Genomic DNA, 72,089 nt, shown 5'->3' with positions numbered 1-72,089 from the left:
ATCAATCGTAAGACCAAAATGCGCGCTGTTGATTGGTTGAAAATCAAGTTACGCGTGATTTTTAGAGTTGCGTTCGATCGCAACTCTTTCTGCAACGTCAACAGGGCCCTGAGCCTAGCCGCGCCCACGAGCTGTCCATCAAAGGGTATGTAGACTATCTTTATAGATTATATTTTTCTCGAGGTCTAACGTTAAATCTAAAGTTAATATGAGGCAGGTCTAACGTTAGATCTAACTGTAAGTTAGTACCGTACTATATACTGTAGCCTCGATCTTACGTTACTGAGATCTAACGTTAGATCTTATTCTTATTAACTAGCCTGGGGAGCGTAACTCAAAGATTAACAATCAATCGCTAAATGAACTGACTAATCAGGATCAATGTCACATGGGCATTTGGCTCAAAATACTAACCAGTAACCAATCAGAAGCGTTCTTTCATATTTGCTATTCATCGCAAAGCTTTGTGTTACGGGCCCCTGGTCTAGAAAGATTACCGGTACACCCTCTAGAGTAATTTAAGTGCCCAAATATCGGACGAATGTGAATTCAACTCTCTCGATGATCCCACAACCAGGCACAGGGACCCGCACTGGCGGGGGACTTGCATGCATGTAGAGAACTTCCAAATATTTTATGACCCTCGGCCTCGCTAATCTTCCAAAAGATCGATGACCAAAACAAAAAAATCTCGTAAGGAGGAAGTGAATTTCGCCGGAAATATCGCCGCCAAGATCGAGATCGCACATGTTCGATCTAACTTAGGCCCTATCGCAAAAAAAATCTGCAATGGCCGCCGCGGGGTTTCCATGCACGGGCGGGAACTTCGACTTTCTTCCATTTGCGGCACTCTCCCAAACATCGGACATATCGGCCGATATGCGAATTGGAAATGCGTGCTGTTAACGCGCGTGCGTTTTTTTTTTCAATTATATTTTTATGTGACATTTGTACCCAAGTACAGAAATACACATGATTTTTTAAATTTTATTTTGGTCCAATTATGCTTAGACCTACCGTACGTGTCCGATATTTGGGCACAAAAATATAGATTTAGGCCTAGATCTAACAGTAACAGATATAACGTTATCTGAGACTGAGTCTGAGATCTAACTTTAACGTTAGAATTTAGTTTAGATAGATCTAGATTCTAGGCCTAGGCTAGAGTCTAACACTAACCTACAGTTGAGTTAAATCTAACATTAGATTTATTTAGTCATAGGCCTATATTAATATATTATTAGGCCCTATATTATTATATTAATTATTATAGTCTATACTATAGAGGTCTCGAATAGATATCTAGCCTAGACTCTCATTAGCCTAGAGTCTAGATCTAGGTTCTAGATCTATATCTCCATGTAACTGTTGGGCCTAACGTCATAGTCTAGATCGATCGTTAGACGTCCTAGGGGTATAGGCTAGGTTAGATCTAAAGTTAAACCTTGACTCTAACGTTGAGAACCTAACGTTAGTTCTAACTTCATATATGACACGTTAGATCTATCTTAGTCTAGACTAGAGCTAATTAATGAGAATCACGTACGATTCTTTTAAAATTAGAATATATGCAACTTATGGAATAGTCTTCCTGAGCTTGTAGTTGAGTATAAGGATGTATTACAATTTGAAAAGAGGACTGATTTTTGGTGGCGTAATGCAGAATTTAAATTTGATTATTAGTATAAGGTTCCTCCCCCGGACAGCGCCAATTCTTCAGACGTCATAGTCATGCAGCATATGTCATGATGTAGCGGCTATTTTGACAAATGGCTAAGTCTGGTTGGAAATAGCCATAGAGATATATATTTTTGCGTAATTAGTATAGGCCTACATCTCTATGGAAATAGCCTATCACCTGGGGAGCGTTTCATCAACATTTTTGTCCGACAAGTTGTCAGATCTGACAACTTGAATCTGATTGGATGAGAGGCACTGTTACTATTACTAAGGTATTTGTCGAATAAAACATCCGACAATTAAGTCCTTCATGAAACACTCCCACAGGAGCTGGATATAAAGGAACAGTTCAAGATCCCGCGTCTAAACCTTATGTAACCTTATTTAGAACCTATTCTGAACAAAAAAACTCTTAACGATTTTTAGGCTAAGACTATAAAGTTAGGATTGGGGATCTAAAGACTAATTGTTAATACTAGTGACCTAGGCCCTATTACGGTACCTAGAAGATTAAAGACCGGAGCAAATAATGTCGCAGGAGCAATGTCTTGAATATCACAGTGAGCCAGGCTGGTTTGGGTGATTCGCCGTTTTTTCTCAATTTTTTCTCCCTTTTTCCCACAGGAAACGGCTAGAAAAGGAATAAAAACGGCGACAAAAAGTGCGCTGACTGTATATGGAAAGCTAACTGTATACTGTATGCAGCAATGATTCGCATCAGAATAAAAAGGGCGAATACCTCCCTTAGGGAAACGGCTACACAACGGCTGATAAAAAAGGGCGAATACCTCCCTTGTGGAAAACAGCTACAAAACTGCTAATAAAGGGCGAAAGGCAATAAAAAAAATAATGAATAAGACTAAACATACATGTACAAATCAGCAAATGATGTTGTACCGCACCAGCGGGTGAGTGTACTGTACAGTTGTGATAACTTGGAATAACATTGATACTACCGTCGTGTATGGTAGTGGATATTTATATAATACCGAACAATCTTCTTTTTTTTCAATCATTTCAAAACTTTTCTTAAAATTCATCAAACTTTTACCGTAAAGTAACCACAAATATCTACAAAATATTAAGATTTTAAAAATGGCTGATATCAATATCTGTTTTTATATCAGCTTGATCCGATTGCGCCCCTCTTCGCATGGGAAATGTTTTGTCTCTTAATTGTGGTTCGTATACCAAGCGTGTGTTTTCTGCTGTCAGTGGAGAATTAACAAAATCTATGATTAACTAATTTTCACCATATTTTGTTATTTTCAGAAAATGGATAAATATGATTTTTTTTCATCATCTTTTTCTTTTGGAAGGATGTTGCAAAGTGCTAATAAACGTATGCAATTACGATGCGGTAGTGATCGGTACACAAGTCGGGGCGGTTATACAATCACTCACTGTATTATTGCTTTATCTCCTTGTGTCCCCTCCCCCTTACGTTCATATTCTTATTTGTTTTCTCTCTGTATATGACTTAGAATAATAGGAATGACCCCCTTCCCGCACCATTGCGCCACCCTATATGGCAGAGCTGCAAGCTATCAAGCAAAGTTATAACCGTACCGGGGGGGGGGGGGGGGGGGCAAAAGATGAATGATAGAACCAGAAACTGAAAATACTTAGAATAGATATCAGAGAGAGAGAGAGAAAGAAGGAGAGAGAGGATGGCCGGCGGGGACGGCCATGGAAACACCTATTTCCATGCTGGTCTATATCTTGAGCTATAGCATACACATTTATCTCTAGGATATGTCATATTCTGTGAAAGTTTCGGTTCCGATCCATACACTTACCGTAAACCTAACAACATTGTTACAACTGATAATGTCGCATTGAACGCCAACGCATTCACAGGAAATGACATTATACTATGAGCGTCCAACGCATAATGCCGTAGCTTGAACTAGCGCATAACGTCGCACGTCATCTAGCTGAAAACTACCGGTAAATACAAATGTCTACATTTCATTGTTTTTCATAACATAAAATTATTGTTCCTATTGTTATCGGAATGTGCCATCATTATTAAAAATTTAGAGCACGATTCTCGTTCGCATATCTATATACTGCAAAAAACTGCTAAGAATATTCATTTATTTGGTCTATATATATATATGTAAAGAAAATGAGCTCGCGCTTCGCGCTCTCATAATCTATTTAGGCCATGTGAGATACCCTATCTTGTTTTAAAGAATAAAACTAATCATTTGTTTTACTTATTATTTAAGTTACCCCTCTCTATCATGAATTCAATACTGCCCCCCCCCCTGCATCCGCGCCTGTCCCACCAAACAAATCATTAAAAACGTTCATATGACAGAGCTTGAACAAATTCCTGAGTGAAAACATAGTTTATGTCTTATATCTTATCTGTAACTCGAGTCCTGAAGAAAATACCGATGCAACATTATGCGTGAAGACTTGCGACGTTATGCGTTAGTACTCGCAGTTCAAGCTACGACATTATGCGATGACTGCATGTGACATTATGCGATGATTATCCAGCGCATGTCACAATAACGCATAATGTCACAATCAACGCATACTAGTAATGTCGCAGCTACGACATTATGCGTCGCTGAGACATTTTTGGTTGTAACAAGGGTTTTTCAATATTAATATATCGATTGACCTGTCATCCCTTCATAATCCACATCCGGCATCTGCACATTTCCTTTGAATTTGATACCTAATTTTTTAACTCGATACTTGACCACTATATTGCCGAAAATGGCTATTGTCCGCCTATAAAGGTCGAAGGTCCTACCTTCAACCCTTAAGTTCATGAAGTTCGTGGTATTAAAAAGAGCATGCTACGATCAAGCCTTTTGAATACTTGTTCCTTCAGTATTACCACCGTCATCAGTGGACGTTAAACGAATTGCATCTCTTTCTATGTGATTTCATGCACGTTCAATTCATCTAACAATTAATTTCGGCTCAGCGACCCCCAGCAAAAAACAAACGAAATGCCGTGATTTTAGCCTGACTATCTGAGAGTGAGATGTAGACCAACCAGGGGCGGAAATCTCTCCCAAAAGGTAGGGGGGACACAGGGGCGGATCCAGCCTTCGCCAATAGGGGGGCGGCGGCGGAAATTTGTTTCAGCCATAATTTCCCCGATCGGCAGCTCGAAGATGATTTTTTTTTCTTTGAAGGGGTAGTCCTCATTAGTCACTTCTTAGCTTTATTCTTATAAATTAATATATAATATCATAATCCTTATTTATATGATGCGAGCGCGAAGTGCAAGCAAATTTTTTGATTTTTTTTTTGTATTTTTTCCTAAAATTTGAACTTTCTGGGCAATGTTTGTTATCCTGAAAAAGATGTGTACGCAACTTAATAATTACTACGAATGCAAAGCGCGAGTACTAATGAACTGATGGAAAAAATACCTGTTAAAGTAGCATTTAACTATCAAATAATGCGAGCGCGAAGCGCGAGCAATTTTTTTTTAACTTATTCACCTAAAGAATGGAAATTCTAAGAACTTTTTGTAACTCAAGCAGAATAGGTATATAAGTAAACAATTGATGCGAGCGAGAAGCGCGAGCGGAAAATTTCGAGATTTAGTCCTATAATATTTACTGAACGAGACACTCTATTCATGTTTTGTAAATCATGAAAAGGATGAGTATTAATAATGCTAGCGCAAAGCGCGAGCAGAAATTTTTTATATACGTTTTGAACTGGTACCTGTTGAAAAAGGTAACTGTTAAGGACTGCTTGCACCTAGCCATGAAGGCGTTACATATTTCAACAATAGAAAAGTGCGAGTGCGAAGCGCGAGCTGAAAATTTTTGAACTTTCTAAAGAAAGAATGGAAAATTTTAATCAATTTTTGTAATCGTGAACAGGATAGCTATATAATTTAATAATTGATGAGAGCGGGAAGCGCGAGCAGAAAAAAAAATCGAGATTTAGACCTAAAAATTGGCCACTCTGTTCATGTTTTGTAAATCATGAAAAGGATGAGTAATATGGGGTCTTCCTACATTAATAATGCGAGCACAAAGCGCGAGCAGAACAATTTTGATATTGCGATCTGAAACTGGATAATGATTTAAATAGAGAACAAGTTGAGTATCTGAATAAACATGCGCGCGCGTGTTTCATATTTAGACCTAGAATCTAGGCATTCTAACTACATCTTTAATCATGAAAATCATGAAACTTTGATATTCCGATCTGAAAAAAGAATCAATTTAAGCTTTATATTTCAAGCACTTTGTAGAAAAATTGTAAGGTGGATATGGATCGCACTTAAAAAAGAGCTGATGTTTTCATTATTATTACTCTGAGCTTTGACATAGGACCGGGACATCCTTACGACATGTCATCATATGAAAATGATGACTATCTTCCTATTCCTCTTGCTAAGCGAGATGAAACAAAAGGGACAATTTGATTATTAAATTAATATCATATTTATTAATGCCTAATGAGGGCGCGAAATCTGATATTATGGCATAAAAACTGGATATTTTATTTTTGTAATTATAAATAGGATGCATCAGTTAATATATTTTTAACCATTAATGCGAGCGCAAATCGCGAGCTAAAATCTTTGATAAACTGTCATGAAAAGGGGATTTTAAGTAGTTTGTTGTATAATCAATATTGAAACATATATAACTCGCCAATCAAAATGCGAGCGTGCAGCGCGCTAGCTGATACGTCTCAACAATCAGACCTGAAAAGGGACATTTTTAAAACTTCATGAAAAATAATAGGTACCTGATAAATCAAAATTTGCGAGCGCGCAGCGCAAGCAGCAAATGTTAATATTCTGACCATAAAACTGACATTTTTACAGAGCACTTTTTAAAAATCAATTTGTAAATCACATAAAATAATGAAAGTTCGATTTCCGAGGTGAAATATGTTTTGTATATTGACTTCTAAACTTGACATTCGAGCTCCATATTGAACAAGATATGTAAGTCATCTAACAGGCAATGCGAGCGCGAAGCGCGAGCGAAAATTTTATATAGTGGCACGAAAGATTATTTTTATTTTCCAAGTCTTCCTCTCATTTTATTTTATGCACTCGTCGTCCTTCTCTTCCTTTTCTCCTCTCTTTTCCCTCTATTCCTTCTTTATTTCCCTTTTTTCTTTTTTTTTCTCCGCCAAGAGGGGGGGGGGGGGGGGGTGTGGGCCCCTCGGCCCCTGGTCCGCCAACGGGGACAAGGGGCGGGAAAATTTGACAAGCAAAAAAAGGTTATCATCCCAAAAGTAAGGTCATCTCGTCCCAAAATACATTTTATTTCGATTTAGAATGATGTATTTCTTACCATCATAAAAGACCAAAAATAGTAGGGGGGACATTTGATATTGTGTCCCCCCTACTATTTTGAGTAGGGGGGACACGTCCCCCCTGTCCCCCCTGGGATTTCCGCCCATGAGACCAACTGTATGTATCTGAACAACAATAGATAAACCAGGGATTCAAATAATTAAAAATAATTTCTCTACTCCACCCGAGCCACTCAGACTCCAGGGCAAATGCAGAGCTAGTGTTTCGTTTAGTTTGTTGGTGTGCTGTATGTATTGCCTATGTTTTCTGCATGTCATGAGAACTTCTTTTCACAAGTTAGATTAAAATGTGTTTTTTCTGTGGTGTCCGCTTTTTCTCCAAAATATACATTGTGCATTCCCGTACACACTCTGATAGTTAATTGAATCGAACTGAATTGAATAACCGTTATAGTGGAACAGTAGGTTAAGGTGAATTTGCCAAAATAGAATGTATAGTACTGCAAACCGCAATCGGGAGAAGCCGGGGCCATTAATCAAGAAAATTAAGGAAAGATCTTAAAAACTACGAATTGTTTTTAGAAAAATCGACCTAATGAGGTATACTCAATTTATTATAATTGTGCTATAATGCCAAGATATACTATGACAATTTACAAAAAAAATCTTTCCCTGTCCTATATGGTCCCTTACACACATAAAAGTTTTGATCGACATTGAGAGGGCTGCGTCATAGTCCCCCTTGCTATACAGTGCGTATAAAAAAAAAGTTTACACTTAGAAGAAATCCTGTAAAATTATACATTTGTAATATCCTGAAGATTTTTCCACATTTTAACATTGGTACAGATCCATTTAATCAAATGTAGATACAACTGTCGAAAAATATTTCCGCTTGAGTGAGCACCACTTACTTTTGAAAAGTTAGTGAAAAATGATTTGCGCAGAACTTTGAAATAGTTATGCAAATAAAAGTAGACCTTATCATGAAGAACACGTGGAATTTAGCTAGTAAAATTGATTTGAAGATCTCTTTTACCTTTTTAAACTTCTTTCCTTGCCCAAAACACTTCGAAGAGTGCATTGCGCCCCACCCCACACACCGAGGCCATCGTGACGATATTTGCTTTACACTGAGTTGTGATTTACATTAAATGACTTAGGCTTGATTTTCATTTTGTTAATCATTTTCAAGCTTGGGAAAAGTGTGGAGAAACAAGTATTAAATGAAAAATAAAATGTAAACCCACTTTAAAAGATAAAAACTTAGTGAAAAAAATGCTGGAGATGTCTGATATAAAGATAAAGATCCACGCAGCTGGCACACAAAGGGTAAAGGTTGTGCTTACTAAGTGTTAAGATTTCAATTTGGGTGGAAAATTGTTACAAAATGGTTGAATGTATCCGTTTTATTTCAATTGACTAAAAGTGCAAGGGAAATGTATGAGAAATGTTTCGCAGGGTAAGTTCGACATGCATGACACGGCGGGAAAACGAGCATTTCTGCGCAAACAGATTTCTGCGAGCTTTACAAAAATGAACAGTGCTCACTCAAGTGTAGCATTCTGTCAAAACTTTTACTTTCATTGGATAGATGAGATCCTAACCCAATATTACATGTGAAAAAAATACCCACATGTTGTATATTTTTTTATTCCCAGGGCTTTTTCAAAGTGTAAACTTTTTTTTTTGATACGCACTGTATAGGCCTATACCAGGTTTCACAGTCAAACTGGCAAATTTTACTGCTCTGTCACTCGTAAGCTCTCGCACGTGAAAGTATTAAACTGACGTCAATTTTGTGGGAGACTAGTCCATATTATAATTTGTATTATTTACTGAAAATCGGTTTGAAATAACCTACTGATATTGAGTTTCACAGTTTGAAATGGAAATTTTAAGGGCGACGCTATACCGTATCCCTTCACTGCTGCTCTACTATACTCTATTACAAAAAGACATGAAGGTTAAAAATTCCGAGTTTCAAAGTTGAAAGTGACGATTTTTCTTGTTCTGTCGCTACGCTTTCTTGCGTGAAAATAACATCATTTTTATAGCATATTGCTGTCACCCTCCACTGCTGTACTATACTGTATATTATAGATGTTATAATAGGACTCAAATGTCAAGTTCCACACTCAAAAGTGGCTGGTCGATCCCTCCACCTGTAAGTAGCTGACAGAGGAATGACATTATAAGGTAGTCTCGCCCCCCCCCCCCGACTAATATAAATATAATCCAGGTGCAAAAGTAGGTGGTCAGGACTAACTCAATATAGTACCCGCTTTATGCTGCTTCTTCCACCCCTCTCCCCCATGGCTCTTAGAAGCGGGGGTTCTGGGTGTATAATGTAGCGATTTAACGTACATCACCTACATTTAAACGCGAAATCCTTGCAAGTGAAAACCTTTGTTTGTTTATTATTATTATTATTTTCCTTTTGCTTGGCAGACAAACTTTTATTAAACAAACCAGCACCCCACCCCCTCAATAAAAACCCGGTCCCATCATGCAAGTTGCACCATATTAACAGCTCATTGATTAATTGCACATGATGTTCTTATTTCAGACAGTGAATGTTGTCAGCAATGCACTCGTTGCAGTCCCCTAAACCGTTCGTATGTTCCCACCGCCATGAATACGGTCATGTTCCGAACTGGCGTCCTTCGAAAAATCTACATTCTGTTCATCATCCTCGCCACGGTCTTGCTTTTTTACTTCGTCCGACCACTCCAGGAGACGTACATCAGCAGCGTGAAAGATGGCGTAGGAAAGAAAGACGGAATGGACTACGATGATCAGTCGGAGTCTGGGATTCTTCACGAAATCATCAATTATCTTCGTTCTCTTATAGGTAAGAGCAAATGATGAAGAACTTTATTATTAAAACGTCAATAATCACAACAACTTTAAACAACTTATCACAACAATAGATTATGTTATACCGATGTTTTTTACCTGACTGCTAAGAAAGCGCGAATGCCTGTGAGCAAGCAACCAGGGGACCAACGGCTTAATGTCCTTTCCGAGGGACCTGGTAATGAAGATAAATGTCTTACCAAAGGGCACTAGCGCACCACTTGGGAATCGAACCCGGGCCATTATAATGTAAGGTTTTACTTTTTAATTTATTGTGTATATGTTTAATGTTTTTTTCTGTATAGACAGGGCCCCTTGGCAGAACAATACTCGATATTGAAATGGCTACCCTGTATTAAGAAGAACAAATAGATAAATAAATAAATAAACTTTTATAAATGTTAAATTTTCATCGGAAAGTAACCTAAATGATAATAATAAATTTGAAGCAAGTGATTTACAAAAAAATGTAAATGGACTAACAAAAAATAAAAATAAATGAATAAACGAATAATATAATAATTTGAAAAAAATATTGATGAGATTATGATTACATGTATATGAATTACTCATGAAGAATATACCAAACTACCGGGTTCTTTCTTATAAAATCCTATTCTCTGAATCTCAAGTGTTATTTATTTTTGTTTAGTTTGTTGTTGCTGTTTGATAATAACTGATGCTCATGGAAACTATAGGGGGCCTACTTATTAAGTTGTGTACTTGGTATTTCATAAATCACGAAATATGGACACAAACAGCGGGAGGGGGGGGGGGGTAGAAATCATGTTTTTCCTTGTTAAAATAATTTGTGATCCCAATTTTGTAATCCTCCATCCGACACTGGAAAGGTCTATTGTGCAGTGGGTATACAAATGACTGTTTCGGTTGCTCTTCTCATTTTCTCTTCTCATTTAGAATGTAAATATCTGAAAAATTATTTTTCAGTGTTACACGTATGTGGACACTAAATAATTATTCTCCATTTTTTGTCTCGCCTGCATAGCAGGCGCCGCTATTTCGACGACGGCGGCGGCGGCGTCGTCGTCATTGAAATAAGGTTAATTTGAGAAATGTCATCATTTTTGTATATGTACCTAAATCATTAAACTTGAACATATCAAGGTTAATCAAGTATATTAATGAGCAACTTGCCTGAGTTTCAGGTCACATGACTATAAGGTCAAAGGCCATGTTTGGTATTATAATGAATTGCCATCATTACTTTGAAAGTATAACAATCTAGTTCATAAAACTTGGACATAGGAGTAATTAAGTATAAACATCCTGCGTGAGTGTCAGGTCACATGACCAAGTTCAAATGTCATTTAAGGTCAGTGAAAATTGGCCATGTTGGGGGTAAATATTTGTTGAATTGCCATCCCAACTTTAGAAGTTTATAGATCTATAGTTCATGAAATGCGGACATAGGGGTAATCAAATATCACTAAACGTCTTGCAGAGTCGAGTTTCAGGTCACATGTAGATCAAATGTCAGAATATAGAATGTTATTATCATAAATGGTGTTTTTTGTGTGAATAAATTGTTATTTAATAGTCGTGTACAATGTCAGCACTGCTGCTACATTGAATCGGGTAATGCAAGCTAGACTGCCACAGGTGTTTCACTTGTTATTTTCAAATCAGTTTGTTTTCTGCCACTTATACCCCGTTTAGATCTACCACCAACGCGAGGTAACCTAGGAGGCTACCGCAGGTCGTCCTTTGTCCACTGTAGATCTAAACGGTCTCGGCACGGCACAAAACACGAATCTGAGGTAAATACTACCCTAGACAGTCTAGCACAATCGCGAGATCACACGGCGTGATCCACTTTTGGACTGTACATCTAAACGGTCTCGGCGTAATCTCGGCATAGAAAACGAAAGTCTTTAATCTGAGCGATCGTTGTGCAGCGCACGGCATTTTGACTTGACAACGCAAATACAAAGTCCAAAGCAAAGGGAGAGGATGTACCTCGCGATTACCGCAGGTGATCTAACCGGCCCTAACGTGCATCTCGTGTTTTGATAATTTAGTGATTGTCTAGCGTGACACCAAAAAGAGATAGATTTAAACGGGGTATTAGCCTCACAAACGTCTTGACTCATTCGTCAGAGCGCCGTGCGAATCTTTCTTACGAAGTCCATTTAGTCAAGTGCCATATATGAATAAAAGGTCTTCTTACGATCATCGTAAGAATTTGCGGCTTCTAGCATTGTCTCTCTACCCTACAAAACCTATTCTTTTGTCGTTCTTACGGTCGCTTTACGAAGAAAGGGTTTAGTACAACGTTAAAAAATCTTGGAAAAGGCCATTGACAAAGCTGCAAACCTACGAACAGTCTACAAACGGTCTGCGAACGCTGATATCGTACGGCCTTCTTGAGATACGAAACTGTCTTAAATTCGTTCGTACGGCATTTATAGCAGTTCTTAATGGTATTTGTGACCGAGTCATATGCGAAGTCCGTACGAAGGACTTATGAAAAATTATCACTTCTTTCGAATCTCTGGAATCTATTTCTTTTGGGGGATTCGTATACGAACAGGGAAATTCTTCCGAACGCATCAGTCTTATTAACATTATTCTATTTTTTGTCGTTCTCATTGACGCCCTACCATACAACCCCATCCCTCATTGATATATATCTCTCTCTTTCCATCTCTATCTCCCCTTATCCATGTCTTTCATTTTTATAGGCCTTGGATTGGAGGGCAGTAGTGGCATATCCAAAACAAAGATTGTTTATGACTCTCACGCCCGACGCTTGGTGGACAACCTAGAAATGCGACTCTTTCAGAATAAAACAAACTCTAGTGAAGTGACTGGTATCAAACCACCAAAGAAAACTGGGTAAGTGAACCAATTATACAAGTGTTAATAATCTAGAAGGGATGGATAAAACTATCTGCCCAGTCACCGAGGGTAAATAGTTCAATTATGATCCGAAACAAAGCAGTCCATATTCATTTGTTTAATCATAGCCAGATTATACGTCATTGAAACCAATATCAAGATGAAATGATCGGAATTACAAATGGACTCGTCAGACAAGTTGATTGATGTTAAATTGGTCCATGCTATTTCTTGCTGACAAAGTATAACAGTTGTCAGATGCTTATTTCTCCTCCCTCGCGCTGCGCTCCTTCGAATGATTCGAATCTAGGGAAGCAAACAGATTTGTCAAGCCTAGTGACAAATGACTCATGTTTTTTTTATTCTAATAATGTGTAAAGCGTGTTCCTTGTCTCACAGAGAGTGCTTATTTTTTTTCGCTCGCTACGCTTTCTCGTGTAGCACACTAAAATGTTTTGGTTTAAAAGCAGATGAAATAAGATTGTTGCTATACAGTAAAGGTTTCGGATATCAAAATTAACTATTTAAATTAACTAACCAATACTTACATCTAAGTCCTTGAATGTTCTTATATGTTTTCGTGATTTATTTTCATTAACAGATCTTTCTTTAAATACTGAGAAAAAATTGTCTTCGTTTATCTTCCATACAGGTTTTCCATTTCACAACATATGCATGATAGTGCCATTGTGTGAAAATAAGATACACCATAAATTTGTGATCACTTTTCAAATCTATTTAAATATATTTGACCGAGACGAGATAATCTTATGCCGAGGTTTTAAAATAAATCAAATTCTCTTATTTTGTTATCTTTTATCTGCGTAACATTTCATTAAAATCAATCATAAGTCCCAAATATTTATATATATATAAAAAAAATGTTGCTTGATATTTTGATCTAAATATCTATCTTTTACGATATTTACATCAATTTAAGATTTGGAGAAGATGAGGGTTTATATCGATCTCATCTATGTTTTTTTTAAATCGTTTTGGGAATTAGCAGACACAAACACTCACACCCCTTCTATCCTTCCCTATTTATCTCTTTTTTCTTATAATTTTCCGAATTCATTCATCACATTTAAAATCCTACTTGTCCGTTCTTACGATTTACATGTTTATTTTCCCATGTGACCAGCATCCACAGTCTATCATATCATGAAACAAACACAACAGATGATAGTCGGCCTCAATGTATTCCTGGAAAAACGCGAGATAGAATGCTCAATCTCTTTGGTAACAGGTATGTTTTCTAGAGATAAACGCTATATTATTACATAATGAAAATACATGTACATAACTCTCCATGTACAAACATCATTCGTTTACTAACGATGAAGTGCGTTAGAATCTTTTGATTTTGCTTTTTTCCCCCCAAAAGATATGCAAAACACAGTGACATGCAAATGAGAGATTTGATAGTGTCACTCGTTTTCTTGTATTTTTTTTTAAAATACAATCATTCTTTTTTTTGTAGATTTGGTAATAATGAGATTCTTCATCAAATCATGAGAGGTTATAACAATAGCAATTCCTCATGTTCAGGGGAAGTCAAATATTATTTCACATAATTAAACAATTGAAATATTTCATATTACATTCAATGAAATACATAAGAAATAGTGAGTGTGTGACGTCATTGGTTTCCTCATTTGCATACCGACTAGGACGTGCATATAACTATTCTTTATTATTAATCGAAACTTTATAATTTCACAACTTTCTTTTTAAGTTTTAGGTTAACATACAATAGCAACGTTGATGTGAATTAAATGTCAAAAATATCATTCTCATTGTGTAATATCTTTCTGATTTAAAAACCAAAAGATCGATAAAACGGAAAAACAATTATGGTCAATAATCATGGAAGTAGGGTTTGGGTATGTTCTACAAAAATCCACCTTCCAAGGATGTTGTGGGTCAGTTGTTCAAAGACCTGGTTTGCAGCCTAATATTTCTTATGTAATTCACAGATACGATGTCAACATTCATCCCTTTATTGGCGCGGAAACGGAAGTATCAAGTCTTGTCTCACTTCCACCACCGTTTGGGTTTAAAAAATTAGGTAAGATGTCCGTGTGTTCCACTCTTTCCTCCAACATTCGCATTTTCCTTTTCTAAGATGATTTTATTATTCTTCAGTGTACATTTCAAAGTGTATTATTTCAAAAAGATATTATTGTATGTTCCATAACCGTAGGGCTGATAGTTGTCCAAGTTAACTATTTTTATTGCATGTTATGACGTTATCATTGTTCTGATTATTAGTAGTAGTATTAGCAGTAGCAGTAGTAGTAGTAGTAGTAGTAGTAGTAGTAGTAGTAGTAGTAGTAGTAGTAGAAGTAGTAGTAATAGTAGTAGTAGTAGTAGTAGTAGTAGCAGTAATAGCAGTAGTAGTAGTAGTAGTAGTAGTAGTAGTAGTAGTAGTAGTAGTAGTAGTAGTAGTAGTAGTAGTAGTAGTAGAAGTAGTAGTAATAGTAGTAGTAGTAGTAGCACTATAATTACTATTATTATCAATATTATTATTGTTATTATTATTCTTATTTGAAGTAGTCGGCTGTGATTTAACCTTCTGCGGTGTCCTAAGGTTATATCATCCCAATACTTTCTCCATTTTCGAAGTTGATCTGTAAAATTTAATATCACCTGATTTTCGTTGATATGTCGGGAGCTCAAAAGTATGTGTTTACCAGGAACCCATAACCGGAAGTTAGAATATCATAATCATCTTTATCAGCTCCATAATCTTTATCATCATGTATGTTAATAATGTAATAGTATTAGTCTCCTTTTTGTGGGCCGCCCATCGTGCTGGAAGGCACACTTTTCGTCCGCTTGGACGGATGGATGGATAGAGCATCTTGTAGTAGGTCCATGGATAGACGTATGTGTCTCGTCAACCAATTCACCTTCCTGACCAAGAAGGCATACACTTCGATGTCGCCTGGCATGTGGTAGTGCTGGGTACAAGCGTTTACCCATGCAAAATGATGATATTTCTTCTGATTGGTTCAGAAGAACAAAGGCTGGAGTGCGCCCCACGTTTTAATACGAATGCTTTAATGTTTTTCCTCAATTATACAGAGAGTGTTTTAAAGAAAGCTGTATCTGTCATCAATAAGTCAGACTGCTCCGAAATTACGAGGTAAGATCTTTTTCGATCCTTCATAACAGTATGAAAACCAACATCCGATATAGTTGAAATATGATTTACAATACCCATAATGCAGGGGCGGCGGAACGTATTTTCGTTTGGGGGGCAATTAAAAAGCCATAAATGGCACTTATCTGTAAAAATAGGCATTTTGATGCAAACGGATATTTTCACCATGGGATTATCATGTGCAAAGTAGTTGTGTGTTTTGTAGTAATTAAGTTGAGAAAAGCCTTTTTAAGTGATTACTGGTTGAAAAAACATATTTAGGCTTTATTTTTCCGCAAGCGAGCGAGCAGTTTGGAAATGTTTTCAAATCTGAAGTTTTGAAACTCACTTTATGGTCAATTATGGCGCAAACTTTTGGAAATTTCATGTAGTAAGACCTGAAAATCAAACATTCCGAACAATTTTAATATCATGAAAAAGATGTGTATCTAACTAAAGAATTGACGCGAGCGCGGAGCTGAAATTTTTTATATACTGACCAGGAAAAGAAGTTGATGGACTGCATTTAGTGACTGGTGAATAGAATACATATCTCGCCAATCGAATAATGAGAGCGTGAAGAGCCAGCTGAAAATTTATGATATTCCAACCTGAAAACTCGACATTCTGAGCACTTTTTGTAACCAAGTACAGAATGAGTACCTTACTAAACAAATGATGCGAGCGCGAAGCGCGAGCCAAAAATTGTGCAATTTACTAACCTAAAATGCATTGTTTACTTAAAAGGGGTATTTTATTTTGAAAAGGGCATGTTTCATTTTGAAAAAAGGGGCACTTTCCATTTTGAAAAAAAGGCATTTTTTTTCTACTGGAAATTTTTTTGGTGGGGGGGGGGGGGGCAAGTGCCCCCTACCCCCCCCCCCCCCCGGTTCCGCCGCTCCTACCCTAATGACAAATAATCGACTTGAAGCATTTTTAACGGTGCTTCATTCTAATTGGGATAGATCATTATTTGAGTATGTACAGACATACTGTAATCCAAATCTCGGAGAAACATGTGGTTTTTCACTTAAAGGGGAATCCAACCCAAATAAAAACTTGTTTTTATAAGGAAAAGAAAAATCAGACAAGTTGATAGGTAAAAGTTTGAACAATATTGGACAAACAACAAGAAAGTTATGAATTTTTAAAAGTTGTAAATATTGGTAATCACTATACCCATGGAGACTTCAAATTGGCCGCATATGGGATGTCATAGTGATGTAAGGCAAGGACTACTCTTTCATGTACTCAATACATATTATGGCTAAAATGTCATTTTTCCCAAAAGTTTTATTTCAAATTATATTTTTCTTTCATGAGGATATGAAACAATATACTACCTGGGTTATATTTAGATTACTGCCCCAGGGGAATGGGTACTTAGGAGAAAACCACAAATCCCTGATAATGAAGTACATGGCCTATGGGAAAGTTGTCCTTGCCCCTTGTCATAATTTGCTTACCCAGTTGCCAATTTGAAATCTACATAGTATTAGTGATCTCAATTTTAAAGCAGCTATAACTTTCTTATTGCTTGTCCGATTTCTTTCAAACTTTCACCATTCTGTTCAATTTATTTTTCTCCTTCCAAACTCAACATTTTATGGCCAAGGCTGGATTCCCCTTTAATATCAATAGTTTTTAGAGCCTCCTCCCATATCTCTCTATATAATAACCGTCTCTATGGCAACTAACCTCCAGTTTAACCCTTACCCTAGAGACGTTTTATGACGTCAACTTATCCAAGATCCAAGACTCTGCTGTCAAACATGCAATCATGTGCAAGATATTTAGTTTAATTTCGTATTATATTTTATACATAATCTATTAAAATTAAACAAAACCATTTTATTCAATTATGTGGTGTTTATACATATATATTAGTTATAAACACAAATATAAATGGTAGTATTTTCATCAAATTCGGAAGCTCTTCTACATGTACATTAATGTTGTGTTATTTAATATCATAAATGTTTACATTTATTACTACCACATTCGTACTGAAGATATTGCAATATATGTCCTGGGTGTTATGATTTATTGCACTTTTACTTATCGCCAATTAACTTGTATGAAGGTATGGGACGTGTCCTTCAGTATTCATGATAACACATTTATTAAAAATCGGAGATAGAATAAATAAATGATAACGAATAATAACAGTCAGATTAAAGGTGGAGTGATTGACATATAATTTCATGTTGTCCTTCCTGTAGGAGTATTGATGAGCAGTATCGGTTTTGAGCTTTGGATGAGTATAATAGGTTTATACATTTGGTTTGATTCCGCATTATGTTCGAAATAGTCCCTATTTATGACAAGTATGATGGATACTATGTTGAAAGACAATTATTCTATTTTTGGAAGATTATATTCCGAGGGTTCTTGTTCGATGTATACGTATACCACTAAATGTTATTCAAGTTATTGACGCCGTATTATGTAGCAATATTAGTGATTGAAATAAAGATTTAAGGACGTTCCACAGTTATGTTTGGGCGCATCATGATCTGCGCATATTTTACACTCTGTGCGCTGACGTCACAATGGATGAACTGGTGATTAATCAGCTGTAGGTATTTTAGCTGATTTTTTCTCCTAATCTGCACTAATTGCAGATCCGATGTGTTATTTTATGAAGCTAATAAACTGGAATGATTCCCTGGACCATTTTTTTATTCCTCTACAATTTCAAATACTTTTCTGTGTAGTGCTGCAAAAGTATGATGAGTATGACACCGAGTTTGAATAAATAGTAGAGTGGTTCGGAATTTTTTCTGACATAGATACAAAGCTTTTGGCGCGTTTTGGGGTAGACCAAAAGCTTCGGTCTCTGTTATGTTGGTTGTTCCGCTGAACTCCGTTGGCTTCACTCACCAAATACAGAGACCGAAGTTCTAGCTCGATCTGTACAGGGACTCAATGGCCATATGTTTATGTATTAAGTTCGGATAAAACAGGGAAGTGAAGTTGCGCGACAGCCGAAGTAAGTCACTGTCTTTTCCCCGTTTACGTTTATTTTTCCCCGTTTTGGTGCATTTCAGGCCAAAACAGAATAATAATCTTTATTTTGGTACAGTTCTTTTTATATATTTTTATGAAATAAAGACAAAAATCGATGAGCCCCGTCGGGGGGATTTTGCATTGTTAACCCCCTAATGGTGGCTGCACGATAGCGAGCCGTCTGTGTACGAGGAGAATTTAAAAAAAAAAAAAATGTTAAAAAACTCCTCGAAACAGACGGCTGCCAGCTGTCTAGTTTTGGGGGTGTTTTAAGAAGCATATTTGCTCTAATAAGAGTGTTGATAGTTTGAAAACAAGCACATGAACTCATATTTTTTTAAAGGTTTGCACCTCTTAGGTATACTTCCTCTACAACATTGCAAAGTTTGGTGAAAATGACATGGGTTTTGAATAAAGTGCAGCATTTCTTTTACTTCTCAGGTTTGTTATTGAAATTTGAAATTTTTGAGGTTGAGTATTATCAAGGAGCTTCCAACACAGCTCCTTGGTATTATTTTGTTATCTTTCCCGCAATTTCTAAGAACTGAGAGTGCTGTTAGACTTAAATGAGTAAACAATCGAATGCAATATAAATAGATTATCCATCTTAAAGATACAGTTATTAATCATATTGCAAAATTTTATGAAATTTTCATGGATTTTATCTGAGTAATAGAGCTTTAAACTCATTGTTGTGATCTCGTAAGGTCTAAAAATTCGTATTATTTGTATAATTCGTATTATTAGTCATGCATAATTCAGGGCACATACAAATATTCTGTTTTTGAGAAATAAAGTCTTGAAGGTTAAAGATTTATATTCTTTTCAACTCAGACAGTTAATGTACAAGCTTATCAATAAACAATTACCGTTACCTTTCAATGATATGTTTGTAAAAAATGATACAATTCATAAGCACTTCACTCGCCAGGCGAGTTCCTTTCATTTACCTCTGAATAGAACATCGTTTGCACATAAGACATTTGTTTTTACTGGACCAAAATTATGGAATTCTTTTTCAAAGGATATTATACAATGTAATTCAATACAAAATTTCAAAGGAAAACTTAAAAAATATCGTCTGAAGTCATATTAGATTATTTCTCTTTGTATATATGTTTAATCGTTTTATGATTTCTGTATACAGTGTATACTGAATCATTCATTTTTATTTGTTTATTTTTTCATTCATTATATATATATATATATTTATAATAAACACAAGTTCACAAGGTTGACTGGAGGTTCATCAAATTTAATTGCAACTCTTGAGTTTCACGCAACCTACGTGAGGTGCGATCTTCAGGCAACTGATAAAACTTTTCAATACCATTGAACAATGCATGTCGCGATCGCGCGAAGCGCGTTACACCAAACACGCACATACTGGGCGCAGGAAACTAGGTAACCAGTGCGCGCTGAGGTTTTTATAATTTGAATGTTTTTCAAATGTTTTTCAAATATATATATTTATATATTGTTTATTTCTTTATTTTATCATATTTTTTATTCATAAAATTTACTTCTAAAAGGGGGCCTGCACCCTACAAGCTCTGCTTTTTAGTTGGTCTCCTTCCCTTTCGATTTCATGGTATTATTGTATTATAAAAAATTATTTAAATGTTATATTTTGTAAATATGTATATTGAACTATCATTGTAAATTTAAAGAGATTGAAACAGGAAATAAATGAATTGAATTGAATTGAAAAATGCCAAATTCTTTTAAATGCGCAATTCTTAAGAACATCCATTTGGGTTAACTTTGAAGCTCTATAACAGAAAAATCAAGCACATAGACCCATGTTAATTTTTGCGTATTTGGAATATTCAGGTGCTAAAATATCTATGTGCGAAGTATGATGAAAATGACATGGATTTTCAATGTTTGGGAGTAAGACTACGGAACCATTCGCATTTTAGACGGTATTAACAGACTTTTGCTTGTTTTCTGCGCATTTTGGGCTGTTTCAAGCCAACTCGCAACTCTTTAGACACTGATAGTTTAAAAACGAGCGCATGGACCCCATATTTTTAATATTTTAACGTCATCAGAATATATTCCTCTGCAAATCTAGAGAGTATGAAAAAATGACATGGATTTTGAGTGTTTGGGAGCGAAAGAAGGAACCTATTGCATTTTAGACGGTATTATTAGATTTTTGTTTGTTTTCGGCGCACTTTAGGCGATTTTCAGGCCAACTCGCAACATTTTGGACACTGATAATTTGAAAACGAGCACATGGACCCCATATTTTTAATATTTTAATGCCTTCAGAATATATTCCTCTACAAATCTAGAGAGTACGATGAAAATGACATGGAGTTTGAATGTTTGGAGCGAAATATGGAACCATTTGCATTTTAGAGGGTATTATGAGACTTTTGCAAGCCTGTTTTCGGCGCATTTTAGGCGATTTTCAAGCCAACTTGCAACACTTTTGACACTAATAGTTTGAAAACGAGCACATGGACCCCATATTTTTAATATTTTAACGTCATCAGAATATATTACTTTGCAAATCTAGAGAGAATGCTGAAAATGACATGGATTTTGAGTGTTTGGGAGCAGAACTAAGGAATCATTTGAATTTTAGACATTTCGGACTATATTATAAGACTTTTGCTTGTTTTCGGCGCACTTCATGCACTTTTGGCTGTTTCAAGCCAACTCGCAACACTTTGGATACTGATAGTCATGGTTTAAAAACGAGCTCATGGACCCCATATTTTTTTATAATTCGATGCCTTCAGAATATGATATATTCCTCTACAAATCTCGAGAGTATGATGAAAATGACATGGATTTTGAATGTTTGGGAGCAAAACTACCGAACCATTCGCGTTTAGACAGTATTATTAGACTTTTGCACGTTTTCGGCGCATTTTAGGCCATTTTCATGCCAACTCGCATCACTTTGGACACTCATAGTTAAAAAACGAGCACATGGACCCCATATTTTTAACTTCCCTACATCCTTGATATGCATTCCTCTACAATTTTGCCGAATTTGATGAAAATGACATGGATTTTGAAAAAAGTGCAGCTTAAAAATTACTTTTTTTTTATTTTTGAGTAGATTCACATTTTTGAAGATTTGTATTTTCCGAGTTTTTGCACCATTCTTGCCAAATGAGGGAGTTGCTAGATATAGTTTTACCAGTTAAAAGACTTTCTCTTACTTTGGTATACACTTTGTTACATATCTTTAAAATTTGATGAAGTTTGATGCGGTATCCACTGAGTAAAGATGATTTAAACTCATTTGGTGATTTCGTGAGGTCTAAGAGAGGCATAATTCTCTTGATTGCGCAAGATTGCATATCATTCAAATGCGGCTACTTTGAAGACCAGTAGAAAACAAAATAAGCACATGAACCTAATTTATATTATTTTTTTGCACTTTCATAATGCTTAGATACCAAAGTATAACTCTCTACAAAATTTTGTGAAAATGACTTGGACTTCATTTTAACTGTGGAACGTCCTTAATGTCGGTTAACGGTCTCTTATATATCTGCAGAAAACGTTACGTGTAATTTTATTTTAAAGGGCACATTATTAGATGCCTTTGGTATGTGTTACCCAATACCAAATAACAATTAGAAAAAATACGGATTAAGCGATACAGTATTCTAATATTTTTTTAAAAACTTTGTTCTCAAATTTGTTCATGTGATGTATTCTTGTTACCTTATACTTTCAACGATATAACATCAAGCAAGAGCGGTTCTAGGGGGAGCTTTGGGGCTGAACCCAGAGTGATCAGATTTCGGCAGTCGAAATACGGGACACTTCTAGGTCACGCCAATGGCGTACTAAGCCAAACATTTGAGGGGACCAGACATGCAGTACGGGGGCGAAATTTCTAAAAAGCTGCCAGAGTGCGAGCAAAAATGTTGACATTTTCTGCTCAATAATCTATATACATGTACATGTTAGATTTTGACACAATAATGAGAGAATTATATTATATTTCACCCCTTTTCATTTCCTTCTTTCTTTTATTACATTTTTTTTTCGTAGACCAGAAAATTTGTCGTATCAATGTCCCCCATGTCTATGCGAATGGTTTCTACAGTAAAAATATGTATATAAATCTAACCTCCCTACCAACCATTTTTAACGATACCCCAAAATCAATGGTTTTGATATAAGATGGCATGAAATAAGTTAACACAGATATTAACATTTATGATAACAAACGATCACTTTCATTTGCAGATTTTCAAGGGTCGGGGCACAGCCGGCCCCTGCCCCCCCCCCTTTGAGAACCATTATCAAAATTTTAATGTATATATCCCGTTTTTACGTGTGCCCCCCTTTCAAGTGAGGACCTTTTTTTTTGCTTGTCAAATTTTTCGTGGACGAAATAACCTTCAATTTTAGGTGACTTTTTTTTGCTTGCTTGTCAAATTTTCATCGAGAGAATGTGCCCCCTCCTCTTGAAAATCTTGGATCCGCCCCTGATCACTTCATTCATTATTACATTCATCTCTGTATAGCATAAAATAGATTTATGTATTATACACTCATTATTACAGAACCACATTCGGTTTCAATTTGACCTCCCTGTTCATGGAATTTCACTCTGATGAGTGTACGTGGGAAAGTCTCAGTCCGTTTTCATTTTTTTTTTGTGTGTATACTTGATTTATGCGGTTATCTGTGCATTTAAATATGGCTGTACAAAGTTTGGTGCTGATATAATTCTATACAAAATGGTCAGAATGACTGATCTGGCTGCCGAAATCGCCAACGTATCCATCAGCCAAGAATACCAAAAAATAAATAGATAAATAAGTAAGAAAATAAATATTAACAAACGAAAGAAAATTGATAAAATGTAATGTATGTTTGATATTACATGTTTTATGTCAAAATGTATCAGAAAATTAGATTTTCATTTCAAAATGCCAAAATTTTTGCTGGCTCGCGACTTTTAAAGATTTTCCACCATACGTTATGTTGTGCTCCCTCTAATTATTTGCCGGCTCAATACGCCAATAATCCAAATTGAATGGAGACTAATAACCATGGTAATGTATAAAAAGACAATAAATAAACTGTCGAGGCGCAAGCACTCACACACGGCATTCATAACTAGTCTACTGCTGATTATGAAAATTTTCTCTACTCATTACGTTTTACGAAAAGTTCATGAAAGTATAAATGCATAAAGATTTACAAAAGAAATTAATTATAAGTTTTCCTTTTTATAGTTATCACGTATGTCGTCAAGTGCTATAAAGTTAAAGCTTTTACTATTCAAATTCGAAAATTTTCTCGTTCGGCCGCTACACGCTCCCTTGCAAAACCAAATTCAGTTCAATCCATATTTCGCAAATAAGATAGAAATACAAAGAAACATCAAATGTGAGTTGATACAAAATCAATTACGTGGCGTTCTAAGAAGTTTATAAAAATCCTGTAAGGATGGATCACCACAAACAAAAAATAACATCTATAAAATGCAGAATACATTTAAGCTTTCTTTAAGTGCAAGTACAGCAAGTCAATGATCACCTGCAATACAATCAAATACCTATACTGTGTTTTTTTTGTTGCAAATTGACCTCCCTAATTCGTCCAACTGTAAAAGATTAATTTTTCCTTAAGATTTTTATATTTTTTTAAAAAGTGCTCTGAATTATTTGTTATTATTTAGGATATGTGGTGTTTTTATATATCTTTTCAGAGAATGGTTCGGTCGCCATATTCTTCCTGATTGTTTTGGATGGGGGGTTGAAAAAATTGCTTTGCGCGCCAAATTTTAACTTTGAGCTTTGGACTTAAAGAGCGCCGAAAAGTTGAGAATTTTGTATTGTTAATAGTATTTTAATGTCAAGTATGCTGCTTTTTATAGTGGTGGCCGATGATTTTAGAACATATTTTAACATTGAATTATATATTTTTTCAAGTTTTACAAATTATTTGGGGAGCAATTTTACAAGGCTGGCCTCCCTTATCGTGAAGTGAAATCACATACACTCATGTATACATTATAACACCAATCAGGGCCTGATGGGTGTTATACATGCAGAATTACAAAAATTTAAAGTATTTATTTGAACTTTTTGTATATGTATTTTTTAATTGATTGACAGAAGCAGTTACAGACACTTGTCAGAGTTTTTTAATTAGGTGGTCTGTCATTAAGATGACAGATCACCTATTATATTCGTCAGAATTTTCTTTATTTTTATTGCCAAATCTTTGTCCACCTCTATCTCAAAATCGGGCATGTCAATTTCCTTGATTTTCATGTCATGTATGGGCATCATTATGGACATGGGAATGAAAACTTTTCAAGGTTATCAAATCATGATGACGTCATCTAGGCGCCATTTTGTAAAATTAAATGATTGATCATATCATCGCAACTAATCATCAAAAATCATCCATATTTGCATCATATCAAGTTCAGGTGACAGGTCATCAGGACATATCATCAGAGGTCATGCAAAGGTCACGACGCGCACGTACGCGCGCGTCAAAATTTTAAATTTCCCCAAATCGACCGTGGTCAAGTTTGGGTACGTTTCTGGTCATTTTGAGCATGTCAAGAATTTGCGCGCGCACAGGTATGCGTGCGCGTTCTTGCACCTACCATCGTTATGCATCTTCGAGTCATCATTTCTTTCATGTCTTTCCATTGTTCATTATCTTCTGATTAATTTGATACCTCATTCAGCCTCTTACGACCAATAATACGGGAATGCGCGTCCATTCAAATTTGCATTACGCGCGCGTAAATGGGCTAAAATATGCCTATATAAAATTCACTGTAGCTCTTCAGGGAGTCCGTTGACCCCAATTTTTCTTTTCATATTCGAATAGAGTATGAATAGGAGATATGATTTCATGCCACATTTGACTCTTAATTACATCGTGACGTCATCAAAATGGCGTCGGAACTAAGAACAAGTGTTTTCTGTTTCATGATGTCACCACAGTCATTTAAATTGATTTTAATTCCGTAAATCTTGGTCTGTTCTCGCCAAATTTTCAATATGTTTTAGCTTAGAATGTATCCTTTAGACAATATCTCCACTGTTTCATTTTAAAGCTTGTACTATTCTCAAAACTAGAATTTGTAGAGTTTTGTCATCATGCCAATTTGGAATTGCAAGAATGTACATTCAATGTCAAGTTGACAATATGTTTCCTATTTTGCTCTCTGTGCTTGTCGAACACACTGTGGCCGACTGGATAACACACCTGACTGGTATACCAGGGTTCGGTGGTTCAAACCTCGCTGGACCCCCTTTTTTTTTTTTTTTTTTTTTTGGTCCTTTTTAGGTGGTCTGTCATTAAGATGACAGATCACCTATTATATTCGTCAGAATTTTCTTTATTTTTATTGCCAAATCTTTGTCCACCTCTATCTCAAAATCGGGCATGTCAATTTCCTTGATTTTCATGTCATGTATGGGCATCATTATGGACATGGGAATGAAAACTTTTCAAGGTTATCAAATCATGATGACGTCATCTAGGCGCCATTTTGTAAAATTAAATGATTGATCATATCATCGCAACTAATCATCAAAAATCATCCATATTTGCATCATATCAAGTTCAGGTGACAGGTCATCAGGACATATCATCAGAGGTCATGCAAAGGTCACGACGCGCACGTACGCGCGCGTCAAAATTTTAAATTTCCCCAAATCGACCGTGGTCAAGTTTGGGTACGTTTCTGGTCATTTTGAGCATGTCAAGAATTTGCGCGCGCACAGGTATGCGTGCGCGTTCTTGCACCTACCATCGTTATGCATCTTCGAGTCATCATTTCTTTCATGTCTTTCCATTGTTCATTATCTTCTGATTAATTTGATACCTCATTCAGCCTCTTACGACCAATAATACGGGAATGCGCGTCCATTCAAATTTGCATTACGCGCGCGTAAATGGGCTAAAATATGCCTATATAAAATTCACTGTAGCTCTTCAGGGAGTCCGTTGACCCCAATTTTTCTTTTCATATTCGAATAGAGTATGAATAGGAGATATGATTTCATGCCACATTTGACTCTTAATTACATCGTGACGTCATCAAAATGGCGTCGGAACTAAGAACAAGTGTTTTCTGTTTCATGATGTCACCACAGTCATTTAAATTGATTTTAATTCCGTAAATCTTGGTCTGTTCTCGCCAAATTTTCAATATGTTTTAGCTTAGAATGTATCCTTTAGACAATATCTCCACTGTTTCATTTTAAAGCTTGTACTATTCTCAAAACTAGAATTTGTAGAGTTTTGTCATCATGCCAATTTGGAATTGCAAGAATGTACATTCAATGTCAAGTTGACAATATGTTTCCTATTTTGCTCTCTGTGCTTGTCGAACACACTGTGGCCGACTGGATAACACACCTGACTGGTATACCAGGGTTCGGTGGTTCAAACCTCGCTGGACCCCCTTTTTTTTTTTTTTTTTTTTTTGGTCCTTTTTAGGTGGTCTGTCATTAAGATGACAGATCACCTATTATATTCGTCAGAATTTTCTTTATTTTTATTGCCAAATCTTTGTCCACCTCTATCTCAAAATCGGGCATGTCAATTTCCTTGATTTTCATGTCATGTATGGGCATCATTATGGACATGGGAATGAAAACTTTTCAAGGTTATCAAATCATGATGACGTCATCTAGGCGCCATTTTGTAAAATTAAATGATTGATCATATCATCGCAACTAATCATCAAAAATCATCCATATTTGCATCATATCAAGTTCAGGTGACAGGTCATCAGGACATATCATCAGAGGTCATGCAAAGGTCACGACGCGCACGTACGCGCGCGTCAAAATTTTAAATTTCCCCAAATCGACCGTGGTCAAGTTTGGGTACGTTTCTGGTCATTTTGAGCATGTCAAGAATTTGCGCGCGCACAGGTATGCGTGCGCGTTCTTGCACCTACCATCGTTATGCATCTTCGAGTCATCATTTCTTTCATGTCTTTCCATTGTTCATTATCTTCTGATTAATTTGATACCTCATTCAGCCTCTTACGACCAATAATACGGGAATGCGCGTCCATTCAAATTTGCATTACGCGCGCGTAAATGGGCTAAAATATGCCTATATAAAATTCACTGTAGCTCTTCAGGGAGTCCGTTGACCCCAATTTTTCTTTTCATATTCGAATAGAGTATGAATAGGAGATATGATTTCATGCCACATTTGACTCTTAATTACATCGTGACGTCATCAAAATGGCGTCGGAACTAAGAACAAGTGTTTTCTGTTTCATGATGTCACCACAGTCATTTAAATTGATTTTAATTCCGTAAATCTTGGTCTGTTCTCGCCAAATTTTCAATATGTTTTAGCTTAGAATGTATCCTTTAGACAATATCTCCACTGTTTCATTTTAAAGCTTGTACTATTCTCAAAACTAGAATTTGTAGAGTTTTGTCATCATGCCAATTTGGAATTGCAAGAATGTACATTCAATGTCAAGTTGACAATATGTTTCCTATTTTGCTCTCTGTGCTTGTCGAACACACTGTGGCCGACTGGATAACACACCTGACTGGTATACCAGGGTTCGGTGGTTCAAACCTCGCTGGACCCCCTTTTTTTTTTTTTTTTTTTTTTGGTCCTTTTTAGGTGGTCTGTCATTAAGATGACAGATCACCTATTATATTCGTCAGAATTTTCTTTATTTTTATTGCCAAATCTTTGTCCACCTCTATCTCAAAATCGGGCATGTCAATTTCCTTGATTTTCATGTCATGTATGGGCATCATTATGGACATGGGAATGAAAACTTTTCAAGGTTATCAAATCATGATGACGTCATCTAGGCGCCATTTTGTAAAATTAAATGATTGATCATATCATCGCAACTAATCATCAAAAATCATCCATATTTGCATCATATCAAGTTCAGGTGACAGGTCATCAGGACATATCATCAGAGGTCATGCAAAGGTCACGACGCGCACGTACGCGCGCGTCAAAATTTTAAATTTCCCCAAATCGACCGTGGTCAAGTTTGGGTACGTTTCTGGTCATTTTGAGCATGTCAAGAATTTGCGCGCGCACAGGTATGCGTGCGCGTTCTTGCACCTACCATCGTTATGCATCTTCGAGTCATCATTTCTTTCATGTCTTTCCATTGTTCATTATCTTCTGATTAATTTGATACCTCATTCAGCCTCTTACGACCAATAATACGGGAATGCGCGTCCATTCAAATTTGCATTACGCGCGCGTAAATGGGCTAAAATATGCCTATATAAAATTCACTGTAGCTCTTCAGGGAGTCCGTTGACCCCAATTTTTCTTTTCATATTCGAATAGAGTATGAATAGGAGATATGATTTCATGCCACATTTGACTCTTAATTACATCGTGACGTCATCAAAATGGCGTCGGAACTAAGAACAAGTGTTTTCTGTTTCATGATGTCACCACAGTCATTTAAATTGATTTTAATTCCGTAAATCTTGGTCTGTTCTCGCCAAATTTTCAATATGTTTTAGCTTAGAATGTATCCTTTAGACAATATCTCCACTGTTTCATTTTAAAGCTTGTACTATTCTCAAAACTAGAATTTGTAGAGTTTTGTCATCATGCCAATTTGGAATTGCAAGAATGTACATTCAATGTCAAGTTGACAATATGTTTCCTATTTTGCTCTCTGTGCTTGTCGAACACACTGTGGCCGACTGGATAACACACCTGACTGGTATACCAGGGTTCGGTGGTTCAAACCTCGCTGGACCCCCTTTTTTTTTTTTTTTTTTTTTTGGTCCTTTTTAGGTGGTCTGTCATTAAGATGACAGATCACCTATTATATTCGTCAGAATTTTCTTTATTTTTATTGCCAAATCTTTGTCCACCTCTATCTCAAAATCGGGCATGTCAATTTCCTTGATTTTCATGTCATGTATGGGCATCATTATGGACATGGGAATGAAAACTTTTCAAGGTTATCAAATCATGATGACGTCATCTAGGCGCCATTTTGTAAAATTAAATGATTGATCATATCATCGCAACTAATCATCAAAAATCATCCATATTTGCATCATATCAAGTTCAGGTGACAGGTCATCAGGACATATCATCAGAGGTCATGCAAAGGTCACGACGCGCACGTACGCGCGCGTCAAAATTTTAAATTTCCCCAAATCGACCGTGGTCAAGTTTGGGTACGTTTCTGGTCATTTTGAGCATGTCAAGAATTTGCGCGCGCACAGGTATGCGTGCGCGTTCTTGCACCTACCATCGTTATGCATCTTCGAGTCATCATTTCTTTCATGTCTTTCCATTGTTCATTATCTTCTGATTAATTTGATACCTCATTCAGCCTCTTACGACCAATAATACGGGAATGCGCGTCCATTCAAATTTGCATTACGCGCGCGTAAATGGGCTAAAATATGCCTATATAAAATTCACTGTAGCTCTTCAGGGAGTCCGTTGACCCCAATTTTTCTTTTCATATTCGAATAGAGTATGAATAGGAGATATGATTTCATGCCACATTTGACTCTTAATTACATCGTGACGTCATCAAAATGGCGTCGGAACTAAGAACAAGTGTTTTCTGTTTCATGATGTCACCACAGTCATTTAAATTGATTTTAATTCCGTAAATCTTGGTCTGTTCTCGCCAAATTTTCAATATGTTTTAGCTTAGAATGTATCCTTTAGACAATATCTCCACTGTTTCATTTTAAAGCTTGTACTATTCTCAAAACTAGAATTTGTAGAGTTTTGTCATCATGCCAATTTGGAATTGCAAGAATGTACATTCAATGTCAAGTTGACAATATGTTTCCTATTTTGCTCTCTGTGCTTGTCGAACACACTGTGGCCGACTGGATAACACACCTGACTGGTATACCAGGGTTCGGTGGTTCAAACCTCGTTGGACCCCCTTTTTTTTTTTTTTTTTTTTTTGGTCCTTTTTAGGTGGTCTGTCATTAAGATGACAGATCACCTATTATATTCGTCAGAATTTTCTTTATTTTTATTGCCAAATCTTTGTCCACCTCTATCTCAAAATCGGGCATGTCAATTTCCTTGATTTTCATGTCATGTATGGGCATCATTATGGACATGGGAATGAAAACTTTTCAAGGTTATCAAATCATGATGACGTCATCTAGGCGCCATTTTGTAAAATTAAATGATTGATCATATCATCGCAACTAATCATCAAAAATCATCCATATTTGCATCATATCAAGTTCAGGTGACAGGTCATCAGGACATATCATCAGAGGTCATGCAAAGGTCACGACGCGCACGTACGCGCGCGTCAAAATTTTAAATTTCCCCAAATCGACCGTGGTCAAGTTTGGGTACGTTTCTGGTCATTTTGAGCATGTCAAGAATTTGCGCGCGCACAGGTATGCGTGCGCGTTCTTGCACCTACCATCGTTATGCATCTTCGAGTCATCATTTCTTTCATGTCTTTCCATTGTTCATTATCTTCTGATTAATTTGATACCTCATTCAGCCTCTTACGACCAATAATACGGGAATGCGCGTCCATTCAAATTTGCATTACGCGCGCGTAAATGGGCTAAAATATGCCTATATAAAATTCACTGTAGCTCTTCAGGGAGTCCGTTGACCCCAATTTTTCTTTTCATATTCGAATAGAGTATGAATAGGAGATATGATTTCATGCCACATTTGACTCTTAATTACATCGTGACGTCATCAAAATGGCGTCGGAACTAAGAACAAGTGTTTTCTGTTTCATGATGTCACCACAGTCATTTAAATTGATTTTAATTCCGTAAATCTTGGTCTGTTCTCGCCAAATTTTCAATATGTTTTAGCTTAGAATGTATCCTTTAGACAATATCTCCACTGTTTCATTTTAAAGCTTGTACTATTCTCAAAACTAGAATTTGTAGAGTTTTGTCATCATGCCAATTTGGAATTGCAAGAATGTACATTCAATGTCAAGTTGACAATATGTTTCCTATTTTGCTCTCTGTGCTTGTCGAACACACTGTGGCCGACTGGATAACACACCTGACTGGTATACCAGGGTTCGGTGGTTCAAACCTCGCTGGACCCCCTTTTTTTTTTTTTTTTTTTTTTGGTCCTTTTTAGGTGGTCTGTCATTAAGATGACAGATCACCTATTATATTCGTCAGAATTTTCTTTATTTTTATTGCCAAATCTTTGTCCACCTCTATCTCAAAATCGGGCATGTCAATTTCCTTGATTTTCATGTCATGTATGGGCATCATTATGGACATGGGAATGAAAACTTTTCAAGGTTATCAAATCATGATGACGTCATCTAGGCGCCATTTTGTAAAATTAAATGATTGATCATATCATCGCAACTAATCATCAAAAATCATCCATATTTGCATCATATCAAGTTCAGGTGACAGGTCATCAGGACATATCATCAGAGGTCATGCAAAGGTCACGACGCGCACGTACGCGCGCGTCAAAATTTTAAATTTCCCCAAATCGACCGTGGTCAAGTTTGGGTACGTTTCTGGTCATTTTGAGCATGTCAAGAATTTGCGCGCGCACAGGTATGCGTGCGCGTTCTTGCACCTACCATCGTTATGCATCTTCGAGTCATCATTTCTTTCATGTCTTTCCATTGTTCATTATCTTCTGATTAATTTGATACCTCATTCAGCCTCTTACGACCAATAATACGGGAATGCGCGTCCATTCAAATTTGCATTACGCGCGCGTAAATGGGCTAAAATATGCCTATATAAAATTCACTGTAGCTCTTCAGGGAGTCCGTTGACCCCAATTTTTCTTTTCATATTCGAATAGAGTATGAATAGGAGATATGATTTCATGCCACATTTGACTCTTAATTACATCGTGACGTCATCAAAATGGCGTCGGAACTAAGAACAAGTGTTTTCTGTTTCATGATGTCACCACAGTCATTTAAATTGATTTTAATTCCGTAAATCTTGGTCTGTTCTCGCCAAATTTTCAATATGTTTTAGCTTAGAATGTATCCTTTAGACAATATCTCCACTGTTTCATTTTAAAGCTTGTACTATTCTCAAAACTAGAATTTGTAGAGTTTTGTCATCATGCCAATTTGGAATTGCAAGAATGTACATTCAATGTCAAGTTGACAATATGTTTCCTATTTTGCTCTCTGTGCTTGTCGAACACACTGTGGCCGACTGGATAACACACCTGACTGGTATACCAGGGTTCGGTGGTTCAAACCTCGCTGGACCCCCTTTTTTTTTTTTTTTTTTTTTGGTCCTTTTTAGGTGGTCTGTCATTAAGATGACAGATCACCTATTATATTCGTCAGAATTTTCTTTATTTTTATTGCCAAATCTTTGTCCACCTCTATCTCAAAATCGGGCATGTCAATTTCCTTGATTTTCATGTCATGTATGGGCATCATTATGGACATGGGAATGAAAACTTTTCAAGGTTATCAAATCATGATGACGTCATCTAGGCGCCATTTTGTAAAATTAAATGATTGATCATATCATCGCAACTAATCATCAAAAATCATCCATATTTGCATCATATCAAGTTCAGGTGACAGGTCATCAGGACATATCATCAGAGGTCATGCAAAGGTCACGACGCGCACGTACGCGCGCGTCAAAATTTTAAATTTCCCCAAATCGACCGTGGTCAAGTTTGGGTACGTTTCTGGTCATTTTGAGCATGTCAAGAATTTGCGCGCGCACAGGTATGCGTGCGCGTTCTTGCACCTACCATCGTTATGCATCTTCGAGTCATCATTTCTTTCATGTCTTTCCATTGTTCATTATCTTCTGATTAATTTGATACCTCATTCAGCCTCTTACGACCAATAATACGGGAATGCGCGTCCATTCAAATTTGCATTACGCGCGCGTAAATGGGCTAAAATATGCCTATATAAAATTCACTGTAGCTCTTCAGGGAGTCCGTTGACCCCAATTTTTCTTTTCATATTCGAATAGAGTATGAATAGGAGATATGATTTCATGCCACATTTGACTCTTAATTACATCGTGACGTCATCAAAATGGCGTCGGAACTAAGAACAAGTGTTTTCTGTTTCATGATGTCACCACAGTCATTTAAATTGATTTTAATTCCGTAAATCTTGGTCTGTTCTCGCCAAATTTTCAATATGTTTTAGCTTAGAATGTATCCTTTAGACAATATCTCCACTGTTTCATTTTAAAGCTTGTACTATTCTCAAAACTAGAATTTGTAGAGTTTTGTCATCATGCCAATTTGGAATTGCAAGAATGTACATTCAATGTCAAGTTGACAATATGTTTCCTATTTTGCTCTCTGTGCTTGTCGAACACACTGTGGCCGACTGGATAACACACCTGACTGGTATACCAGGGTTCGGTGGTTCAAACCTCGCTGGACCCCCTTTTTTTTTTTTTTTTTTTTTTGGTCCTTTTTAGGTGGTCTGTCATTAAGATGACAGATCACCTATTATATTCGTCAGAATTTTCTTTATTTTTATTGCCAAATCTTTGTCCACCTCTATCTCAAAATCGGGCATGTCAATTTCCTTGATTTTCATGTCATGTATGGGCATCATTATGGACATGGGAATGAAAACTTTTCAAGGTTATCAAATCATGATGACGTCATCTAGGCGCCATTTTGTAAAATTAAATGATTGATCATATCATCGCAACTAATCATCAAAAATCATCCATATTTGCATCATATCAAGTTCAGGTGACAGGTCATCAGGACATATCATCAGAGGTCATGCAAAGGTCACGACGCGCACGTACGCGCGCGTCAAAATTTTAAATTTCCCCAAATCGACCGTGGTCAAGTTTGGGTACGTTTCTGGTCATTTTGAGCATGTCAAGAATTTGCGCGCGCACAGGTATGCGTGCGCGTTCTTGCACCTACCATCGTTATGCATCTTCGAGTCATCATTTCTTTCATGTCTTTCCATTGTTCATTATCTTCTGATTAATTTGATACCTCATTCAGCCTCTTACGACCAATAATACGGGAATGCGCGTCCATTCAAATTTGCATTACGCGCGCGTAAATGGGCTAAAATATGCCTATATAAAATTCACTGTAGCTCTTCAGGGAGTCCGTTGACCCCAATTTTTCTTTTCATATTCGAATAGAGTATGAATAGGAGATATGATTTCATGCCACATTTGACTCTTAATTACATCGTGACGTCATCAAAATGGCGTCGGAACTAAGAACAAGTGTTTTCTGTTTCATGATGTCACCACAGTCATTTAAATTGATTTTAATTCCGTAAATCTTGGTCTGTTCTCGCCAAATTTTCAATATGTTTTAGCTTAGAATGTATCCTTTAGACAATATCTCCACTGTTTCATTTTAAAGCTTGTACTATTCTCAAAACTAGAATTTGTAGAGTTTTGTCATCATGCCAATTTGGAATTGCAAGAATGTACATTCAATGTCAAGTTGACAATATGTTTCCTATTTTGCTCTCTGTGCTTGTCGAACACACTGTGGCCGACTGGATAACACACCTGACTGGTATACCAGGGTTCGGTGGTTCAAACCTCGCTGGACCCCCTTTTTTTTTTTTTTTTTTTTTTTGGTCCTTTTTAGGTGGTCTGTCATTAAGATGACAGATCACCTATTATATTCGTCAGAATTTTCTTTATTTTTATTGCCAAATCTTTGTCCACCTCTATCTCAAAATCGGGCATGTCAATTTCCTTGATTTTCATGTCATGTATGGGCATCATTATGGACATGGGAATGAAAACTTTTCAAGGTTATCAAATCATGATGACGTCATCTAGGCGCCATTTTGTAAAATTAAATGATTGATCATATCATCGCAACTAATCATCAAAAATCATCCATATTTGCATCATATCAAGTTCAGGTGACAGGTCATCAGGACATATCATCAGAGGTCATGCAAAGGTCACGACGCGCACGTACGCGCGCGTCAAAATTTTAAATTTCCCCAAATCGACCGTGGTCAAGTTTGGGTACGTTTCTGGTCATTTTGAGCATGTCAAGAATTTGCGCGCGCACAGGTATGCGTGCGCGTTCTTGCACCTACCATCGTTATGCATCTTCGAGTCATCATTTCTTTCATGTCTTTCCATTGTTCATTATCTTCTGATTAATTTGATACCTCATTCAGCCTCTTACGACCAATAATACGGGAATGCGCGTCCATTCAAATTTGCATTACGCGCGCGTAAATGGGCTAAAATATGCCTATATAAAATTCACTGTAGCTCTTCAGGGAGTCCGTTGACCCCAATTTTTCTTTTCATATTCGAATAGAGTATGAATAGGAGATATGATTTCATGCCACATTTGACTCTTAATTACATCGTGACGTCATCAAAATGGCGTCGGAACTAAGAACAAGTGTTTTCTGTTTCATGATGTCACCACAGTCATTTAAATTGATTTTAATTCCGTAAATCTTGGTCTGTTCTCGCCAAATTTTCAATATGTTTTAGCTTAGAATGTATCCTTTAGACAATATCTCCACTGTTTCATTTTAAAGCTTGTACTATTCTCAAAACTAGAATTTGTAGAGTTTTGTCATCATGCCAATTTGGAATTGCAAGAATGTACATTCAATGTCAAGTTGACAATATGTTTCCTATTTTGCTCTCTGTGCTTGTCGAACACACTGTGGCCGACTGGATAACACACCTGACTGGTATACCAGGGTTCGGTGGTTCAAACCTCGCTGGACCCCCTTTTTTTTTTTTTTTTTTTTTTGGTCCTTTTTAGGTGGTCTGTCATTAAGATGACAGATCACCTATTATATTCGTCAGAATTTTCTTTATTTTTATTGCCAAATCTTTGTCCACCTCTATCTCAAAATCGGGCATGTCAATTTCCTTGATTTTCATGTCATGTATGGGCATCATTATGGACATGGGAATGAAAACTTTTCAAGGTTATCAAATCATGATGACGTCATCTAGGCGCCATTTTGTAAAATTAAATGATTGATCATATCATCGCAACTAATCATCAAAAATCATCCATATTTGCATCATATCAAGTTCAGGTGACAGGTCATCAGGACATATCATCAGAGGTCATGCAAAGGTCACGACGCGCACGTACGCGCGCGTCAAAATTTTAAATTTCCCCAAATCGACCGTGGTCAAGTTTGGGTACGTTTCTGGTCATTTTGAGCATGTCAAGAATTTGCGCGCGCACAGGTATGCGTGCGCGTTCTTGCACCTACCATCGTTATGCATCTTCGAGTCATCATTTCTTTCATGTCTTTCCATTGTTCATTATCTTCTGATTAATTTGATACCTCATTCAGCCTCTTACGACCAATAATACGGGAATGCGCGTCCATTCAAATTTGCATTACGCGCGCGTAAATGGGCTAAAATATGCCTATATAAAATTCACTGTAGCTCTTCAGGGAGTCCGTTGACCCCAATTTTTCTTTTCATATTCGAATAGAGTATGAATAGGAGATATGATTTCATGCCACATTTGACTCTTAATTACATCGTGACGTCATCAAAATGGCGTCGGAACTAAGAACAAGTGTTTTCTGTTTCATGATGTCACCACAGTCATTTAAATTGATTTTAATTCCGTAAATCTTGGTCTGTTCTCGCCAAATTTTCAATATGTTTTAGCTTAGAATGTATCCTTTAGACAATATCTCCACTGTTTCATTTTAAAGCTTGTACTATTCTCAAAACTAGAATTTGTAGAGTTTTGTCATCATGCCAATTTGGAATTGCAAGAATGTACATTCAATGTCAAGTTGACAATATGTTTCCTATTTTGCTCTCTGTGCTTGTCGAACACACTGTGGCCGACTGGATAACACACCTGACTGGTATACCAGGGTTCGGTGGTTCAAACCTCGCTGGACCCCCTTTTTTTTTTTTTTTTTTTTTTTGGTCCTTTTTAGGTGGTCTGTCATTAAGATGACAGATCACCTATTATATTCGTCAGAATTTTCTTTATTTTTATTGCCAAATCTTTGTCCACCTCTATCTCAAAATCGGGCATGTCAATTTCCTTGATTTTCATGTCATGTATGGGCATCATTATGGACATGGGAATGATAACTTTTCAAGGTTATCAAATCATGATGACGTCATCTAGGCGCCATTTTGTAAAATTAAATGATTGATCATATCATCGCAACTAATCATCAAAAATCATCCATATTTGCATCATATCAAGTTCAGGTGACAGGTCATCAGGACATATCATCAGAGGTCATGCAAAGGTCACGACGCGCACGTACGCGCGCGTCAAAATTTTAAATTTCCCCAAATCGACCGTGGTCAAGTTTGGGTACGTTTCTGGTCATTTTGAGCATGTCAAGAATTTGCGCGCGCACAGGTATGCGTGCGCGTTCTTGCACCTACCATCGTTATGCATCTTCGAGTCATCATTTCTTTCATGTCTTTCCATTGTTCATTATCTTCTGATTAATTTGATACCTCATTCAGCCTCTTACGACCAATAATACGGGAATGCGCGTCCATTCAAATTTGCATTACGCGCGCGTAAATGGGCTAAAATATGCCTATATAAAATTCACTGTAGCTCTTCAGGGAGTCCGTTGACCCCAATTTTTCTTTTCATATTCGAATAGAGTATGAATAGGAGATATGATTTCATGCCACATTTGACTCTTAATTACATCGTGACGTCATCAAAATGGCGTCGGAACTAAGAACAAGTGTTTTCTGTTTCATGATGTCACCACAGTCATTTAAATTGATTTTAATTCCGTAAATCTTGGTCTGTTCTCGCCAAATTTTCAATATGTTTTAGCTTAGAATGTATCCTTTAGACAATATCTCCACTGTTTCATTTTAAAGCTTGTACTATTCTCAAAACTAGAATTTGTAGAGTTTTGTCATCATGCCAATTTGGAATTGCAAGAATGTACATTCAATGTCAAGTTGACAATATGTTTCCTATTTTGCTCTCTGTGCTTGTCGAACACACTGTGGCCGACTGGATAACACACCTGACTGGTATACCAGGGTTCGGTGGTTCAAACCTCGCTGGACCCCCTTTTTTTTTTTTTTTTTTTTTTGGTCCTTTTTAGGTGGTCTGTCATTAAGATGACAGATCACCTATTATATTCGTCAGAATTTTCTTTATTTTTATTGCCAAATCTTTGTCCACCTCTATCTCAAAATCGGGCATGTCAATTTCCTTGATTTTCATGTCATGTATGGGCATCATTATGGACATGGGAATGAAAACTTTTCAAGGTTATCAAATCATGATGACGTCATCTAGGCGCCATTTTGTAAAATTAAATGATTGATCATATCATCGCAACTAATCATCAAAAATCATCCATATTTGCATCATATCAAGTTCAGGTGACAGGTCATCAGGACATATCATCAGAGGTCATGCAAAGGTCACGACGCGCACGTACGCGCGCGTCAAAATTTTAAATTTCCCCAAATCGACCGTGGTCAAGTTTGGGTACGTTTCTGGTCATTTTGAGCATGTCAAGAATTTGCGCGCGCACAGGTATGCGTGCGCGTTCTTGCACCTACCATCGTTATGCATCTTCGAGTCATCATTTCTTTCATGTCTTTCCATTGTTCATTATCTTCTGATTAATTTGATACCTCATTCAGCCTCTTACGACCAATAATACGGGAATGCGCGTCCATTCAAATTTGCATTACGCGCGCGTAAATGGGCTAAAATATGCCTATATAAAATTCACTGTAGCTCTTCAGGGAGTCCGTTGACCCCAATTTTTCTTTTCATATTCGAATAGAGTATGAATAGGAGATATGATTTCATGCCACATTTGACTCTTAATTACATCGTGACGTCATCAAAATGGCGTCGGAACTAAGAACAAGTGTTTTCTGTTTCATGATGTCACCACAGTCATTTAAATTGATTTTAATTCCGTAAATCTTGGTCTGTTCTCGCCAAATTTTCAATATGTTTTAGCTTAGAATGTATCCTTTAGACAATATCTCCACTGTTTCATTTTAAAGCTTGTACTATTCTCAAAACTAGAATTTGTAGAGTTTTGTCATCATGCCAATTTGGAATTGCAAGAATGTACATTCAATGTCAAGTTGACAATATGTTTCCTATTTTGCTCTCTGTGCTTGTCGAACACACTGTGGCCGACTGGATAACACACCTGACTGGTATACCAGGGTTCGGTGGTTCAAACCTCGCTGGACCCCCTTTTTTTTTTTTTTTTTTTTTTTGGTCCTTTTTAGGTGGTCTGTCATTAAGATGACAGATCACCTATTATATTCGTCAGAATTTTCTTTATTTTTATTGCCAAATCTTTGTCCACCTCTATCTCAAAATCGGGCATGTCAATTTCCTTGATTTTCATGTCATGTATGGGCATCATTATGGACATGGGAATGAAAACTTTTCAAGGTTATCAAATCATGATGACGTCATCTAGGCGCCATTTTGTAAAATTAAATGATTGATCATATCATCGCAACTAATCATCAAAAATCATCCATATTTGCATCATATCAAGTTCAGGTGACAGGTCATCAGGACATATCATCAGAGGTCATGCAAAGGTCACGACGCGCACGTACGCGCGCGTCAAAATTTTAAATTTCCCCAAATCGACCGTGGTCAAGTTTGGGTACGTTTCTGGTCATTTTGAGCATGTCAAGAATTTGCGCGCGCACAGGTATGCGTGCGCGTTCTTGCACCTACCATCGTTATGCATCTTCGAGTCATCATTTCTTTCATGTCTTTCCATTGTTCATTATCTTCTGATTAATTTGATACCTCATTCAGCCTCTTACGACCAATAATACGGGAATGCGCGTCCATTCAAATTTGCATTACGCGCGCGTAAATGGGCTAAAATATGCCTATATAAAATTCACTGTAGCTCTTCAGGGAGTCCGTTGACCCCAATTTTTCTTTTCATATTCGAATAGAGTATGAATAGGAGATATGATTTCATGCCACATTTGACTCTTAATTACATCGTGACGTCATCAAAATGGCGTCGGAACTAAGAACAAGTGTTTTCTGTTTCATGATGTCACCACAGTCATTTAAATTGATTTTAATTCCGTAAATCTTGGTCTGTTCTCGCCAAATTTTCAATATGTTTTAGCTTAGAATGTATCCTTTAGACAATATCTCCACTGTTTCATTTTAAAGCTTGTACTATTCTCAAAACTAGAATTTGTAGAGTTTTGTCATCATGCCAATTTGGAATTGCAAGAATGTACATTCAATGTCAAGTTGACAATATGTTTCCTATTTTGCTCTCTGTGCTTGTCGAACACACTGTGGCCGACTGGATAACACACCTGACTGGTATACCAGGGTTCGGTGGTTCAAACCTCGCTGGACCCCCTTTTTTTTTTTTTTTTTTTTTTTGGTCCTTTTTAGGTGGTCTGTCATTAAGATGACAGATCACCTATTATATTCGTCAGAATTTTCTTTATTTTTATTGCCAAATCTTTGTCCACCTCTATCTCAAAATCGGGCATGTCAATTTCCTTGATTTTCATGTCATGTATGGGCATCATTATGGACATGGGAATGAAAACTTTTCAAGGTTATCAAATCATGATGACGTCATCTAGGCGCCATTTTGTAAAATTAAATGATTGATCATATCATCGCAACTAATCATCAAAAATCATCCATATTTGCATCATATCAAGTTCAGGTGACAGGTCATCAGGACATATCATCAGAGGTCATGCAAAGGTCACGACGCGCACGTACGCGCGCGTCAAAATTTTAAATTTCCCCAAATCGACCGTGGTCAAGTTTGGGTACGTTTCTGGTCATTTTGAGCATGTCAAGAATTTGCGCGCGCACAGGTATGCGTGCGCGTTCTTGCACCTACCATCGTTATGCATCTTCGAGTCATCATTTCTTTCATGTCTTTCCATTGTTCATTATCTTCTGATTAATTTGATACCTCATTCAGCCTCTTACGACCAATAATACGGGAATGCGCGTCCATTCAAATTTGCATTACGCGCGCGTAAATGGGCTAAAATATGCCTATATAAAATTCACTGTAGCTCTTCAGGGAGTCCGTTGACCCCAATTTTTCTTTTCATATTCGAATAGAGTATGAATAGGAGATATGATTTCATGCCACATTTGACTCTTAATTACATCGTGACGTCATCAAAATGGCGTCGGAACTAAGAACAAGTGTTTTCTGTTTCATGATGTCACCACAGTCATTTAAATTGATTTTAATTCCGTAAATCTTGGTCTGTTCTCGCCAAATTTTCAATATGTTTTAGCTTAGAATGTATCCTTTAGACAATATCTCCACTGTTTCATTTTAAAGCTTGTACTATTCTCAAAACTAGAATTTGTAGAGTTTTGTCATCATGCCAATTTGGAATTGCAAGAATGTACATTCAATGTCAAGTTGACAATATGTTTCCTATTTTGCTCTCTGTGCTTGTCGAACACACTGTGGCCGACTGGATAACACACCTGACTGGTATACCAGGGTTCGGTGGTTCAAACCTCGCTGGACCCCCTTTTTTTTTTTTTTTTTTTTTTGGTCCTTTTTAGGTGGTCTGTCATTAAGATGACAGATCACCTATTATATTCGTCAGAATTTTCTTTATTTTTATTGCCAAATCTTTGTCCACCTCTATCTCAAAATCGGGCATGTCAATTTCCTTGATTTTCATGTCATGTATGGGCATCATTATGGACATGGGAATGAAAACTTTTCAAGGTTATCAAATCATGATGACGTCATCTAGGCGCCATTTTGTAAAATTAAATGATTGATCATATCATCGCAACTAATCATCAAAAATCATCCATATTTGCATCATATCAAGTTCAGGTGACAGGTCATCAGGACATATCATCAGAGGTCATGCAAAGGTCACGACGCGCACGTACGCGCGCGTCAAAATTTTAAATTTCCCCAAATCGACCGTGGTCAAGTTTGGGTACGTTTCTGGTCATTTTGAGCATGTCAAGAATTTGCGCGCGCACAGGTATGCGTGCGCGTTCTTGCACCTACCATCGTTATGCATCTTCGAGTCATCATTTCTTTCATGTCTTTCCATTGTTCATTATCTTCTGATTAATTTGATACCTCATTCAGCCTCTTACGACCAATAATACGGGAATGCGCGTCCATTCAAATTTGCATTACGCGCGCGTAAATGGGCTAAAATATGCCTATATAAAATTCACTGTAGCTCTTCAGGGAGTCCGTTGACCCCAATTTTTCTTTTCATATTCGAATAGAGTATGAATAGGAGATATGATTTCATGCCACATTTGACTCTTAATTACATCGTGACGTCATCAAAATGGCGTCGGAACTAAGAACAAGTGTTTTCTGTTTCATGATGTCACCACAGTCATTTAAATTGATTTTAATTCCGTAAATCTTGGTCTGTTCTCGCCAAATTTTCAATATGTTTTAGCTTAGAATGTATCCTTTAGACAATATCTCCACTGTTTCATTTTAAAGCTTGTACTATTCTCAAAACTAGAATTTGTAGAGTTTTGTCATCATGCCAATTTGGAATTGCAAGAATGTACATTCAATGTCAAGTTGACAATATGTTTCCTATTTTGCTCTCTGTGCTTGTCGAACACACTGTGGCCGACTGGATAACACACCTGACTGGTATACCAGGGTTCGGTGGTTCAAACCTCGCTGGACCCCCTTTTTTTTTTTTTTTTTTTTTTGGTCCTTTTTAGGTGGTCTGTCATTAAGATGACAGATCACCTATTATATTCGTCAGAATTTTCTTTATTTTTATTGCCAAATCTTTGTCCACCTCTATCTCAAAATCGGGCATGTCAATTTCCTTGATTTTCATGTCATGTATGGGCATCATTATGGACATGGGAATGAAAACTTTTCAAGGTTATCAAATCATGATGACGTCATCTAGGCGCCATTTTGTAAAATTAAATGATTGATCATATCATCGCAACTAATCATCAAAAATCATCCATATTTGCATCATATCAAGTTCAGGTGACAGGTCATCAGGACATATCATCAGAGGTCATGCAAAGGTCACGACGCGCACGTACGCGCGCGTCAAAATTTTAAATTTCCCCAAATCGACCGTGGTCAAGTTTGGGTACGTTTCTGGTCATTTTGAGCATGTCAAGAATTTGCGCGCGCACAGGTATGCGTGCGCGTTCTTGCACCTACCATCGTTATGCATCTTCGAGTCATCATTTCTTTCATGTCTTTCCATTGTTCATTATCTTCTGATTAATTTGATACCTCATTCAGCCTCTTACGACCAATAATACGGGAATGCGCGTCCATTCAAATTTGCATTACGCGCGCGTAAATGGGCTAAAATATGCCTATATAAAATTCACTGTAGCTCTTCAGGGAGTCCGTTGACCCCAATTTTTCTTTTCATATTCGAATAGAGTATGAATAGGAGATATGATTTCATGCCACATTTGACTCTTAATTACATCGTGACGTCATCAAAATGGCGTCGGAACTAAGAACAAGTGTTTTCTGTTTCATGATGTCACCACAGTCATTTAAATTGATTTTAATTCCGTAAATCTTGGTCTGTTCTCGCCAAATTTTCAATATGTTTTAGCTTAGAATGTATCCTTTAGACAATATCTCCACTGTTTCATTTTAAAGCTTGTACTATTCTCAAAACTAGAATTTGTAGAGTTTTGTCATCATGCCAATTTGGAATTGCAAGAATGTACATTCAATGTCAAGTTGACAATATGTTTCCTATTTTGCTCTCTGTGCTTGTCGAACACACTGTGGCCGACTGGATAACACACCTGACTGGTATACCAGGGTTCAGTGGTTCAAACCTCGCTGGACCCCCTTTTTTTTTTTTTTTTTTTTTTGGTCCTTTTTAGGTGGTCTGTCATTAAGATGACAGATCACCTATTATATTCGTCAGAATTTTCTTTATTTTTATTGCCAAATCTTTGTCCACCTCTATCTCAAAATCGGGCATGTCAATTTCCTTGATTTTCATGTCATGTATGGGCATCATTATGGACATGGGAATGAAAACTTTTCAAGGTTATCAAATCATGATGACGTCATCTAGGCGCCATTTTGTAAAATTAAATGATTGATCATATCATCGCAACTAATCATCAAAAATCATCCATATTTGCATCATATCAAGTTCAGGTGACAGGTCATCAGGACATATCATCAGAGGTCATGCAAAGGTCACGACGCGCACGTACGCGCGCGTCAAAATTTTAAATTTCCCCAAATCGACCGTGGTCAAGTTTGGGTACGTTTCTGGTCATTTTGAGCATGTCAAGAATTTGCGCGCGCACAGGTATGCGTGCGCGTTCTTGCACCTACCATCGTTATGCATCTTCGAGTCATCATTTCTTTCATGTCTTTCCATTGTTCATTATCTTCTGATTAATTTGATACCTCATTCAGCCTCTTACGACCAATAATACGGGAATGCGCGTCCATTCAAATTTGCATTACGCGCGCGTAAATGGGCTAAAATATGCCTATATAAAATTCACTGTAGCTCTTCAGGGAGTCCGTTGACCCCAATTTTTCTTTTCATATTCGAATAGAGTATGAATAGGAGATATGATTTCATGCCACATTTGACTCTTAATTACATCGTGACGTCATCAAAATGGCGTCGGAACTAAGAACAAGTGTTTTCTGTTTCATGATGTCACCACAGTCATTTAAATTGATTTTAATTCCGTAAATCTTGGTCTGTTCTCGCCAAATTTTCAATATGTTTTAGCTTAGAATGTATCCTTTAGACAATATCTCCACTGTTTCATTTTAAAGCTTGTACTATTCTCAAAACTAGAATTTGTAGAGTTTTGTCATCATGCCAATTTGGAATTGCAAGAATGTACATTCAATGTCAAGTTGACAATATGTTTCCTATTTTGCTCTCTGTGCTTGTCGAACACACTGTGGCCGACTGGATAACACACCTGACTGGTATACCAGGGTTCGGTGGTTCAAACCTCGCTGGACCCCCTTTTTTTTTTTTTTTTTTTTTTTGGTCCTTTTTAGGTGGTCTGTCATTAAGATGACAGATCACCTATTATATTCGTCAGAATTTTCTTTATTTTTATTGCCAAATCTTTGTCCACCTCTATCTCAAAATCGGGCATGTCAATTTCCTTGATTTTCATGTCATGTATGGGCATCATTATGGACATGGGAATGAAAACTTTTCAAGGTTATCAAATCATGATGACGTCATCTAGGCGCCATTTTGTAAAATTAAATGATTGATCATATCATCGCAACTAATCATCAAAAATCATCCATATTTGCATCATATCAAGTTCAGGTGACAGGTCATCAGGACATATCATCAGAGGTCATGCAAAGGTCACGACGCGCACGTACGCGCGCGTCAAAATTTTAAATTTCCCCAAATCGACCGTGGTCAAGTTTGGGTACGTTTCTGGTCATTTTGAGCATGTCAAGAATTTGCGCGCGCACAGGTATGCGTGCGCGTTCTTGCACCTACCATCGTTATGCATCTTCGAGTCATCATTTCTTTCATGTCTTTCCATTGTTCATTATCTTCTGATTAATTTGATACCTCATTCAGCCTCTTACGACCAATAATACGGGAATGCGCGTCCATTCAAATTTGCATTACGCGCGCGTAAATGGGCTAAAATATGCCTATATAAAATTCACTGTAGCTCTTCAGGGAGTCCGTTGACCCCAATTTTTCTTTTCATATTCGAATAGAGTATGAATAGGAGATATGATTTCATGCCACATTTGACTCTTAATTACATCGTGACGTCATCAAAATGGCGTCGGAACTAAGAACAAGTGTTTTCTGTTTCATGATGTCACCACAGTCATTTAAATTGATTTTAATTCCGTAAATCTTGGTCTGTTCTCGCCAAATTTTCAATATGTTTTAGCTTAGAATGTATCCTTTAGACAATATCTCCACTGTTTCATTTTAAAGCTTGTACTATTCTCAAAACTAGAATTTGTAGAGTTTTGTCATCATGCCAATTTGGAATTGCAAGAATGTACATTCAATGTCAAGTTGACAATATGTTTCCTATTTTGCTCTCTGTGCTTGTCGAACACACTGTGGCCGACTGGATAACACACCTGACTGGTATACCAGGGTTCGGTGGTTCAAACCTCGCTGGACCCCCTTTTTTTTTTTTTTTTTTTTTTGGTCCTTTTTAGGTGGTCTGTCATTAAGATGACAGATCACCTATTATATTCGTCAGAATTTTCTTTATTTTTATTGCCAAATCTTTGTCCACCTCTATCTCAAAATCGGGCATGTCAATTTCCTTGATTTTCATGTCATGTATGGGCATCATTATGGACATGGGAATGAAAACTTTTCAAGGTTATCAAATCATGATGACGTCATCTAGGCGCCATTTTGTAAAATTAAATGATTGATCATATCATCGCAACTAATCATCAAAAATCATCCATATTTGCATCATATCAAGTTCAGGTGACAGGTCATCAGGACATATCATCAGAGGTCATGCAAAGGTCACGACGCGCACGTACGCGCGCGTCAAAATTTTAAATTTCCCCAAATCGACCGTGGTCAAGTTTGGGTACGTTTCTGGTCATTTTGAGCATGTCAAGAATTTGCGCGCGCACAGGTATGCGTGCGCGTTCTTGCACCTACCATCGTTATGCATCTTCGAGTCATCATTTCTTTCATGTCTTTCCATTGTTCATTATCTTCTGATTAATTTGATACCTCATTCAGCCTCTTACGACCAATAATACGGGAATGCGCGTCCATTCAAATTTGCATTACGCGCGCGTAAATGGGCTAAAATATGCCTATATAAAATTCACTGTAGCTCTTCAGGGAGTCCGTTGACCCCAATTTTTCTTTTCATATTCGAATAGAGTATGAATAGGAGATATGATTTCATGCCACATTTGACTCTTAATTACATCGTGACGTCATCAAAATGGCGTCGGAACTAAGAACAAGTGTTTTCTGTTTCATGATGTCACCACAGTCATTTAAATTGATTTTAATTCCGTAAATCTTGGTCTGTTCTCGCCAAATTTTCAATATGTTTTAGCTTAGAATGTATCCTTTAGACAATATCTCCACTGTTTCATTTTAAAGCTTGTACTATTCTCAAAACTAGAATTTGTAGAGTTTTGTCATCATGCCAATTTGGAATTGCAAGAATGTACATTCAATGTCAAGTTGACAATATGTTTCCTATTTTGCTCTCTGTGCTTGTCGAACACACTGTGGCCGACTGGATAACACACCTGACTGGTATACCAGGGTTCGGTGGTTCAAACCTCGCTGGACCCCCTTTTTTTTTTTTTTTTTTTTTTGGTCCTTTTTAGGTGGTCTGTCATTAAGATGACAGATCACCTATTATATTCGTCAGAATTTTCTTTATTTTTATTGCCAAATCTTTGTCCACCTCTATCTCAAAATCGGGCATGTCAATTTCCTTGATTTTCATGTCATGTATGGGCATCATTATGGACATGGGAATGAAAACTTTTCAAGGTTATCAAATCATGATGACGTCATCTAGGCGCCATTTTGTAAAATTAAATGATTGATCATATCATCGCAACTAATCATCAAAAATCATCCATATTTGCATCATATCAAGTTCAGGTGACAGGTCATCAGGACATATCATCAGAGGTCATGCAAAGGTCACGACGCGCACGTACGCGCGCGTCAAAATTTTAAATTTCCCCAAATCGACCGTGGTCAAGTTTGGGTACGTTTCTGGTCATTTTGAGCATGTCAAGAATTTGCGCGCGCACAGGTATGCGTGCGCGTTCTTGCACCTACCATCGTTATGCATCTTCGAGTCATCATTTCTTTCATGTCTTTCCATTGTTCATTATCTTCTGATTAATTTGATACCTCATTCAGCCTCTTACGACCAATAATACGGGAATGCGCGTCCATTCAAATTTGCATTACGCGCGCGTAAATGGGCTAAAATATGCCTATATAAAATTCACTGTAGCTCTTCAGGGAGTCCGTTGACCCCAATTTTTCTTTTCATATTCGAATAGAGTATGAATAGGAGATATGATTTCATGCCACATTTGACTCTTAATTACATCGTGACGTCATCAAAATGGCGTCGGAACTAAGAACAAGTGTTTTCTGTTTCATGATGTCACCACAGTCATTTAAATTGATTTTAATTCCGTAAATCTTGGTCTGTTCTCGCCAAATTTTCAATATGTTTTAGCTTAGAATGTATCCTTTAGACAATATCTCCACTGTTTCATTTTAAAGCTTGTACTATTCTCAAAACTAGAATTTGTAGAGTTTTGTCATCATGCCAATTTGGAATTGCAAGAATGTACATTCAATGTCAAGTTGACAATATGTTTCCTATTTTGCTCTCTGTGCTTGTCGAACACACTGTGGCCGACTGGATAACACACCTGACTGGTATACCAGGGTTCGGTGGTTCAAACCTCGCTGGACCCCCTTTTTTTTTTTTTTTTTTTTTTGGTCCTTTTTAGGTGGTCTGTCATTAAGATGACAGATCACCTATTATATTCGTCAGAATTTTCTTTATTTTTATTGCCAAATCTTTGTCCACCTCTATCTCAAAATCGGGCATGTCAATTTCCTTGATTTTCATGTCATGTATGGGCATCATTATGGACATGGGAATGAAAACTTTTCAAGGTTATCAAATCATGATGACGTCATCTAGGCGCCATTTTGTAAAATTAAATGATTGATCATATCATCGCAACTAATCATCAAAAATCATCCATATTTGCATCATATCAAGTTCAGGTGACAGGTCATCAGGACATATCATCAGAGGTCATGCAAAGGTCACGACGCGCACGTACGCGCGCGTCAAAATTTTAAATTTCCCCAAATCGACCGTGGTCAAGTTTGGGTACGTTTCTGGTCATTTTGAGCATGTCAAGAATTTGCGCGCGCACAGGTATGCGTGCGCGTTCTTGCACCTACCATCGTTATGCATCTTCGAGTCATCATTTCTTTCATGTCTTTCCATTGTTCATTATCTTCTGATTAATTTGATACCTCATTCAGCCTCTTACGACCAATAATACGGGAATGCGCGTCCATTCAAATTTGCATTACGCGCGCGTAAATGGGCTAAAATATGCCTATATAAAATTCACTGTAGCTCTTCAGGGAGTCCGTTGACCCCAATTTTTCTTTTCATATTCGAATAGAGTATGAATAGGAGATATGATTTCATGCCACATTTGACTCTTAATTACATCGTGACGTCATCAAAATGGCGTCGGAACTAAGAACAAGTGTTTTCTGTTTCATGATGTCACCACAGTCATTTAAATTGATTTTAATTCCGTAAATCTTGGTCTGTTCTCGCCAAATTTTCAATATGTTTTAGCTTAGAATGTATCCTTTAGACAATATCTCCACTGTTTCATTTTAAAGCTTGTACTATTCTCAAAACTAGAATTTGTAGAGTTTTGTCATCATGCCAATTTGGAATTGCAAGAATGTACATTCAATGTCAAGTTGACAATATGTTTCCTATTTTGCTCTCTGTGCTTGTCGAACACACTGTGGCCGACTGGATAACACACCTGACTGGTATACCAGGGTTCGGTGGTTCAAACCTCGCTGGACCCCCTTTTTTTTTTTTTTTTTTTTTTGGTCCTTTTTAGGTGGTCTGTCATTAAGATGACAGATCACCTATTATATTCGTCAGAATTTTCTTTATTTTTATTGCCAAATCTTTGTCCACCTCTATCTCAAAATCGGGCATGTCAATTTCCTTGATTTTCATGTCATGTATGGGCATCATTATGGACATGGGAATGAAAACTTTTCAAGGTTATCAAATCATGATGACGTCATCTAGGCGCCATTTTGTAAAATTAAATGATTGATCATATCATCGCAACTAATCATCAAAAATCATCCATATTTGCATCATATCAAGTTCAGGTGACAGGTCATCAGGACATATCATCAGAGGTCATGCAAAGGTCACGACGCGCACGTACGCGCGCGTCAAAATTTTAAATTTCCCCAAATCGACCGTGGTCAAGTTTGGGTACGTTTCTGGTCATTTTGAGCATGTCAAGAATTTGCGCGCGCACAGGTATGCGTGCGCGTTCTTGCACCTACCATCGTTATGCATCTTCGAGTCATCATTTCTTTCATGTCTTTCCATTGTTCATTATCTTCTGATTAATTTGATACCTCATTCAGCCTCTTACGACCAATAATACGGGAATGCGCGTCCATTCAAATTTGCATTACGCGCGCGTAAATGGGCTAAAATATGCCTATATAAAATTCACTGTAGCTCTTCAGGGAGTCCGTTGACCCCAAATTTTTTTGTAATTACGTCAATTTTAAGTTATTAGTGAAAATTACATATTTCCGCAACAAACGTCAATGACTTGACCGTATCTTCGTTTTTACTGGTCAGTTTTCTTCCAAATTTTGATATCGTATAGTGAAGACAATTCTCTACAAATAACGTGTGAATAATTTTGACTTTTGACCACAGCATCAATGTGTTATGATGTGTTTAAATTTTTGCAAATTTTTTCTGGACGTAATTTTTGAGAAATTCTTTAGAGAAATGTTTTATTAACCAATTGTACAGTCTTCCTGAAAATTTCAAGCCCACTTGCCTTGCATTTTTTTATGTAGGACAATTTTTGTAATTTTGCCGGAACTTTTTAAGGGGCAATTTTAACATTGTAAAACATCATTTATGTATTTTTTAGTAAACGCTGCAATATTTAAACGCTATTGGGTTGAAAATTTTCATTCCGGACATTTTGCGGAAATTCCTGGATTTTTTTCTGTTTGTTCATTTTTACTTAATATAACGTATAACAAATTTTCAGGTACCTTCTGTGAAATGAAAAAATTGTGCAATTTAGTTAATTACACATGTTCCCGAAATTTTGCGGGAAAATTGCCAGTATTTGAATCTTTTACCTGACTTTTTTTCAGTAAAAATCATCAAGAAAGAATTTTCAAGTAAATGTCAAAGTCATACACAATTAATAAATGGATATTGAAAATTTTTGACGGAAAATATTATTTGAAATGTTTAAAAATTTTCAGAAATTTGGCAAACATTTACAAAAAAATCTGGTTCTTTTATCAAATACATCACTCATGAGTTTTGAGGTGAATGCTGTGAAATTATAGCATTATGAAACTTCTCATTAAAATCTATTGAAATGTAGCAGAAAATTTGAACAAAAATATTTAAGATATTTTAGCTTTTAAAAAGTATCACCTATGAATTTTCAAGTATTCTGTGAAATTAATACCCACTGACATTGTGAAATGTCAGTGGGTGAAATTAAAAAAAAAATGCTCAAAGTACAAAGAATTTTTAACAAGAATTTGCATAAAAAACATCAAACTGTCGATTAAAAATTAGCTGCTGTGAAAATTAAGGCGCCTTTCATTGCGCAATTTTGGAAAGCCAATTTCGGTAAAATCGTCTGAGATTTTTGGAGAGTTTTTAAGCCGGCATTTTACGTGCTCCTAACTTTATTTCGTATTTAACATATTGCATTATCACCACCATCATTATAATCATCACGATTGTCATCACTACATTTATAATCACATTTAGCAATGGTCAAAATTTATTCCTTTGATGTCTATGATCAAGATTATCAATCATATCTGAATGATTCATTCCCGGGATTCATTTTATACAACATTAGCCGACAATGAATGAAAAATCATGACAGACCACCTAATTCGTCCGCATGACGAATTAAAATCTAGTTGTTTTTTATTTTTATTATTTTTTGGGGGGTGTTTTTTTTTATTATTAGAATACTGTATCGCTTAATCCCACTTTCCTAATTGTTATTTGGTATTGGGTAACACATACCAAAGGCATCTAATAATTACGTGCCCTTTAAGATAAAATTACACGTAACGTTTTCTGCAGATATATAAGAAGAGACCGTTAACCGACATAAAAGGGATGGTCCGGGCTGAAAATATTTATAACTTAATAAATAGAGTAAAATTCACTGAGCAAAATGCCGAAATTTTTCATCCTGACCTGAAATTGGGTAATCCTGTCGGTTTTCATGGTTCTTTCCTGCTTATATCCTTTTTAATTTCAACTTTTATTTCTTTTGTATTTTCACTTATTTTACATCATAAACGTGAATAAAGAATACTAACTAAAATAAAGTGATATTTAAAAGGAGGTAAAATAAACGGGGCGCACCCTATATACGCTTGGGGGTAAATCTTTATTCTTTCTTGAAACAGTAAGATAAAGTTCCCCCATCAAACCATAATGACACAAAAACAAATACATTGTTTATTTCTTTGAAACTGTGGTGAAATGAAATTTACTGTCAAAGCATATTGTCACAAAAAAAGTAAACATTGTTTTTTCTGTATGCTTTGTCAATCTGAGACACTAGACTTAAACCAAATTTAGAAAAGATGTACTTGAGTACCCATGAACGTATTAACTGATTTTGCAGTAATTATAGATATTCTGCCCAACCAGCCAATTGTGACACCCCATATTATCTCCCTCCTGTGTGTTTCTCCACCCCACCCCTCCTCTCTCTTTTTCTTCCACCTGGCTCTTTTTCGCTTGTTTAAAAAATGTTAAAACCCCCCCCCCCCTCAAAAAAGGAAAGGAAAATGCTTAATATGATATTACTTTCTAAATGTATTGTCAAAATCTATCACAAAATAAGCTTTTCTTGTATTAAGAGGGTCGACGTTTTTGCTTGCTCACTTCACTCGCTTGCAACTTATTTTATAGAAATTTTGTTCCATTTGCCATGTTTAGCCCGTCAAAAGTTTTGGCTTATTACGCCTTTGACATACCCCTTTTTAATTTGACAAAATTGATGATTGTGTTCAAGTTTACAAAAGTCTTAAGGCTAAGGCCGTGCATCAACGCACTATAACGCTGATTAGTCGTGTCACAAATACTGCTATACTGTCATGACTGTGTGAAGTTACAAGAACACGACGTGTTTGATATTACTTGATTTGAAATTTGTTTAAAATTTTGAGAAATGATGTCGGATTGAATTATGAACCAGGTGTCCAAACACCAATCTTCTACATCTGTTACTATGCTCACTATTCAAGAGGGTACATATTTGCCATACACTGTACATGTATTTGTATGAGCCAATGTCGATGGAATCATTTCGACAGCACAATAAATAAACATTTTCATCCAGACTCCTATCATTATGATAATCAGTGGCGTAACTACGGGGGGGGGGCACGTGCCCCCTCCCCCAATCGGCTGACCCCCAAAAAACGGGGAAAAGGAGAAAAAGAGGGAGAGAGAAAGAGAAACGTAATGGGAAAGAACAAAATTATTGTTCATTATGATGTTATATTATAATAATATGTTATATTACATAAGAAACTTTTTTTTTCATAACTTTATGAAACATAATTTGCTTAGGGCCTATGTCTTCATTGTTCCTGGTGCTCGCATTTTCTGTTTAACGAGATAAATAATCCTGTTGTACTAAAACCTCCTGTTTTCAAGTCAATATACACCGAATATACTTCCTCGCTCTTCGAGTTATTATTGTTTTATGTACAATAGTATGCTTCTTTTTCATGACAACTTAAAGGTCAAGTCCACCCCAGAAAAATGTTGATTAGAATAAACAGAGAAAAATGAAACTAGCATAACGCTGAAAACCTCATCAAAATCGGATGTAAAATAAGAAAGTTATGGCATTTTAAGGTGTCGCTTATTTTCCCCCAAAACAGTTCTATGATCACCTCTGTGATATGCAAATGAGAGAGTTGATGATGTCACTCACTCATTATTTCTTTTGTTTTTTATTGTTTGAATTATACAATATTTCATTTTTTACGGATATGACAATTATGACCATCTTGTTTGAACCACAAAATGTTAAAACAATCAAATCCCACATGTTAAGGGAGGAATGAAACTTTGCTCACATGACATTGAGGAGAAAATTCAAATATTTCATATTTCATATAATAAAATACAAAAGAAATAGTGAGTGGGTGATGTCATCGGTCCCCTCATTTGCATTCTGACCAGGATGTGCATATAACTTTTTAGTGAAATTTAGCAAAACTTTAAAATGTCTTAACTTTCTTATTTCAGATCCGATTTTGATGAAATTTTCAGTGTTATTCTTGTTTGATTTTTCTCTTTCTATTCAAATCATCTTTTAGTTGGGGTGGACTTGTCCTTTAAAGTGATTGCCCCATTTTAAGGTCTTAATATAAAACATTTCCTGTCCGTGCTTACGTTCGCATTAGTAGATTGGTGAAATATGTCTGCTCTCCATGAATTCCTTAAATCAGTCCTTAAAATGTCCCCTTTTCTGATGTGAATATCAAAAATTTTCAGCTCGCACATCGCGCTCGCATCATATGGTTAGTGAAATACGTATGTTCTTAGTTAATTCCTACAAACAAGCTTTAGAATGCCCCTTTTCAGGTCTGAATTTCCTAAACTTTCAGCTCGCGCTTCGCGCTCGCAATATTTGATTTTTGAGATGCGTATGTTAATATTCATTATTACAATGACTTCAAGTGCTTCCTGTGTTTAGATGTAATTCTAACAAAATCAGCAAGCGCTTAGCACTCGCATTAGATGACAGTGGTGAGATATGTATACTCTTAAAGGATTCCTTAGATATAGTCCTTAAAATTTCCGTTTGGGGTCAATATATACAAAAATTTCAGCTCGCGCTTTGCGCTCGCATTGTTTAGCGAGACAGGTACGTAACATGACTACAAAAAATTGATTATAATGTCCCTTTTTAGGCCTGAATATCAAAAACTTTAAGTTCGCGCTTCGCGCTCGCATTATTTGATCAGTGAGATACATATCACTTTAATATATATGGCACTGTCCTAAAAATGTCTCTATTAGGTCAGTATACCTGGCAACTGATTCGCGCGCTAAGTGACTCAAAATGTTTGCTCACGGTGTCCCCCCAATGCCGTGACCCACGGTTTGCCACTGATGATAACCATTTTAACATGTGAAAGTCATTGGACACAGTCATTGAACACGATATGTACATCTGGTATATTCATGCTTCAAATTATATTGATTAATTGATTTATATATTAAATATTAAACGTATATGGGATTGACGGTGTAAACACAATTATCGATAGGTCCACGTGTTTGAACAGTAAATACCATGCAAGGCCTTTCGTGCAATAATAGCCCTTTCAGTAATACAGAGCGTCCCAGAAAAAACGAAACCGAGATTTATCGATGATTTATCATAACTTAATCACAAATACAATAGACAAGTGACCTACCATTGTAAAGCTTAGAATCGCCTTTTTCATCTGAAATTATTTTTCATTCACGCATCAGTGAACAAAAACAATTTGAAGAGGGGATACCAAAAAGTCACTTGGCGGGCTGTATCTGGATTTCAAAAAGAAAACCACATTTTTAAAAAGTTCAATATCTGCTCTTTGATTTGATACCTCAATAACAGAAAATGGTCAAGAAATAAGAAAGTTCTGGTTATTTGAAATAAGGCTTGAATTTCAATAATTTCATAAAATGAAGAGGTTTTACAGGCTAGCGTCCAGACTCAGTCGACACTCTGTTTTGTTGACGATCAGCCATGCATTCAGTCTTTTGTTAACCGTGCGATAGCTTCTGTGGGAAACCGGTGAAAACAGGTTTATTTAATGAAATTATATGGAAATACAAGCATTGTTTCAATGAGTTTTTGGTATCCTTTCTTCAAATTGTTTTTGCTCACTCATGCGTGAATGAGAAATTTCACATGAAAGAAGAGATTCTAAGCTTTCAAATGGTAGGTAACTTGTCTATTGTATTTGTGATTAAGTTATGATAAATCATCGATAAATCTCGGTTTCGTTTTTGTGGGACGCACTGTACAGATGGTTAACAAAGGCTATTTGGATCGAAACTTTAAATGTGAATATGTATTCACTCTCATTAGAAACGTATAACAAATAACATGATAAAATGATAATGGTTCATCCCTGTTGAATTGTAACACGTCTTGACCAATAATTATTCTGTTCAACGTCATTTTGACAGTGATAATTTCAAACTCTTCTTCACTGTAAAAAATAGTGGGTAAAATTTTTACCACCACGAGGGTAATTACACTGTATGTATCCAACCAATTTCTGGGCAGTATTTTACCCAATGTGGGAAGCATGTTGTGGCAGTAAGGTTTAAAAATAAGCAGCAATTACTTTAGAATGGGCAAAATTTTCATCACACTGGATAAATAAAAATGCCCAAAAGAAATGCCCAATGTTGGTTGGACACATAATTACCCTCATGAGCACTTTTACCCATTTTTTTTAGTGCATGCGTAACCTAGCTTTTCCATCTTCAGTATAAAACAAATGAGTCGGTATTTTTTCTGGGATGCGTTCTTTGTCTTCCTCTTTTTCAGTAAATCATGTAGTCGTTGTGTCGTAGTCGGAAACGGAGGCGTCATGAAAGATTCTTCAATGGGTGCCATCATTGACGATTTCGACGTTGTCATAAGGTACATTCAATTTATTTATTTATTCAGCCTTTCTAATACATATGGTAGGCCTACTTTCACCGTGATCTGATACAGCCCTAAAAAAAAAATCACTTTTTAACAAATGGTGCAAAATAAACAAAATATAAAGATAGCCCAAATAAGAATTCGAGACAGAGTTCCGTCGTGATAATCATTGACAATTGAAGAGCTATCACGGGTCTATCTTGTATAGGGCTCTTTGAAGACACCAACCTATGCGTCAGGTCCAGATTTTAAAAAATGTGCTCAGAAAAGGTGCTTTAGGCATTTTGTGTTAATGCTGATTTATCAATTGTTTTAAGGTAATTTAGGGGTGCTGAATCCAAAAATGCTGTTTGCCAAACTTGATTCCGACGTTTTCATCCTCAAATTGGCAAAAAACAAAATGGCGACATTATTTTTTAATGCAATTTCCCATATTAAACGATTTTATGGGTGATTATATTTCAGAAATTGTGGTCTATGCGTTATTTTTTATACCCAGGATTGCAAAAATAATGTGTCCGATTAATTCGTCAGCCATCTTTAATTCCAAGATGGCTGCCATGATTCACAGCTGCTGATTGATAAATGATATGACCAAATGTTTGATAATTTGGGAGCGATGCTGGCATAAATACATTGTGATATCTTTAACGTGTCCGCCATTTTTTCCTCGCCTGCATAGCAGAAGCAAGACATGGACGTCGCTTTTCCGACGGCGGCGATGACCATGGCGGCGGCGAAGTCAACATCAAATCTTAATTTGAAATGTCATAACTTTTAGGGTATAGATGTCTAGTTCATGAAACTTAGGATTAAACAAATGCTATTGAGACAGGTTATAGTTTAAAAAGGTCAAGGGTACCTGAAAATCCAACATAGCGTCCAAAACGGCAGTCGTTGTACCATCAACTCCAAAAAATCAAAGTAGATCACCAAATTCAAAATCAAATTCATCAAGAAACTTTCAAGGCAAATAATGAATCAGGACATGTTTACAAGATAGTCAGTGAGTGTGTCAGAGAATAATGATAGCCAATTTAATAATAGCCATTTTTTATGAAGCGCTTTTCCCAGAATGGCTCAAAGCGCGTTACAGCATATTATTACCCCGGTCATTGGAGTCATTTCAATCCCGCACGAAAAGTGCACAATTCCACTCCCTGGGGAGCATTCCTTGCATTCATCGCAGCCTCATTATGGCGCTTGCAAAATCAAACATACAATATCTTTCGCATCCTACCGGGTACCCATTTAGCACCTGAGAATTTAGAGAATCCAAGATGACCTTCCAAAATGGCGTCTATAATGGACGTTGTAACTTTGAAATGGTCCAAATTCATATAATATCCACCTGGTAGAAATAACTTTGGGGTCTACCGAGAAAAAAAAAAACATATAAAAAATCATGGTTCCAAATGGAAAAATTACATTGGAAAGATTTCACGGTTTATCAGTGGTGCAGTTTTGCAAAACAATGATGATGGCTTGAAAAATATTTGCTATTTCTTAAAAATTCGGCTGCAAAGTGCATATACCATCTACCTAGAGACATTCTGTGTCTTTTTCATGATTTCAAGGGTCAAATAGGTGAAGACGAATTACAGGGATACGCTGTTGTCCATTTTGTAAAAAAAAATGAAGAATGCTCCAAAAATTACATTCGAATTGGCCACCATTGATACAAAAATGGCAATACCTCATATCCCTTCTAGTGCCACTATTTTGGTGTCTCTTTTTTTAAGACTCCTGATTTTAAGACTCTTGAAAATGTATTTTACAAGAGTTAGTGACATAGTTAGATGGTGGCGCAACAATAAGTAAACATCCGAAAAACAAACTTTTAAAAATAAGGTACACTTTCACCTAAAAAGTTCCATAATAATCACTGATAAGTATTTCAAGACACGCCATTTTAGTGCTTAGGACTATCCTATGGTTTCATGATGAGGGGACAGCAGTAATTTTTATCAAATTTTAGAAGTCGCTTTGGACTTTTTTCGACAAAAAGGAAAACTGACCATCCTTGCTATTTGTCCCAATTTATTATTTTAGCCTTCAAACCACAATAGTGTTGATTTTGTTCACCTGATTATGACTATGTTTAAAAGATGGAAGTCTTTTTAGACTCATTTTGAAAGCCATCTTTGAATAATAGTGAAAATGGACAGCTTCATACCATTGTAGCTAATCCAAAAGTATTATTTAACCCTTGAACCCATAGTGTAGACACCAAAATCATTTCTCCCTGATGGATTCTAAATGGATTTATGTCAATTTTTAAGCATCAGCAGTCATTTTAGACTCCTTTATTGGAAGCCGTTTTGGATTTTGAGACATACAGGACCATTGATTGACCTTGTAACTTGTCCTAATTCATTACTTGACCCTTTAAACCATGGGTTAAACGCCAAAATCATATACCCCAGGTTGATATTAAACAAACTGTGTCGGTTTTTAATTAACGACAGACATTTTATACTACATTTTTGCAAACCATCTTGGATTTTTGGACATTGAGGACCATACACTGTCTTTGTTATTTGTCCCAACGTATTTGTTTACCCATTAAACCATGGGTTAGACACCAACATCATATCCCCCAGGCAGATATTAAACAAAGTATGTCGGATTTTAGGTTTTTTTTTAGATAACAACAGCTATTTTAGACTCCAATTTTGAAAGCCATCTTGGATTTTTGGACATATAGTGGACCGTTGACTGTCATTGTAACTTGTCCCAGTTTACTTCTTGACCCTTAAAATCGCCAATGAATAAAACCCAAATAAAATACACTAAAATAAGTAATAGATAAATTGCGAATTTTTATGCCATATGGCTGCCATTTTTACGCAATCTTCGATTTTCAGGTACCCTGGAGTGCGATGTTCACTCTTTCCTTTTACCCCTACACCATTGTAACATGTATGCACCGAAAAGGATGTTTAGGGTAGATATAGTGTCTGTTATTTTAATTTTCAGTTAATGGCGACCATCTTAGACGCCATCTTGAAAATAACCACTTTCCCGGATCCGGATTCTTGTACATTTTAAGTATGTTATTCCTGAGATCAAATAGTACCAAAAACCGTTGACAAAAATTTTTGTTACAAGTTTTGGGGTTTAGAATAGAGCAAAAAAGGGTGGAGAATGGCGGCCATATTGTTTTTGCCAATTTGAGGATTTTAACATCAAAATAAAGGTTGGCAAACATGCTAGAACACTTCTCAATTCAGCATTAACACGATTTGCCTAAGGCAGTCTACTTTCCTCAAATCTGGACCTGACTATAATCCATGCCAAGAGTGTTACTATTATGCCAACATTTTGCAAGGAAAATAAATGTAAATCATAACTCATAAATTAAGATCAACGACTTGAGCTTCGAAAGGAACATATTTTGATCCTTTCTTTCTATCAGGCTGAATGATGCGCCGACAATAACGTATGAGAAGGATGTTGGTTCGAAGACGACAATTCGCATGGCCTATCCAGAAAGTAGCTTTCAGTCGGCGATTCCTTACAAAGGTCACTGGCTCTACGTCATTGTTATCTTTAAACAAACCGACCTGGAATGGATATCGAATGTAGCTGCTGGAAAGAAAGTGGTAAGATTGTTACTGCGCTATTTTGTGCGCCATTCAAGCTCATGCTATAGTGTAACCATAGATGGTTTAACCAACAAAGATCGACACCAGACAATATCACATATTACGTCCAGGATTACTATTGGCATACAATCAGCATGATCGGTTGGTTTAAGGCGACCGCACACCTTACGACTGGTCTGCGACCCGATTTTAGAATAAAATGTAGTAGAATTTGATGCTAATATTGAGACTTGGAATATCTTACTGTCTAATGTTCAAAATCATCTTACGAATACCTATGTTCAAATCTGTGACTATGCTATCATCCTTCTTAGAATAAAAGCAAATTTAATATCTAGTCGTAATGACGTCATAGCAGTCGTACGATTGGCTACGATTTGAAACTAATTTGGCCTTTACTCCAAAATTAGGGCTTGCAATCTTTCAAAATGGTTATAATATTATTTCAATTAATTTTAACCTCAAATAGAATGATATGTTCCATTCACATCTTCAGAAAATGAGCAAAATGCGATTTGTTCCAAATTCGGATCGCGATCAGTCGCAAGGTGTGCGGTGGCCTTTAGAGTCGAGTTTCAGTCGGTTTCGTTGGTGTTACTGCAGCATCACACGATAAGGCCTTAGGGCAATTTACCATCTTAAAATCTTCCCTGAAAACTTAGTATCAATTTAAAAGCATACATACATGAAATATGTAGCTACTAATCATTTAGAAATTGTGTTTTAGAGTGCTAGTTGTTCTTTACCTATCCTTTTCAACAAAAATATTTGATTATAACCGTTATGCAAGTGAAATTCATATATTCATATTCCCTTGTTTATATTGAATATAGCACCGCTACTCTGGAAATGTAAAGGGAATGATTATGTTCGAATAAATGAAAAACTTTCTCTCATTCTCAACTAGGGTCCTTCATCAGCCCTCTCCGTCCAACAATAACATTATCACAAATCACCTTATTCTCTTCGACGTTTGCTCATCTTTTCTCATTTTTCAATATTTCAAATGTTAGTGGACATGATACATATAAGAACCCCCTATTGTTGATTTATTGGAAATAGTGTCTATTTTGACACATCATTCAATTTATGTACACATGCTTGTATCTTTATTGAATTTTTCCTGATTAGATATTTATCGTCATTTTTTTTTTTTCACTTTCTTTTCAGCCATCATCTTTGCGCTTTTGGAAGTCGGTAGCTCGATCCGTGCCCAAACCTGCCAATGAATTCCGTATCTTCAATCCGCATATCATTCAAGAGACGGCAGAACTTGTCGGCATGAAAATTGGCAATGGTAAAGTCGGAAAAGTAAGTGTTTGGAAACATCACGACCGTTGATTAATCATTATCCTTCGTGGATGAATGTTACTTTTACAATGGTCGCGCATTGATTAGTAATCCTTCTCTATGTCCTCCAAGTTGAAAACAGCTCCAAGAAATTCTTGAAAATGAAAAAAGAACAGCAGTACACAATGCACAACCTCCCCCTCCCCCTTACCTTCTCTCTCTCTCACACACACACACACCCACACACACACACACCCTCACATCCTCTCACCCACACACATACCCACACACATTCACATTTTCCATATACGTCTCTCTAAAGGGGGTGAATAAAAATTATCAGACTCTTATTGACCAAGAATGAAGATTCCCCTTGGTCATAACATGGATGTAGGATGGATTATGACGGAAATTGACACTAATAAACTGTCCATTGCTAGCGGAAATTCATCTAGTATTAATGACCGAATTTCATTTTCCAATTCGCCACGAAAAGACATTTGGGTTATTTTCCTGCCTATATTCTTCCAAAGCTGATTTACGATCCGGTACAGAGACAAAATAAGAACTATCAAGACAAAAGATCAATGTCCTTTGATGAGTAATGTAATACCGTCCTCATTTTCTAAAAGTTGTGTTCCATTTTTCCTCCTTCCCCTTCTTGTAAGATATTGATTGTAAATAAAGTTTTACTTTAAATTCTTTAAAAATCGTCTTCTCTTTCTTCTCACTTTCTCCCCAGTCTCCTTCTCCTCTTCCTTCTCTTCCTTCTCCTCCTCCTGTTTCTTCTTCTACTGCTTTTCTTTTTATTCTATGTCTTGTTTTCTTTCTCCTTACCATTCTTCTCCTCCTGCATTTTTGTCTCACCTGCATATAGCAGAGTGAGACTATAGGCGCCGCTCTTCCGACGGCGGCGGCGTCAACACCAAATCTTAACCGAAGGTTAAGTTTTTGAAATGACAGCATAACTTTGAAAGTATATGGACCTAGTTCATGAAACTTGGCCATAAGGTTAATCAAGTATTACTAAATATCCTGCCTGAGTTTCATGTCACATGACCTAGGTCAAAGGTCATTTAGGGTCAATGAACTTAGACCATGTTGGGGGAATCAACATCAAAATCTTAACCTAAGGTTAAGTTTTTGAAATGTCATCATAACTTAGAAAATATATAGACCTAATTCATGAAACTTGGACATAAAATTAATCAAGTATTACTGAACATCCTGCATGAGTTTCACGTCACATGATCATGGTCAAAGGTAAGTTAGGGTCAATGAACTTTGGCCAAATTTAGGGTATCTGTTGAATTACCATCATCACTTTGAAAGTATATTGGTCTAGCTCATAAAACTTGGACATAAGAGTAATCAAGTATCACTGAACATCCTGTGCGCATTTCAGGTCACATGACCAAGGTTGAAGGTCAATGAACTTTGGCCATAATGGGGATATATGTTGAATTACCATCATAACTTTCAAAGTTTATAGATATAGTGTATAAAATGTGGATATAGGGGTAATCAAGTATCCCTGACAAGTTTTAGGTCACATTATCAAGGTCAAATGTCAATGAACGTAGTATTGTATCATATGAATGGTGTTTTTTGTGAATAATTATTAAAAGGTTGTTTTTCAAAGTCAGCACTGCTGCTATATTGAATCGCGTGATGCAGGTGATACCGCCAGAGGCATTCCACTTGTTATTTATTAATATTTCCACAAAATTTTGCTCCTTGAACATGTTGAATCAAGGATATAACTATCGGCACTGAGAGTTGAGCCAACAAATCACGATGTATTTCCTTGAAAAAAAGTCTCACCCTACAAATATTTGTAGTTGATTGTAGTTCCATGTCGCTTGTCACTTCCTTCAAATTTTCTCCATTAACAAATTGTTTTATGTATTACAACAATTAGTTTTTGGTAAACTAAAGAAATAAAATAAATTATTTTGATATCAATTATGGTGTAGTGATGATATGTAATCATATAATTATTTCAGTGAAATAATAAATTTAGTGAAATGATAAATTTCTGTCAAAATAACGAAATTTCACTTAATTTTCAACATGTTCAAGAACCAAATTGCTTGATTCCGTAATTTTCATGAATTTTTGTCTATTTTTAGACTATAGGCGCCGCATTTTCCGACGGCGACGGCGGCGTCGTCAATATTGAAATCTTAAACCAATTAAGATTACATTTTTGAAATGTCATCATAACTTAAAATGTATATAGACCCAGTTCTTGAAACTTAGACATAAGGATAATAGTGTATCACTAAAGATCCTGCCTGAGTTTCATGTCACATAAGGTAAAAGGTCACTTATGAACTTTGACCATGTTGAGGGTATTTGTGGAATGGTCATCATAACTTTAAAATTTTATGGATCTGGTTCATGAAACTTGGACGTAAGAGTAGTCAAGTATCCCTAAACATTCCGTGCGAGTTTCAGGTCACATGGCCAAGGTCAAAGGTCATTTAGGGTCAACGAAATTCGGTAATGATGAGGGTATTTGTGGGATTGTCATCATAACTTTTAAATTACATGGATCTAGTTCATGAAACTTGGACATAAGAGCAACCATGTATCCCTGAATATCCTATGTGCATCTCAGGTCACATGACTAAGATCAAAGGTCATTTAAGGTAAATGAACTTTGGCTGTGTTGGGGGTATTTGTTGAACTGGCATCATATAGTGACTTAAAGAATATTTGGATCTAGTTCATGAAACATAGACATAAGGGTAATCAAGTATGAATGATTGTTTTGCACACGTCTTAGGTCACCTGATCATGGTCAAAAGTCATTTTGGGTCAATGGACATTAGTATTTTATTATCACACTAATGTTTTCTTTCGTGAATAATTATTCAATAGCTATTTTCAAACTCAGCACTGCTGCTACATTGAATCGCGTAATGCAGGCGAGACTGCCGGAGGCGTTCCACTTGTTTAATAACGTCTCTGTGTTTATTCGTTCCAGTGTCCAAACAAAAATTGTAGCATTCTTGTCATTTGACATAGTGTGTGGGTCACAATTTATTTGTTTTAGTTAATGATTGGCTAAATATATATATATAGGCGTAAATAATTCAAGCATTGACGCTAGACGTAGCTTCCAAGTATCTCTTTTATTGCTAGCTTTCGGCCAGTAGGGCCTTCATCAGGCCTATAATGCATTGATCAAACAAAATAGAACAAAACCATACAAATAAAATCGTAATAACAACAAAGTAAATAAAGGGTAACAAAGGGTACAGAACAGAAGGATTACAGTAAGATAACAAAAAAATAACAACAGAGGGGGTAATGACTTAAACGAGATGGTGGAATACAATAGAAACGATTGGGAAACTTAAGTGTGTGGAAAGACAATGTATTTACCGGCATTGAAATTAACTTGGGTTTCTGTGCATCTGGAGGAGTAGTCTTGTGTAGTTAATACTGTGAATAAAAATAGAGGATAATGTTTCATGTAAAATGACAACTCGTTTCAGTATTATTCTATATTGAGTACATAACTATATTGATCCGTTTACGTAGTATTCAAGTAAGTGGTGATACAATATTTATTGTTTAATTTATAGTCTCACCCGTCCCAACGGGCCACTACATTCATATAGTTTTATAGCTACTTCTCTTTACCCCTATACAGTTTCGTATGCTTAGTATCTTGATTACTTGATTATATCTGATTATTTGATTGATTATTACGATTTCTTTGCTCCTTATGGCTGTATGTTTATTTTGTTCATTATGTTCATTGTTTATTATGTTGCTTACCGCTCAAACATCAATAATAATTATACGTATATATTTCCCTGCGCATGACAATGTACCTTTTTATGTCAAGCTCTCAACTATATTGTATCACCACTTACTTGAATACTATATAAACGGATCAATATAGTTATGTACTCAAATACAAGATATAGAATAATACTGAAACGAGTTGTCATTTTACATGAAACATTATCCTCTATTTTTATTCACAGTATTAACTACACAAGACTTACTACTCCTCCAGATGCACAGAAACCCAAGTTAATTTCAATGCCGGTAATACCTTGTCTTTCCACACACTATCGTTTCTATTGTATTCCACCATCTCGTTTAAGTCATTACCCCCTCTGTTGTTATTTTTTGTTATCTTACTGTAATCCTTCTGTTCTGTTCTCAACCCCCTCTGTTGTTATTTTTTGTTATCTTACTGTAATCCTTCTGTTCTGTACCCTTTGTTACCCTTTATTTACTTTGTTGTTATTACAATTTTATTTGTATGGTTTTGTTCTATTTTGTTTGTTTCAATGCATTATAGGCCTGATGAAGGCCCTACTGGCCGAAAGCTAGCAATAAAAGAAATACTTGGAAGCTACGTCCCTAGCGTCAATGCTTGAATTATTTACGCCTAGAACATGACGTGCTGCAATACACGTTGTGCAAAGGGCCCTCTTCCTTTATATATATATATATATATATATATATATATATATATATATATATATACCAACTTCAGAATGATACCAGATATCAATGTCATTTCTTTGAATGATTTTATCAGAGGAATCACAAAATTTGAGTCACAAAAGATTTTTTTTTACAGAACGTGCCAACGACTGGAAGTTTTGCGATCTCCATGGCAACACGGTTGTGTGATGAAGTCAGCGTAGCTGGGTTTGGATATGATGAAAATAAACCACTTCACTACTATGATAAACAGCAGATAAAGGTTTGATAGTTTCATTTTTTAGGATAATAATCCAAATCAGAAAGCCAACTTTATATTATCTTACTCCAAATTAAAATGAAATAAGTAGATTCTTGAATATAACCAATAATTCTCCATTTATGTTGTTAAGAAAAATGTGAAAAATAACTTTCTAATAATTTTACTAAAGAAATTGTTTTTCGAGTTGCCGGATGCGTTAAATTTCTGACAAATTTTAACTCTCCCGTACGCTCTCATTGTTCTTTTCTAAAACCCACCCCCCCTTCTGTCTTTCTCTCCCTCTCTTTCTCGCCCCCTCTTTGAATATTATATTTTCTTTGTGGTTATACAGGTCGTGAAAAATTCTTGGACTCACAACATCAGTATAGAGAAAAAGTGGCTGCTAAAATTGGTTCAACAAGGTATTGTACATGACTTGACAAGTGGAATCAAATAACATTGTATTCAATAAATATCCGACGAGCTATTATGGTCATGATTGGGGCCATGAGGCACTGTGGGTCAAGTTGGATTGTAGAATAAAATATATAGGATGGGCAGTATCAGCATTTGCATAATTTTACACTTTTCACAACTTTTTTAAAGATTATTTTTCTATCGAAATGGGCAAGAAGGATGATCCCAAATATTATATCAACTGACAAAACTCGACAACAAGTAAATTCAGCTGTGCCTGAAATACCTGATGTGGTATTATATAAAATACTTTATATCATCACGTGATTTGGAGTAAACCTCAAGGTGCACATTTGTACCGATATTCCTTTTTTCGAATCCTGATGAGGTGATCATTCCGACTTGTGGCGAGTACCAAGCCATTAATTACGTTATTAGGATCGACGATCTTCTACCCTTCGTGCCTAAATCATGTACTTATAAGGGATAAAACATTTTCCTTCTTCAAGAGTTTTCAGCATCAAAGTGTGATTAACAAAGACAAATAATTCTTAATTGAATGATATGAAAAGAGGCTGCGACATTTGAAAACTGTGAATTTACATTATCAGTGAGCATAGGCATACAGCAAGAGGCATTTGATGATATCACAAGAGGCTGTTCGTGTTATGATTGCCATTCTGAAGATCAGAGGAACAGATTGAGGCAGTGCAATCAAGCTCTACGGGTTATCCCACCGTGTGACCTATATCATTATCAGGTGCTTGTGTTTAAATTATTATCAGAAGGTATGATTGGTGTTGTTTAAATTAACTGTGATTTGTATTTATATTTTAAATATGCCGGGATTGAAGTTGTATACACTGGTATATTGAGTTTAATACACTCTATGGGAATTGTATGTCCCATACTCAGAAAGAAGAGACTTAAGGAATTGCCTATTCCAAACAATACCAATTAACCAACAGTTCTTGAGACGGAATCTCGGAGAACGGTACGTGTAACTCCGATCTGTGCTGATTAAGTAGCAAGCGGATGAAGTGTTGATATATGCATTGAATACTCAAGCACTTGTTCTTCAATGATCTGATCGCTTCGGGGGGGGGGGGGGTCCTAAGCACCTTGCATAATAATAAAATAATCTTGATTAATCATATTTAAATATGACCATTTTAGGCATGGTATTGGAATATCTCTCTCTTTCTCCTTTCTCTTCAAGGTATATGAGTTATGGGCATTTTCAATGTACTCTCCTACGTACGCCAATCAGATCAAATCGAATTACTAAGCCATGCATTACAAAGTTTTTACTCTTGCCGCCTTTGTCAGTTTTTTTAATGCCACGTATCAACTCATTTGTGAAATTTACGCCAAATTTGCAAGAATTTAGACTCGCTCATTATTCGTGAAATTTGCGGTCTTATTGTTTATTCATATTGTGTGTTGCGATGACCGAATCTTTGATCTCTTACTTTCATAGACATGTAGATGTTAAGCAAATATTTTGATTATAAATATATAAGATGTGTTACATGTATGGTACATGCTTGAAGAAGAGGTTTAGCGACTGTCATATATTGGGCAGTGTGTTTGTTTTTTCTTCTTCTTTTTTTCTTCTCATTCCATGTTAACTGCATAAGCAAACGAGTATTCCAAACGTGTATTTAATGATGATTATTATAATGTTTTATTGCCATTTATAACATAGCTGCAAAAGAGGTACTATAATCTTTTTATATGAGGTACTAGTTTTATCAATATACGCATATAGTCTTTATTTACCATTGTAAATGTTTCGTACTATTTCAATTTTACTGTTATTCTGTGACCTGTATAAGCTTTACCTATACTTATGTACTACATATGAATGGTATTTTATCAGTCTTGAATGTACATAATGTATGACTGCCATATAGCGACGCTTTTCGAAAATTGTTCACATTTGTACAGGCACGGGTATAATCTTATAAACGTTGGTGAGGTTCTGAAGATAAACAGAATCTAGTCAAACATTTCATCGAATCCTAGAATAATTCGACAGCATCTAACTGAAATTGGCACATCCTATTGGAATGTAATTCATTGTAATATAATTACTGATTTTTTTTATCGGCTAAAAACATATAAGATATGTGATATAATAAAAACTATACATATAGCCATTTTTATGTTAAAATATCATTACAAAATGTTTCACCCCGTGTTTACTGATATATTTTCATTACAACTTGCATTTATAACCAACACGAACTTTTCACAACATTCACTTAAATCATCCTAGGACACTATTAGCACATACAACGCTCAGACATCATGGGCCCGACATTGTCAGACTCACTCAAATAGACTGACAGACGAAATTCATTTCTCCCTCCCCAAAAAAAAGGTATTGAAAATAAATACGAAATATGTACTCACTGAATTAAATGAAAATATGTTCTATATATTTGTCAACTGTAACAACACATATACCTTTCGAAACAAAAAAAAACACGAATCAAATTCTTAAAATACTTTGAAATGACCACAAGCTAAGCTTATAGTGGCAAACTCTGCAAACTCCTTTAATCGGTATGTCGTAGAAAATACAACTTTGTTCATATTTTTATTGTTACATAATTTGTTATGTAAAATGAATTTTCTTTACTTTTTCATATTTGAAAAGTTGCAGAAACAATAAAAAATGAAATGAAATACTTGTAGTCGGGTATGCGGGGAAAGTGCATTTTGAAACAAATTTAGTCATAATCGCAGTGAAGTATTTTGAGATGAAAATTAACAAAATTTAAGTGAATACATGGTTGCACATTTGCTATAACCAGCTCTTTGTTAGTCTCTGTAATAACCATAAGACTCGAAAATGATGAAAACGAGACAACGTGTGAACAAGAACACAAGCACCGTTTTCACATTCTAATTTGAAAAAAAAATGGGCTCTGTAATAAATCAGTAAAACATTTCGGTTTCAATTTAGCGATCCACGAGGATTTTGATACCCTTTGACAGTAGCTTAGTCTTTACATTTGCGTGGAAAATAAAAAAGAAATTATTTTGGGTCACTTTTTTAAATATTCATATCAATTTATTGATCTGTGTATTTTATTATTCTTTTTCCTTTCTCACTCTGTCATCTAACAATTTTCCCTCGTTCTTAATGTTATATAAGGTCTTTCTCCTCTGTCATATATACTATGGAACAAAGTATTAAAGTTATGTATCATCACCTCATTGTATATATTAATCATTGTATAAAGTGGGACCTGTATATCTGATCAAAGAAATTTCTTATCCGTGTGTATGTCAAATCAAATTTATGAACAAAACATTGTTGCTGAATGATTATATTTAGAATTGAAATTAAAGTGATTTTGCCAAAGCATTAATAGGTGCAATATATAACAAATTAAAATGATTGTTTATATTTTTGTGCAATGTTTGAAATATTTTGATTCTAAGTTTAGATATGTATACTGTATATAATATTGTCACGTATAACGCAACAAGTGCAAATTAATGATATTTTGCCAATCAAATGTTTATAAAAAGCCTCAAAGTTTAGACGGAAATTTTTGATCTGATCTGAAATTTAATATCTGAAATTTTTTATCTAATTCTTGACTGAAATTTTATATTTTGTTATTGTCATTTACTCCTGATGAATACTTAGGATCGTTGAAAATTTAAGGCTTTCAATAAACATTTGATTGGCAAAAAAAAACATTAACAGGATTTTTTTGTTCATAATTTTATGTATATGATTTGCTCTTTATCATTTATCACCAACAAACATAAAATCAAACACAATATATATTATGAATTTGCACCCATTAATATATTTTTTTCTTTTAATGACGGAGGCAAAAAGGGTGTCACTTTTGTGACGCGGTTTTTCGCTAATAATATTTTGCGAATGTGTAGAACCGTATTATTCGCCAATTAAGTTCGTCAAAAATGTTGCGTGGCAAATCTACCAATTGTCTGCGTGATGAGGGGTATACACGGAATTTACTAGCATGGATACATGTCGTAGAGGCAAGTAAGCTCGGTGATACGAAAGTCGTCGTGTCTCGATTGGACCGTTTCATGACATTTACCAACACGAGTACCAAACTGTTTATCCTTTTCAACCGATCAAAAACAAGCAAAGTTATGATCTGACAACTTGGCAGACGGTAAGTGTTGATGAGTCGCCTTAAAGACGTAGAGAGAACTGAATTGGGAGTTTTCGCTTAGCGGTGGACAGAGGATCCAAGAGAGCAAATGTGTTGAAAATGCCCGTCAAATGACAAAGACAGCTGGGACGTCTTGGGAACAACAGTGTCGTCCTATAATTCAGAGTTGACGAAAATTTCAGATATGTTATGTGTAAGGACAAAACTGTTATTTTGATTCACCAATTTTCAACAAAGACTTCTTGGTTGTTCTTTGTCATGACGGGCATTTGACAATACCATTTCGATGTTCTAGAACCCTCCGTGCATTGCTGAACACCCCCCCCCCCCTAAAGTTTCTGCACCATGACGCCCTGTGAAAATAATATTCTATAGCTTAAATTGGCCAAACTGTTTTATTTTCATATAAAAATTGCCTTCCAGTCAGTTTCTCGATTTATTTTAGCACTATTGTTCTACCATCTTTGGAAATGAGGTTTTTCAGTGGTTTGGATTTTTCCTCGAGTTTTTTAATTGCTGCACTGTGATTTGTTAATGTGACGTAATAACGGGTAAGATTACAGTG

General features: G+C 36.2%; 2 protein-coding genes across 2 annotated transcripts; both read left to right on the top strand.

Annotated features, from left to right (window-relative positions):
* The first annotated feature begins 9,518 nt into the window (after window positions 1-9,518).
* Window positions 9,519-18,061, top strand: LOC129255111 (uncharacterized). Its single transcript, XM_054893665.1, has 6 exons — window positions 9,519-9,799; window positions 12,507-12,660; window positions 13,808-13,912; window positions 14,643-14,734; window positions 15,754-15,814; window positions 18,034-18,061. The coding sequence occupies exons 1-6, from the start codon at window positions 9,580-9,582 to the stop codon at window positions 18,059-18,061; spliced, it is 660 nt and encodes a 219-aa protein (XP_054749640.1). The 5' UTR covers window positions 9,519-9,579.
* A 39,161-nt stretch (window positions 18,062-57,222) lies between these two features.
* On the top strand, window positions 57,223-69,830 carry LOC129255112 (CMP-N-acetylneuraminate-beta-1,4-galactoside alpha-2,3-sialyltransferase-like). Its single transcript, XM_054893666.2, has 5 exons — window positions 57,223-57,314; window positions 60,739-60,925; window positions 62,099-62,239; window positions 66,831-66,956; window positions 67,288-69,830. Exons 1-5 carry the CDS (start codon window positions 57,262-57,264, stop codon window positions 67,390-67,392), a joined length of 612 nt encoding a protein of 203 aa, XP_054749641.2. The 5' UTR covers window positions 57,223-57,261; the 3' UTR covers window positions 67,393-69,830.
* Window positions 69,831-72,089: the final 2,259 nt, after the last annotated feature.

This window comes from Lytechinus pictus, chromosome 2 (genome assembly GCF_037042905.1).
Source record: "Lytechinus pictus isolate F3 Inbred chromosome 2, Lp3.0, whole genome shotgun sequence".
NCBI classification, from domain to species: domain Eukaryota; kingdom Metazoa; phylum Echinodermata; class Echinoidea; order Temnopleuroida; family Toxopneustidae; genus Lytechinus; species Lytechinus pictus.
Note: the sequence above shows the minus strand (reverse complement) of the source record. Positions and strands in the feature narration are given on the sequence as shown.

Bases quoted from the DNA above. Each gene is read 5' to 3' on its own strand.
- LOC129255111 (XM_054893665.1), top strand. From the start codon at position 9,580: ATGAATACGGTCATGTTCCGAACTGGCGTCCTTCGAAAAATCTACATT. The intron at 9,800-12,506 runs GTAAGAGCAAAT...TCATTTTTATAG, and splicing joins TTATCTTCGTTCTCTTATAG to GCCTTGGATTGGAGGGCAGT. The intron at 15,815-18,033 runs GTAAGATCTTTT...TCCTTCCTGTAG, and splicing joins GACTGCTCCGAAATTACGAG to GAGTATTGATGAGCAGTATC.
- LOC129255112 (XM_054893666.2), top strand. From the start codon at position 57,262: ATGAAAGATTCTTCAATGGGTGCCATCATTGACGATTTCGACGTTGTC. The intron at 57,315-60,738 runs GTACATTCAATT...TCTTTCTATCAG, and splicing joins GATTTCGACGTTGTCATAAG to GCTGAATGATGCGCCGACAA. The intron at 66,957-67,287 runs GTTTGATAGTTT...GTGGTTATACAG, and splicing joins ATGATAAACAGCAGATAAAG to GTCGTGAAAAATTCTTGGAC.